Source organism: Saccostrea echinata, unplaced genomic scaffold (genome assembly GCF_033153115.1).
Source record: "Saccostrea echinata isolate AGI-Se365-2 ecotype Australia unplaced genomic scaffold, CSIRO_AGI_Sech_v1 ptg000015l, whole genome shotgun sequence".
Lineage (NCBI taxonomy): Eukaryota > Metazoa > Mollusca > Bivalvia > Ostreida > Ostreidae > Saccostrea > Saccostrea echinata.
The window spans coordinates 803,072-875,160 of record NW_026889764.1 but is presented as its reverse complement, the minus strand read 5'-3'; the positions used below and the strand labels follow the sequence as shown (position 1 = coordinate 875,160).

Here is a 72,089-nt window from a genome sequence, read left to right as displayed (position 1 = left end):
ACACAAGAGTCCTATCACTCCTTGTTTACTCTATTTGCAATTCAACTGAACAGTTTAAATCCTAATCATCGGGCCTTGAAGATCTTAATTTGGAAAAAAAATACTGTAATAATATGTTGATAACAATAAACCTTATCTAAAGTGCCTTATTACCTTATACGCAATCAAAGAAGCGGAATCAGCTGTAAAATTGTAGTCTTTAAATTATGCAGAAAACAATTATGTTCCTTTAATTGTCCGATTGTTGGTTTAGAATTTTAAAGTAATCTACTGTAATCGATAATCTATGATTCATTATCAGACTTGATAAAAAAAAATAAAACCTCCCCAAATAATTTATACTAGGGAGAACTGAGTTCAAGTCCTATGTATTATAAGTAATTTTTGTTCAGATGATAAACTTGTGTGTAATACTATCAATTTCATATTGCCGATGTGGGATCGTATTTTTTATTTTTGCCATTGAACATATATCATCAAGTCAAATAAAGATATCAATATAACGTTTACAAATATAATTTATTGCATCTTTGTAAGGAGTGAAAGAGTTTTTTTTTAATAATTTTGAATTTAACTTTTTATTGAATAATTTTTTCTGTAAGCATTAAACAGTATTTAACATATGATGACACATCTAGGTTACATAAAAAAAGTTTCTCCGAAAATCTTCTGTTTTTAACGTTTACTGATTGACTTTCTTAAAAATAGAAGCATAGACTTTAGACTCTAGTATTGGAGGTACAAATGTTTCCAATTGTTTTTCATGAATCAGATGTTACTTAATTTTACATTATTATTTTCTTGAGAAAACTCCAAACGTTCTAGTTTTGTTCTTTATCTAAAATATCTAAGTTGATATGTGTACGATTGATATAAAGACAGAAAATTAAAAATATTCAAATAATGATAGGATTTATCACACTATTTTATATTTTCATTTTACATATATTTTGTTTCGTAACATGTGTGGAAAGCTTTGGCATATAATACACCTTAACACGGATGGGGGTCAAAAGGTTAACTATGATTTTTATTTTGATGTCACAGACATTGAACGCCGTGAAAGGGCAAAAATCAAAATTCACGCTTTCATTTAAGTATATAGCTATTGGATTTGCTCTTCCATTAAGTGTGACCTACCAAAAGGATAATACAGGGATTTTGAAATATAAATTCACATTTGCAGACAAGGCAGTGAGAAAATAACACAGCTGAAATATTATATACCGCATCCAAATATTAGAGCATTATGATTCCCTTAAAAGGGTATCTAATGTCTGAAACACATGTTATGATAATAAAATCAGGTTCGTGCATTTTTTACCAAAAGCAAAACAGAAAAATAAACTAATTCACATCTTACCACAGGTCTCCACTGGTGTTTTTTTTTAAAATAAAAAGTGGTTGTGATTAAGTAAGTTGGTGGATTATTCCTTGTTAGTGCATTTGACATGAACCATGCAGTAAATTTTAGTGATAGACGCAAGATCCACAGGAAAAGGTAACTCTGTCGTACTTCAGTTTTGGAAAATGGTGTTTGACAAAAACTTAAGGAGGAATAGCGTTTCAAAATTTCAGATTATTTTTTTTTTCATTAACCAAGGCCACAATAATCACCGATATATAGAAATACGTACCTTTGTATATTCTACTTGTGTAAAAATTCTTATTAAAATCAATACTGTAGGGAGAGTGGCCTTTTGAAAAATTGTTCCTACCCAGACAGACGAGCATACCAATGCATAATTTCTTCTGGTCTCTGATCAGTAGGGCTAAAATGGAGGCAAAGTACTAGCATTAATGGATCCAATGCCATCCAATACGTGTGATGCAATATTAGATCATGCATGAGTGGATTTCCTATGACTATAGTGATAAATAAAATAAATTGCACAGAGGTCTAAAGCTAGCTCATTTTTTTTTCTCACGTTTACTTCCTGACATGTATTCAACCTTATATTTATCGCTGACAAAAATCTTAACTAAGGCCTCGATTGAAGTTTTAATGTTATTGAGCTCTGAAGTTTGGTCTTAAGGAATGAAATCCATGTCAAAATTAAAGATGTGGTACATGTATAGAAGTTCACAATTGTGAATAAGTTTGAGTTAAGTTACTAGACTACAGACTTTGTTTCAAAGTATTAAATTGCTACATTTTAAAAGAACTCTTTTTTTTTATTATTGGGCTGTTATATTTCCATTTTTTTTTTAGTTTACTCAACTCATTGTATATATGTATTTTTGACTACTTTCTTTCACAATTTTGTATTAATCATACACGTACGAACTTAATGACCTTGCACTGTGTACTGTACATTTTGACTGCGCCGACCATAGCTTCGTATGTTATAATTTCCTTTTCCAATTACTGTTTTAGAACAGTTTACATTTAAACATCCTGTTATATGACACACCAAAAACACATTACTCAGATTCCTTTTGCAATCAAGGTTACTGCTATGAAAATTCTCATAGAATGAACTTTTCTTTTTGTATCATACATGAAATATGGAGATAACAAACAGTATTAAAGCTCAGAGTCCAATAAAACAATACATATTGGGAGCAGAGCAAACAAAGACCTACAAAAAAATCACAGGTGGGATCAGGTGCCATGGAGGAGTGAACATCCCCTGCCGACCAGTCACACCTGCCGTGTGCTCCTTGTCATGATTGGGAAATAACGGAAAAATCCGTCTACAATTCAGTGTGTAAATAATAGCCCAGCAATTAGTATGAAAAACGTCAGTCAGCATATGACTTAATGATTAGATTGTATTTGCATGCTGACAAGGTCATTGTATCGACCATAGAACTTATGAAATGAGGAATTTAAACGAGACTGCTGATATTCATGTTTCATGGCGCAATTGGTACCCATGGGCCGGAATTCCAACAGATTCTTGAAAGACGTGGTCTCCAAAAACCACATAAATATTGTCTATCAGAAATTCAAGCATCTTTTTAATATCATCTTCAGAGATCTTGTGTGTACAGTCAGAATGTTTTTTAACAAAATAATTTTTGAAATGACTAATGACAAGGTAAGTAAATTTACGTGTTCCATTTGTATTGAAAGCAGCTGTCAATGATGTCAAAAAACCTGGACTTTAATTTATCGTGGCGATTTTTTTTATGCCCTCGGATCGAAAGATCCCGGGGGTATATTGTTTTTGTCCTGTCTGTCTGTTTGTCTGTTTATCTGTTTGTCCGCTTATCTGTTTGTCTGTCTGTCTGCTGTCCACATTAACCTTGCCCATAACTTTTGATTGGTTGGGGCTATGACTTTCATATTTCATATGTGTATTCCTTGTGACAAGACCTTTCTTTCGGTACCATCATATTTGACCTATTTACCTTCACCTTGGAGTTTGACCCACTTTAACAAAATTTTACGAGACTTTAATCTTGGCCATAACTTCTGAACAGTGGGTTTCAAACTTCGCATATGTGTTCTTTGTCGCAAGGCCTTCCTTTGGATACCAGCAACTTTGACCTTTTGAATTTGACCTTGGAGTTTGACCTACTTTTGAAAAACTATAACCTTGGCCATAACTTTTGAACAGCTGGTTTCAAACTTCACATGTGTATTCCTTATGACAGGACCTTCCTCTGGATATCAACCTCTTTGACCCTTTGACCTTGACCTAGGAGTTTGACCTACTTCTGAAAAACTTTAACCTTGGCCATAACTTTTGAACGGTTGGAGCTAGAGCTTTCATACTTCACATATGTAATTCTTGTGACAAGACCTTCCTTTGGATACCAACCATTTTGACCTTTTGACCTTGACCTAGGAGTTTGACCTACTATTGAAAAATTTTAACCTTGGCCATAACTTTTTAATAGTTGATGCTAGGACTTTCGTACTTCACGTATGTAATTCTTGAGACATCACCTTCCTTTGGATACCAACCACTTTGACCCTTTGACCTTGACATTGGAATTTGACCTACTTTTGAAAAACTTTAACCTTGGCCATAACTTTGGAATGTTTGGTGCTAGGGCTTTCATACTTCACATATGTAATCCTTGTGACAAGACCTTCCTTTGGATACCAACAACTTTGACCTTGACCTTGACGTTTTACTTACTTTTAAAAAACTTTAACCTTCGCCATAACTTTTGAACAGTTGCAGCTAGGGCTTTCAAATTACACAGGTATATTCCTCGAGACAAGACCTTTCTTTGGGTACCAAACATTTTTCATCTTTTGGCCTGGATTTTGACTTGTATTTGAGAAATTTTATATATTATAACCTTCGTCATAAGCTGCCATACGGGGGCATCAGTGTTTCACAAACACATTTTTTTTTTTTTTTTTTTTGGATACAGAGTTGAAAAGTAGTAAGTTTTTATGTTATTGAACAAGTAGTTCTTTTTACCGAAAACGTTATATTAAGCATTTAAATTTTTTTTTTGAAAAATCTAATGAGAAATATGTATGATTTCATTCAATATTAATAATTGATACTAGCGCGTCATAAAAAATATATATGTGTCATTAAAATTATATGCTCTTGAAATTTGAAACATATGAATTTAAGAATCTCGCAATATTTTTGTCAGTTTTTACATAAATCTGTTGTATTTGCCATATTTTGTAGTACTCCAAAAAAGTAAGAAAGTAAGAAAATATCGTAAATTTTGACATTTTGAGATGTCCCCTCTGGAATCCAGACGGTAGAAATTTGTGTTTCTTGCATATAATGTACAATGTATTATTTCTCATCAAATATTATACTTTGAGCAAAAAGTCTATTGTAATATCTGTATTATTTGCTTCGAAGTATACAAAATAGCATCTTCCATATAATCCTTGGTAAATGTGCTTGTATTTTGAGATGCATGGTCCCTAAAACTACCCAGACGGTATATTTCCCTAAACTTGACATGTACACTGAAGTCAATGTAAGAGGCATATACACTGTATAATTTAAGTGTATCTCTATTGTAGTTTTCACACAATAAAAACCCCAATAAAAATCCCTTGAACCAATTTTATAATTAGCTTAGTAAAAACAGAAAATGTAAATATATACAGTTATAAATTAATATGATATGAATGTACAAGGTGTTAAATCCCCATATATATTCAAACAAAACCTGAAATCAATGACATCTTTACATTATTTTCACTAACAATTAAAGCATATCGAACAAATTAATTCATTCTCGAGATCTGGTACTCACCATAAAAATGTAGCAATTTTATAGTTTCGATATCACCACTAAAACGCTTCTCTCGCACAAACACTGCGACATTGCAACGAATTACAATCTGATGAGTTTATACATGCAGGATATGACATCGTGAGCGTACATGTTTAATATATAGACTTGGTATACGATATGAGACTCTAACGTAAACTACATTGCAATACAATATGACTTTTCAACTTTAGGGGCTCGGTTTCAGAATGGTGCGTCGTGTGTTTTCTGTCTTTCTGAATAGTCAAACAGTACTTAAGGTTTATATAAGTACAAGTATGCAAATGTATGATACAAGCACACATTATATATTGATTAACATTAACTTCCAGTGCAACAAAGACAACATAGTCACTGTCTCTAGGGTTCATTTTTCAACTGAATTTTAGAGGAACTTGATTTTATTCCACAAGTGGTGATCCGAATTTATACTCATAGTTTTCTATCTAAGTATGACATTCTTCAAAGCCATACATCAGTTTTAAATATATGTAATATTCTTAACAACTAAATTTAATTCGAATTAAACTACTTATACTGGATTTCAAAACTTCATACAAATCCTCACCAACAAAGATGCCTAGCATGTCCTTGTAAATATTCCACGAAGAATGACATTGATGACAAACTAACAGCGAAACTTAATGATAAACGTGTTGACTTAAACTTTTCTATCGTCCACTCACCATATACATGTAGCAATATAACGTGATCACCTACATGTGGGGTTTATGTCTCCCTGTTGATTCGATACACAAGAACGCGTTCTATGTAAGATCAATTTCTAGAACGAGGCAGGTTACTGACAAATAAGAAGATGAAAGATGGATATAAACGATCTCGTTTACAGTCAACATTTGGTGATCGACACAATTACCTCTTTTTGCAGATATAATCTATAATTAGGTCGGATATTGACTGGCGTCTTTCATACAATCTGGCTAAAGCCAGACATCTAGAGGTAACTAAATAGAGGACGGACTTTAGTCAGATTGTCTTTCATTTATATTAATAGGCCCTTAATTTCATACTGAATTATCTGCGGACAAGGAGCACACGACAAATGTGACCGGTCGACAGGAGATGCTCACTCCTTCATGGTACTTAATCCAACCTCGGTTTTCAGAAATTATTTATTAAATATATTTTGCTGCATTGCAATCAAATCCTTAATTTAAATTAAATTAAGTTGTCAAACTTTAAGTTCAAATAGTGTTTTTTGATACATCGAAGCTTATTTTTAAAGGAGGAGAAAATAACCAATGTTTTTGGCATTGCATTTCAAATAGTAGGAAATCTAAAATATTTTTAATGAATAATTGCTAAACCAATTGTCTAAAACTATATACATGTATTCATTATTTTCTGATTTATTTGTCTTCTCAGTGACATAGATTCGCCAGGGCATATCACCACTTTTGACCTTTAAACAAAATATTTTGCATTGCTTCATGGCATCAATTCATTCATGCATATTTTCACTATGACGCTAGAACTATTAGTTACTTTGAAAAAATCAAGATTTGCTTTCATAATTTTGACATCGCATCAAAGAAATTCATATATATACATGTATAAATATAACCTCATATAATACACTCTACACACGCCATTGTCTATCAGTACTTTCAATAATTGCACACAACTAAGTAATTAACACATTATGCGTTTCAGACATTGAATTTAATAAGTTTGCTATTTTGCTTCACAATGTAAAAAAAACCCCAATTACTTACGTTTTAAAAGAAATACAATCATCTAATTTTTAAATGCAAACTATAATTGCAAACTATAATGGAATGTAGTAATCTGTATTAAATAGTTTGGAGAAACATGATTGGTGTATAATACACATTTCTGATTTTCTGTTAAAAAAATTATTTGAGTTGGTTTATATTTTTAATGAATTGAATTAATCATTTGGGGGCGTTTGATGCATTAGAACATTTTATATGCATAAAACAGTGAGACAAATCAAATATCACTCATTTGTATAATATCAATTTTCTGTTTATAAAATAACCGAACTCTAAGTAATTCAGATTTTTATATACATGTACAAACAATATGGAAGATTTCTGAAGAAAACAATTATGTAAAATTAAATGACATCTGATACTTAAAAAACTGATGACATTTATACTTCCAAGACTTCAGTTGTATTTTTAACACGAGAAAATATTTAGAATCCCACATGCTTTTTTTTCAAGAGGGCCCTCTTAAAATGGATTATCATATTTATCAAAATCTTGTCCATAATAGGTCTATAAAACATGTAAAAAATTGAATTCAAATTCAAAATTGATTGAAAAACTCTTTCTTTAATGTATTCCATCTTTATTCACCCTCATCTAGAATATTCTTGAGAAGTACATGTATAGTGGTGATTGTGTAGCTACTTATTCTGAAAAAAAAAATATGAAAAATACAACACCATGCAGTGAAGATTGTTATTTTGTCTCTTTTTGATTGCATTTAGAGATTCTTTATATTTCAAAAGTGTTTAGAAAGGTCTTCGAGATAGATGTAAGATTATGATTAAATAAGTACTTATATGTAAAACTATTTAGATCCTAACTATTTTTGTGACATTAACCTCGCATGTGACTCAGTCCATAACTGAGAGAAGAGTAGCTATTGAAAGAAATTCACGTTTCTTTCTTTACTAACCATTGCAACATCCTTCACTATATACAGAATTAGGTACCTTAGTATACTCTACTTTTGATTTTTTTTTCAGACAGATAAGATAGTAACTGATTGACGACAGACACCTTACTAGTGCTTAAGCTTTTCTGATATCTACTCAGTAGAGCAAAAAATAGTCAAAATTTAATGGATGAAAAGCCATCCACTCTTTCGTATGCAATGGAATATGGAGATAAAGAACAGTAATTAAGCTTAAAAGTCCATTAAAAAAATAAAAATCTGGAGCAGAGCAAACAGGGACCTCTAAAAATATTAGAAGTTTGATTCAGGTGCCATGGAGAGGTAGGCATCCACTGTCGACCGGTCACACTCACCGTGTGCTCAGTTTCAAACGGACAAACGGAAAAATCCGTAGACAATTCAGTGTGTAAATAATGGCCTAACAATTAGTATAAAAAACGTCAGTCAGCATTCGACTTAAAGATAGATTATATTTGCTAACAAGGTCAATGTATCGACCATAGATCTTGCGAAATGATATAAAACGAAACTGTTGATATCCATGTTTAATCAACTTGTCTGTCAATAGCTTTTCTTGTTTCAGGAATTGTTCGTACGTAGAGCATATTTGCGTATCAAATCAACTGGGAGATATAAAACCCATATGCAGGTGATAAAGGTATATTGCTATATAAGTAAGGAAGATGACGATAGAAAAGTTGAAGTATTCACCTTTGTCATAAAGTTTTGTTATAAGGTTATCACTACCGTCTAATTCTAGTAAAATATATAAATATGAAACAGATGTGTCCAACTCTGTTGTATCTTTTTTTCAAGTTAATAGGGGTATATCGAGTCGATATATAAATGGAAGTAACTTTTGTAAATGGTTAATACGTCGTCGATATATCTTAATGTCGAGTAGGAGGCCACAGCAAATGTCTTTATCTTCTCGTGTATAGATTTTTCAAATAAATTTTGCTTCACGTGAAAAAAAAAATTGATCTGCTAATAACTAGGCGCAATTTGTACCCATTGGAATTCCGATAGATTGTTGGAAGGCCTGATCTAAAAAACAAAAACTACATAAATATTTTCAATCAGAAACTCAACCATCTTTTTAATATATACTTCAGAAAACGTGTGTGTACAATCAGAATGTTTTTAACAAATTGATTTTGCAAATGATGAATGACAAGAGAATTTAATATATGACTTCCATTTTTATTGAGAAAAGCAGCTGTTTATGATGTCAAAAAGCCTTGACTTGAATAATATTTCGATGGGAATGATTATATAAAGTGTTGAAAAGTCGTACGTTTTGATGTTATTAATTTTGGTAAAATTTTGTGATTTCAAATTTTCAAAAGGTTCTTTGAAGTTTTTATGTATCCTCATCTGATTTGCACCACTTCTTAAATATACTATTGTACAGTACTCTTAAAGTTTCTCCTTTACTGCTGTAAATATTTTAGTGAGCAGTAAAGAAAGAGGCTTGGTAGAACATTTACTGATATCCGCTATATATCTTTCTTTGTGAGGATTTTATGTAGTTTTGGAATCCAGTATAGGTATGGTAATTCAAATTAATTAGGTTGTTGGTAATGTCAACAAAATAGACAGTCATGATTTGAAGAATTTCCTCTTTAGAAAGGGGGCTATTTATTACCACTTGCAGAATTATATCCACTTTTCTCCAAAATACACTTAAAATAATGAATCTTACAAACAAAAACAATGTTGTTTCCTGTTATTCATTGTTGTTTAAGTGAATTTTGTATAACAAGTGGTAAGTAAAGTGCATTGCAGATCAGTTAGCTCAGTTTTTTTGTTTACTACTCTTTTCGACACCTGACATGTACTCCATCTTGTGATTATTATGATTCCTCGATGGAAGTCAAAATGTTATTGAGATCTGAAGCTTATTATTTAGGAATTGAAATTTATGAGATCTGGAATAGATTTTAACAATTGTGTACGAGGGGTGATCAAAACGTTCGCGAACTATCTTAATATATACAAAACGACAATTAAGACCAGAATGAAACTTGGCACACATATAGTCATACACATGTTCTATAAATAGCAGGTGTTATCTAATGTTTTGCTCCACGTTTGTGACGTCACAATGTGAAAATGACGTCAATATTTAGATGACTTTTGACAAAAAACGGTTTACTCTGTCGTACTCGAGTAGCAAATGGCTGCATAGTTTGAGGTATATCTTGGAAATTCCTTTGTATAGCATATAATAATTTGTACAGAAGTTCAATCATTAATTGGATTGAATGTTTCAATGAAGGAAGGGAGACGGTTAAAAATGATGTTTGTTCTGTTGCCCAGTGAAAGCAAATTTAGGAAGAGATGTGTCCTTGGTTGAGCGATTTGTTCTCAAAGATCGCCAAGTTACATTTCGAAAAATAGTTGAATATCTGAACAATAAAATAATTATTAAATCCCTAAAATATCATTTACTTAAGACTTTAACCATATCAGATATTATAAAAAGAAGTCGTCCATACTTAATCCACATTGGATAAACAACTCTCCTAAGACAGAGTACTCGGGTTGTGATGGTCACCATGCTCATTCTGGGAAAGTATATCCTTATCCACCCATCCCATTGCCGAGATTTGGCCATTTCTGACAAATGGATTGTTCTTGTCATAAAAAATAACATGCATGGTAAGAAAAATGACACAGAAAAATCTTTTAGCTTCTGTGAACAGAACGCTACGGAACATGTCACGTGACCGCCTGGATCACGTGATTCGCGCAGGGGTTAACGGTGGCAGATGTGCATTAAGTATATGTTGGTAAACTTTTCCCGAGCACCATGAGATTTGGTGCCGAGCGAAGACGAGGGAAAAGTTTAACAACATACTTAGTACATGTTTCACACGAGAAATTAAACCCCTTGTGTCTCTATCTATTTCATTACAAATCTTTCTGTGTTTTTAATCAAGATAACGATGATTTGATCCTGACTGTTGACATTTTGTACAGGCCCAGATGTGATAATTATACCCTCAGGGGGTATATCTACCTGTCTGCAACAGGTCAGGTGACGGTCTACAGTGATTAGTTTTCAAACACAATAAGGTTCATTTCTGCAGATTCAAGGTATCTGTATGAAGATATTCATGTCATTTTTAATGGAATCTCGTGCACATTAGAAAAGATTTATTTGTAGAGGTAAAATGGATAGATTGTTCTTAAAAAGCTCAGAAACAGAAAAAGGGGGAAAAATCTGTACATACTGTTGGATTGTCTCGGCTTACAACAATTACAGGGAAGTTTACACACAACTTGAGCAATATGGGACTTCCCTGTGTATTTGAACATTGTAAAAAATCCAATATTGACTTCTTGCTATGTCCCCTTAATATGTTAATTATAATCGAAGACAAGATGGTGAGTAGACATTTTTTGCACTTTTTGATGAGATATAATGCTGGGTATATCCTATATATTCAAACAATTACTAAACCTTTCATAAAATTCTGTTTTAACTTTGATTTTGATTTTTTTTTAAATTTGAATATTTAATGTTTTAATTTTGAATAAAGTTGGTTAATTCAGAAAGACAGACAAGGGAAGAGAAAAGACCTCTTTTACTTTATTAAATCTGTAGGTTTTATTGGCTATTTAGCACCTCAGGTCCAACATCCATTGTTCAGTGATCTTGCCCTGTGTCCATGATTGTAACCTTTCATTGATAATGATAAGTGTATTAATTATGCACACAATGGCATAGTCATCCAACCATGAAGCTTGGCTTGGAGTGTACCAAGTGATTTGGTAGCAGCAAAAACCCTTTGTTCGAGGTGTGAAACATGTATTACTACTTTAAAATATAATAAACACTAAACCTAATTTTATTTTTTTAAAGGAATTAAACTTTTAAATCACCCCTCGTGTTTATATAATTTGATGTCAGTTACTTTAAGTACAGACTTTGTGTGAAAGTATTTAAATCCTTTCTTTGTTGCAATCAAAACTACGTTTTAAAGAATTATTGTTATTCATTTTTAGTTTTGTTCAGTTTTTCCTCTTTTTCTCATTATTTTTGATTTCTGAACTCGTTGCATTTATTTTTCTTTTTTTTTCTTCAAAAACTTGCATTAATCATGCACCATACTTAATGATATCGCATTGTTTACAGTACATTTATCAGTATATTTTGACTGCGCCGACCATAGCTTCCCATGTTATGATTTCCAATTACTGATTTAGAACAGTATACACGAAATGGATGTAAGCAAGCTGAACAAATATGATACACCAAATCACAGAACTCAAATTCCTTTTGCAGTGAAGTAAATGATAAATCTCATAGAATTCACTTTCTTAGACAATTTTTCTTTTTATGCCCCCGAATCGAAGATTCGGGGGTATATAGTTTTTGCCCTGTCCGTCCGTCTGTCTGTGTTTCTCTGTTTGTCTGTTTGTCCGCGAAAATTTTAACCTTGCCCATAACTTTTGATTGATTGAAGCTAAGACTTTCATATTTCACATGTGTATTCCTTGTGACAAAACGTTTCTTTAAGTGCCACCATACTTGACCTATTGACCTTGACCTTGGAGTTTGACTCAGTTTTGCCAAATTTTTCCAAACTTTACCATTGGCCATAACTTATGAACAAATGGTACTAGTGCTTTCATACTGTGTAATCCTTGTGACAAAACCTTCCTTTGGATACCAACAACTTTGACCTTTTGACTTTGACATAGGAGTTTGACTTACTTTTGAAAAATTTCAATCTTGGCCATAACTATTGAACGGTTGGAGCTATGGCCTTGATCTTTCACAAATGTAATCCATGTGACAAGACCTTTCTTTGGATAACAACAACTTTGACCCTTTGACTTTGACCTTGGAGTTTGACCTACTTTGGGAAAACTTTAACTTTGGTCATAACTTTTGAACGATTGGTGCTTCGGCTTTGATATTTCACCTGTGTATTTCTTGGGAGAAGGCGTTTCCTTGGGCACTATTAATTTTGACCATTTGACCTTGACCATGATGCTTGACATACTTTGAAAAAACTTTAGCTATTTCCATATCTTTTCAATAGTTCCTGCTAGAGCTTTCATATTTCACAGGTTTATTCCTCCAGACAAGACCTTACTTTGGGTACCAACATAATTGATTTGCCTTTGAGAAAGTTTAACCTTTCCTATACGTTGCCATACGGGGGCATCAGTGTTTCACAAACACATCTTTTTTATTATAGTTTTTTCCATTTAGGTCATTTTGAGGCATATTAGAAATTTTAGAACTTTTTTAGAGATGTGTTTTTTTTTTCTTATGAAACGTTCTCTTGTTAAGAAATTCAATTGACATTTAGGACACGGCGAGTGTGCCCAGTCGACAGTTGATGCTTACTCCTCCATGGCACTTGATCCTACCTTTGATGATTTTAGAGATCCTTGCTTGCTCTGCTCCAAATTTGTATTGTTTCAATGGACTTTCGATTACTATAGTAAACTATAGTTAACCATATTATTTTTGTAAGGGAATGAAGACATACTCATAGTTCCCTATCTAAGTATAACATTTTTTAAAAACATATGCCAGTTTTAAATATTTTTAGTATTCCCAACAATCAATATGAATTTAAATTACCATACCTATACTGGATTCCTATACTTCATAAACATCCTTACAAACAAAGATACATAGCAGGATTGTGACTGTACATATTGTCTTTCTGTACAGTCATATTCTCGTGGTTCATCGGTACATATTGTCTCTTGTGACAATTTGTGCCGAGACGAGCCTTATTTTTCTCATACATGTACACTCAAGCATCGGCACATATTGTCGTCAATATGCTGTTTTTACGAATATTTACTAGGGTCGTGAAGAGAGAGAGAGAGAGAGAGAGAGAGAGAGAGAGAGAGAGAGAGGAGAGAGATTGACCAACATAAACACAAACATGCACGGAGGAAGACGGACAGACATCATTAATCGCAATACTCTAGGGAGAATTTTTTTTTAAAATCAGAAAATTGTGTCCATGACCGGTGAACACGACTATGATAAACAGAGATACCGGAATATTTTTTATTTAACTTATAAATCGGAATATTGTTTTTTTTTTCCTCATGATTATATATTTTTGAATGTTATTTGGATTTTTCGTCGGCAGTAGTAATAATTATCTAGATAATATACCTTGTGTTTTTCTTATGCATGTACCAATAGAATTGTGGTTGGTGGTCCACATTTTAGCTCACCTAAGCTGAAAGCTCGAGTGACCTTTTCTGATCAACCGTTGTCCGGCGTCCGTATGTTTGTAAATTTTTCACATTTTAACTTCTCAAGAAGCACTGGGCAAATTTTACCCAAAATTGGTATCCCTGGGCAAAGAAGATCCTAAATTATTATTGATGTCAAAATATTTATTTTCCTTTGTCGATTATTCGATTGCATTATTCGAATGATAGTCGAATATTCGGAACATTTTCTGAAAAATAATTTTTTTTTATCACTTAAGTCTTTTTTACAATGTAAATCACATACGGTACCAATTTAATGCACCAGATGCGCACTTCGACAAATTATGTCTCTTTAGTGATGCTCATGCCGAAACTTTGGAAATCCGAAATATTTATATAAAAGAAAAAAAAAACTTTAAAGAACTGAAAAGGGGGGGGGGCAAAGATTGTAGCCAAATACATCGAAGAATCAGAGCTATGCATGAGGGAGATAATCTGTAATTTTGAAATAAACTAATTACAAGTATATAATAAATAATTGTAATTAATACAAGTAACATCAAATGCTCATTACACACAGATGTTCAAATATCGTGCGTATAGCGTGTTGATATAAAAATAAATTTGACCTCTAATTCGATTTCCCCGTCAATAGAATTTAGAAATCGGTCTGTACAGTCAATTTTTATTTTAGTAAGCATTAAAATATTACAAGCACGATATTTTAAAAACCTTATTAAAAATGAAAAGGGGGATAAACTCGCACTATTCAAATGTCAAGTGCCAATGACAATGAAATTTATTATCAACAAATTAACATATGAAAACAGAAAAGAGAAAATGCATATGTACAAGGTGTATAATAAACAAAAAATAGTACATGCCTGAAGAAGGGATAACAGAGAGGAATCAAGCAAAAGAGCCAACTCTCTAAATTGCATAACTAACAATTTATAATGTGATATCAATTTACCTGTGATATTGTATTGTTTATTCAATTATTGATAGACTTGGCTATGAAATGGTTTTAATAATTATCGAGGTGTCAAAAAACATGTCACGGCTTTTGTGTGTTCCCTGCATTTGAACATTCTTAAAATAAAATATAATGGGTAATGGTATGAGATCAAGTCCAATTAATAATTGAACAAACAAAGCCCTATATAGTGATGCATAATTTAATTATACAGAAAGTAATTGACAAATATTTCCTGCGATGGTGGAGCATTTATAATTGCTGTACTTTCTACATTTACATGGAAAGTAAACAAGGAAAACTGTCTTATCGAATGTGTCTTGGGAAAGATTAATTTTGACATTGAGAATTCCATCTCTTAATCTCTCTTTTTATTGCATTAATTTCTTCGCATGTCGTTTCATTATTATTCGACTGATAGTCCAATAGTCGACTAGTCGTTGACATCCCTATAAATTATAGAAATGAATGGACAAGCCCCCTTCCAAGGGGAGAAAATCGACAAATACAAAAATAGGGTAGGTTCATCAAAAATCACCTTCTAAAGAACCACTGGGCCAGAAAAGCTGAAACTTATTTGGAAGCTACCTTAGGTAATGTAGATTTTCAATTGTCCAAATCAAGGTTCCTGGGAAAGGAAGAGACCACATTAGGGAATCAAACATCTTTTAAAAATCTTCTTCTCAAGAACCACTGGACCAGATAAGATAAAATTTGGATGAAAGTTCCTGAAGTAGTGTTGATTCTAATGTTATTCTAAATTGTTCAGATCATGATCCCCGGTGTAGGGTGGGACCATCATATCTATAGGGAAATATAGTTTTATGTTGAAATATACAGGGAAAATTATTTAAAATCTTTTGAAGAAGAACTGCTAGACCAGAAAAAAATAGAATTTAGATGAAGCTTCCGGACATAGTGTAGATTGTAATGTGTTCAGAAAAATGACATCAGGTTTTAGGGTGGGGTCACAATAGAGGATGAAAGTTTAACATTGAAATATATAGAGAAAAAATCTTTTAAAAAATTCTTCTCAAAAACCACTAGGCCAGAAAAGCTGAAACGTATGTGGAAGCTTTCTAAGATAGTGTCAGATCATGGTTCCTGGGGATAGGGTGGGCCACAATTTACTAGGGAATCAAAGTTTAACATTGAAATATATAACGAAATTCTTTTAAAATCTTCATTTCAAGAACCACTGGACGACAAAGGGTGAAAGTTCGAAAGCTTAATGAGGTAGTCTAGGTTGTAAATTGTTCAGATCATGGTCCTCAGGGGAAGGGTGAGGCCACAATAGGAACAGCAAAGTCTTGATGAATCATATTAAAGTGAAAGCATCCTTTGGTAGAGAAGATTCTTTTTTTTTTCATTTTTCAAGTTAAGCCTAATGAAATTTTCTTCTTGCAGTTCGACATGAAGCATTGAACCATGGTCTATTAACTTTCTGATTTTTTTTCAATTTTGGTTTGTGTTTCACATCTAGTGTAATTTCTGCTGTAGATAGAAATAAACTACACAATTTACTAGAAACTTTAAGTCGGAGAGAGCGTCATCAAGAGTGTAAAATCTAGTGTAACTATAAGTTAGGCTTAACTTATTCACAACAAACACAAAACCCCTGAGAACCGTTACAACGCACTTTGAAAAAATTTTTCAAAGTGCGTTAATTTTGGGACCACTTTAACGCACTTTGAAAAGAAATTCTTTTCCAAGCGCGTTAATATCGACCATATTAACGCACTTTGAAAAAAAATGTGCACGGCTTGGTCAATAGTCTTGCTAAATTTAGGTATGATAAATAATTATTTGAACCTGGTTGGATAACTTTTCGTTGATGACGTCAGAATCTGAGATAACGACGTTTTCAAGATTTTAGGAGTTGTTTCCAAAGGTTCTCGTAACTGTTATAAAAGGGAAATGGGTCTTAGAAATAATAAAGGAATGCTTTTTTAATAGCACAGTTTCTTTTCTTTTTTTCTTTCCTTTTTTAAAATTTTATCCAGTCTCTAATAAGTTCGGTAGATGTAGGTGTCGATTAGTGACTTAATGCATCGCATTTTTTTAGGGAAAAGGGAGCATTATGATTTTTCCATACCATGAAAATTCTCTCTCTCTCTCTCATCTATTTTTCTATCATATTCATCTATCTTCTACTGTGAACATATATGAAACAATGGTTGACCCATTTATTTAATAGTAAGAAAATTAACCTTAGCCACATTACTCACTCGACTGAAATTTTTACCTCGTTCACTAACTTTTTCTCCAAAAAATTATGCAGTCAGATTACTCCTAAATCTGTGATTTGATATCATAAAAACGCTAGACATGTCAAATAGCATGTTTTAATTACCATGTAAATGCATTTTTTCTGAGGAATCACTGTGGATACATTTTGAACAAGAGTCCCAAGGGCCTTAACGGTCACCTGAGTATAATACAACAATTTAGAAGTTGTTGTACACTGATAGATGAAGCTTTGTTGCCCTAACGCAAGAGAAGTAGGAAGATCAGGATCAACAAAATAATTAATCTAGTATTCAGTATCAACTCATAAATTAAGTTCTAATCTCCCCCCCCCCCCACTTAACACTATCACTATGAAGACTATTAACAAACTATTAGTGCTTCTGTACTATTTTTAAACCCATATTAAGACCTTTAGCATTGACCTCTCTTATGGTCTTTGAAGAACTTTTAATAAGATAAGTTATTTTTCTCTCATTTTTATTTATCTAATACTTACAGGTCTACCTGATTATTAAAACTAAGAAAATACTTTTTGAATTATATGATAAACATTCTTGCATAATTATCTTATTCTATTAACCTTTCAAATACATTATTTACAGTGATTAATTATCAAAGGTGAATAGAAAAGGGGAATACAAATTAATAGAGACCTGCCCAGGACTAGAATGCTTAGACAAATGGTCCAGATGTTCAAAAATCTGGTAGAAATATGCTTACTTATATCATTTAAACTTTTACTCAGTTTTCTTCCGATATGCCCAGAAGCAGGAAAGAATTTTACAGGTACAATGCATTTTCACTACAGATTCAACAAAGCCTTACCCTAACACCAGAACCCAAGACCAAGGGTCAAGAAATTTACAAATTTGGAAGAGTTACCCTCATCATCATAACTATGGACTTCAAAGAATTAACACTTTTCCACTATATTATCAAAAGCCCCCCCCCCCCCGTTATGCCAGAACCCTTGACCCTAGGACCACAAGATTTAAAAATTCCGTTCGAAGCTCCCATTTTCAAAGAATCAATGCATTTTCACTATATAATCAATAGAGCCCCGCCCTAACACCAGAACCCCTGACCCTGGGGCCATGAAATTCACAATTTTTGAAAAGGCATCCTTATGCATTATAACCATGCACTTAGTTTGTTTAAATAATACCCAGGAGCAGAGAAGAAGATTTTCAAAGAATTAATGCATTTTCACTACATAATCAATAGAGCCCCGCCCTAACATCAGAACCCCTGACCCAGGGGCCATGGCTTTCACAATTCTGGAAGAGGCCCATCTCCTAATCATAGCTATGTACTTAGTTTATCACCTTAATACCCAGGAGCAGAGGAGAAGATTTTCAAAGAATTTATGCTTTTTCACTATATAATCCATAGAGCCCCGCCCGAACACCAGAACCCCTGACCCTGGGGCCATGAAATTCACAATTTTGGAAGAGATACTTTTGCTCATCATAACTATGTACTTGGTTACTTTATTTAATACCCAGGAGCAGAGAAGAAGATTTTCAAAGAATTTATGCATTTTCACTATATAATCTATATAGCCCCTCCCTAACACCAGAACCCCTGATCCTGGGGCCATGAAATTCACAATTTTGGAAAAGGCTCTGTTGCTCATCATAACTATGTACTTAGTTACTTTATTTAATACCCAGGAGCAGAGAAGAAGATTTTCAAAAAAATTAATGCATTTTCACTATATAATCAATAGAGCCCCGCCCTAACACCAGAACCCCTGACCCTGGGGCCATGAAATTCACAATTTTGGTAGAAGCACTCTTGCTCATCATAACTATGTACTTAGTTACTTTATTTAATACCCAGGAGCACAGAAGAAGATTTTCAAAGAATTTATGCATTTTCACTATATAATCTATAGAGCCCCTCCCTAACACCAGAACCCCTGACCCAGGGGCCATGAAATTCACAATTTTGGAAGAGGCTCTGTTGGTCATCATAACTATGTACTTAGTTACTTTATTTAATACCCAGGAGCAGAGAAGAAGATTTTCAAAAAAATTAATGCATTTTCACTATATAATCAATAGAGCCCCGCCCTAACACCAGAACCCCTGACCCAGGGGCCATGAAATTCACAATTTTGGTAGAAGCACTCTTGCTCATCATAACTATGTACTTAGTTACTTTATTTAATACCCAGGAGCAGAAAAGAAGATTTTCAAAGAAATATTGCACTTTCACTATATGATCTATATAGCCCCACCCTGGGGCCAGAACCCCTGACCCTGGGGCCATGAATTTCACAATTTTGGAAGAGGCTCTCTTGCTCATCATAACTATGTACTTAGTTACTTTATTTAATACCCAGGAGCAGAGAAGAAGATTTTCAAAGAATTAATGCATTTTCACTATATAATCAATAGAGCCCCGCCCTAACACCAGAACTCCTGACCCTGGGGACATGAATTTCACAATTTTGGAAGAGGCTCTGTTGCTCTTCATAACTATGTACTTAGTTACTTTATTTAATACCCAGGAGCAGAGAAGAAGATTTTCAAAGAATTAATGCACTTTCACTATATGATCTATATAGCCCCACCCTGGGGCCAGAACCCCTGACCCTGGGGCCATGAATTTCACAATTTTGGAAAAGGCACTCTTGCTCTTCATAACTATGTACTTAGTTACTTTATTTAATACTCAGGAGCAGAGAAGAAGATTTTAAAAGAAATAATGCACTTTCACTATATAATCTATATAGCCCCACCCTGGGGCCAGAACCCCTGACCCTGGGGCCATGAATTTCACAATTTTGGTAGAGGGCTCAATGCTTATTACAATGATGCCAACAGTTTGACTGCTTGATGTCCGGGAGTAAAGAAGAAGATTTTTAAAGATTGCATTATTTTTGGTGGTTTTAGCCCCACCCCTCAGGCCCCAGGGGGCAGGGACCATGAAATTCACAATTTTTGTTCCCCTTCACCCATAGATGCTATATGCCAAATTTGGTTGAAATTGGTTAAGTGGTTTCAGAGAAGAAGCTAAAAATTTTCAAATGTTAACACACGACGCACGACGCACGGCGACGGACGAGAACGGATAGCAATAGGTCACCTGAGTGACTCAGGTGATCTAATAAAGGTTATGCGGCACTTTTCTTTAATAAATTAGGGTGCGTAATTTTTTTTTCCAGGAAAGCTTATCTCAATTTTTTCATCTATTTTATGTTAACTCAAATTTATTGAGAGAAATAATATCAATGTCATATCAGTTATGTAAATAATATATTTGTGTAGGAAAGATAGAGAGTTAGACTGAGGGATTTTCTACCTGTCTTCTCCTAGTTCTCGATGAGAGTAGATCAATTCATCAGTCTTTCGGAAGAAATATAACATTAATGCTGTGTATTATTAAAATCTAGGTCCACAATTCTTGTTTTATACGTATTTTTTCAAAGAGCGTTAAGTGTCTCCATGGTAGAAAATGTTGATGTACACTCTTAACGCACTTTGAAAAAAATTTTCAAAGTGCGTTGATTTTTTCCCAATTTTAACGCACTTTTGAAAAAAATTTTGAAAGTGCGTAATTTTTTCAAACTGCGTTGCCACAACCGTAAAAAAAAAAATAAGACCTCAAGTAAAGAATACAAGAAAACGATGGAAAAATGCATTAAAGAACATTCCCTATCTATAACGTCAAAAATTAGAAAATGTCAAGAAAAGTAATATAAAGGAATATTGGAGAATTTTAAATAGCTCAAAGGCTAAATGTAAAACTAAAGTTGATATTAAATCAATGTCTGATTATTTGAAAAAAGTTAATGAAGCTAAAGATGATGAGAGCTGATTATTATGATCATTGGAAGCTTCAAGTAAATACAGACAAGACTAAAATACTTATTTTTTTCTAGAGGAAGAGCTCTTAAGAAGATATTTTTGTATAAAGAGGCTCCAATTGTAATTGTGAACGAATTTAAATATTTAGGTGTTGTCATGTCTCGTAGTGGACTGTTCCGAAGTGCAAAACCACATAAATTTAACTAAACAAAAGTCAAAAGCCATGTATGGTGTACTTAGAAAAATAAGATATTTTAATTTGCATAAGTTAACATACATAATGTGCTGCTTTCTACATAAATGCTTTTCTGAAGGTTTATTTATGTACCCATGGTTGAAATGTATAAGAGATATTTTGAATTCCTGTGGTCTGTCTTATGTATGGATGAATCAAAATTTCTTAAGTATAACATGGTTAAAGACTGTTGTGAAAGAAACATTGTTAAGTCAATTTACACAAGAATGGTTTATGAGTATAGAAAATTCATCTAAATGTTTAAATAATAGGATTTTTAAGATAAGAAATATTTTTCTAATGTAAATACTTGTAAATTTGAGAACCTTATGTCCACCACAGATGTAGACTCATTGGTAAAGCTGTCTTTGTTTGTTAAATAGATATTGGCATGTTTTCAGTAAAAATCTTCTTATATATATATATATATATATATATATATATATATATATATATATATATATATATATATATATATATATATATATATATATATATATATATATATATATATATATATATATATATAAACATTTTCAACAGTGAAATACTGTGATTTATTTATTGAATAAAATTGATATTCTCTCACAGTGTGAAAGGATACCAAAATGATATTCTCTCACAGTGTGAAAGGATATCAAAGTAAGTAAAAAATCATTTCTGGTCTGTCATAAGATAGAGTTAGTAACTAACCATCTTGATGGAGCTAAAACGGCAAATTTCTTCCCAAATATGTTGCTAAATTCATGCTATGTAATGTTTTCAATCTCACAACTGCAAAGCTATGACGTCTCAACCGCTCGACTATGAGGTCAAGCCTATGACAGTGTGTTAAGAAAAGACAGAGGCAAAGGGAAAATCAAAGAAAATGTAATAAACAGAAAATTCAATGTTTTGTAGATGAATATGGAATTTATTTCACTCGTGAGATAGGACTTTTTTATATATTTTCACTCGTGCTTCGCACTCGTGAAAATATCAAAAAATCCTGTCCCACTCGTGAAATAAATTCCATATTCATCTAAAAAACATTCAATATCCTCTATATATATATATATATATATATATATATATATATATATATATATATATATATATATATATATATATATATATATATATATATATATATATATATATATATATACTACTCCTCCTTACTTGACCTGATATTCTATATATATGTAAATGTGTTTATGTACCTCATGTACCATTGTATGGTTTGAGAGTAATAAACAAATAAACAAAGACTGATACATTTCTGGATTGAAATTTTGATGAAAAAAATATCAATTCTATTTTGCTGTGGTTTAATTTAAGAAGATTATTTTACATCCAGCTATCTTTATCCTGCAAGCAATTTATGAGTCGTTTAAAATATTTGATATTATGCACGAAAATCACTTCTGAACTGAGAACTACCGGTATTATGGGAGCTGCCATTACCGACGCTAACCGTACATGAAACTCAACTTCCATTTTTCTATAGTCAATTTCCCTTACTTTTGTAGCAATATACTCTTATCACCTGTATATGGGGTTTATATCTTTTTCTCCTCACAATAATAAGCAATGTTGACTGGTATCTTTCATACAATCTGACTAAATCCAGACCTCTATTTAAGTAGAGGAAGCTTAATAGATTGATTATTATTTCACGTCCCTTGCCAGAATTTTTCACTCATATGAGACGTCAAAATATACCGGTGAAGGGCTTCAAATTTGGAAATATGCTCGGCACTTACGGACATTGAACAATGAAGGATCTTTATCCTGCCAACGCCTGTCATATCTGAAAGACCCGTGACTCAATATATTACATGTAGCTGCTTTTTCAATAAAAATGGATCTTGTAAATATACTGACCTCGTCATTGGTCATTTGCAAAATTATTTTGTTAAAAAACATTCTAATTGTACACACAATATACTCTGAAGTTTTATTAAAAAGATGGTTGAGTTTCTGATTAACAATATCTATGTAGTTTTTTTGAGATCATGTATTTAACAATCTGTTCGAATTCCCATGGATACCAATTGTAATTATTAGCAGACCTATTCTTATATTCATATGAAGCATAATTTATTCATAAACTTCTACATGAAAAGAAAAACACTTGTGGCTTTCAACTCGACATTTACATGTAGATATATCGATGACACATTATCAATTAAGAATAGTTGCTTCCATTCACATTTCGACTCGATAAATCCCAGTGAGCTTGAAAAAAAGATACCACAGGGTCTGACACATATGTTTTATATTTGGATATTTAACTAGAAAAAGACGTTAATGGTAACCTAACAACAAAGCTTTATGATAAACTTCCCTTACTTTATGTAGTAATTTACCCTTATCACCTGCATATGGGGTTTATGTCTCTCAGTTGATTCGATACGCAATAGCATGCTCTACGTATGAACAATATTCAAAACGAGGCAAGCTATTGACAAACAAGTTGATGAAACAAGGATATCAACAGTCTTGTTTGTCGTCATCATTTCGAAAGTTTTATGGTCAGCTAATACAACCTATCATTAAGTAAAATGCTGACTGACGTTTTTCATACTAATTGTTAGGCCATTATTTACACGCTGAATTGTCGACGGATTTTGCCGTTTTTCCGATCATAACAAGGAGCACACGGCGGGTGTGTCCGGTCGGCATGGGATAATTACTCCTCCGTGGCACCTGATTCCACCTCTGATGTTTTTGGAGGTCCTTGTTTGCTCTGCTCCTGTTTTGTGTTGTCTAAATGGACTTTGAGCTTGAATACTGTTCGATATCTCCATAATTCTCGTTAACACAAGCTAGTTATTTTGTTATTACAAGTTAGATATCTCGTTAAAACGAGTTTGTATCTTTGTGGTTGTTTGCATCTTTCGTACGAGAAACTATGAAAGGAAAATGGCGGAGATTTTTAATCGATTTTGAATTAATAATTATCGGTAGGTTTTAATTATCATGAAGTCTTGAACTATCTTGCTGTCAATAGTCCTATTTTATTAAGTAAAGCAATTCTGTGGAGAACACATTAACGCATTCGTTGCATAATATCATGGTGTTGAAAAGATTTTGTGAACAAGCAGGTATCTGTCTTGGACTTTTAAAAAATATCAAATGTACAAGACAATGACCTAATATGCCTCTTTTCCTTGAGCTCTTTATCATGCACAATACAAACAATTTTAGATGAACTTGTTCAAATAAAGTATTTTTCGTGAATCTCCAAACTTCACTGCCATACAATAAAACTTATTTAACAATTCTGTCACAGATCTGACGAAAAAAGGTTACATGTATGATACTTGCATTTTGAAATCACTCCATACGTAAACATTTATATGTTGTATTTTTTTTGTATATTTTGTTAAAAGATCCTGATTTGGAGAAAAACATTCCAAAATATTTATAGCTATCACCGACATCTAAGTAAAAATCATTAAAAGTAAAATGTAGATTGTTTTCTGCTAAGCGACCACTACCCAAAATACTAATTTTTTCCTTGTCAACATTCACTTTTAACCAACATTTCATACAGTAATTATATGGATTAGGTTAGCACAGACAGACAGACAGACAGAGACATTAATGTTCTATTGATTGTTTTGAGTTTCGAAATTAGACAAGAAATATGCCAATAACACTAGGTGGGAAATTGGCTCTAGGGGAAATCGCAATCTGTAACTGTAAAACAGAGTAGGATTTTCCCCCGTAAAATTGAATCTAATGTGGGATTTCCGTGAGGGAAATCCTATTCTAGATCCATTTTTCCGTGGGGAAAATCCTGTCCTAGTGGGGAAAATCATACTCTGGATTCATTTTTCCGTGGGGGGAAATCCTACTCTAGAGCTAACAAGTACTTTCTGGGGGGGAAATCCCGCTCTAGAGCTAGTTATCTGAGGGGAAAGATTTTAGAGGGGAAATCTTACTCTACAAGACCGGTACTTACACTATATTAACCATTCAATGATTGTTTACACTAATAAGTTGAAGACTTTGAAAGTCACACACTGGTCAAACAAATAAATAAAAATCACTGCAACTCATCAATAACACATTAGTTAAAGTCATTTTTTAATAATCACAGTTATATAAAAAGTTGTAAAGAAATTTATATTCACATGTATGACAGTTGCAAAGTGTACTTTGTTCTATTATATAAACTATTTGCAAAAGATAATGTCAAATCTATGACAATTGCTTGATTAAGCCATATCATCTTACTATAATATGTACACATACAGTAAGATAACAAATTGTCAAATCAATGAAGCATTTGATGTACATTTTTTTTTCTTCTGTTGATATAAATGATTTGGAATAGATATTGAAAACTAAATGAACATAGTCCACAAAAAAGAGAAAGATTTGGTCATACTCTTAATATGACTTGAAAATTCAACATGTATCCCATGCACTGGGGAAATAAAATCACATTTGGTGCAAATACTAACATAAACAGTTAATAATGACTAGCATACAAAGATCACACTTGCTTTGATGAGCTCTCCTCAATAAATGGACGGGACTTTTCAAACATTATATAGTCAAACTTCGTTACCTCAAACTCAATGGAAAAACTGAGAGATATTTAAGGGGGATAAAAAAAAAACAGAGGAAAAGTGGTTAGGACTTGCAAATTACTTTGACTTATGCATATTTTGAGATATCAATGTTTGAGATAGCAAATTTTAACTGTACATATTATAAAAATTAACATTCATTTGATATAATTTATTGTCAAAAAAAAAACTAACTAGTTTATGGAGATCACTATATTTTTAGTCTTTAAATATGAAATATGTTCCAGATCTTGAAAAAAATTTAAAAGGAAAAATAGGAATACAATTTACTCCTGAGCACCTCTGATGCATATTAAATTTATGTTAAAGTCTACAGAATGATGCATGACTTAGATGGCTGGTTCCCTCCTTCACCTGGTGCCCGTGCCTCTCTCTTCTGTAGCTCTGTTTTGGTTTGCTGTAGCTCTTTGTTGAGGGATGTGATCTGTTTATCTTTATCCTCATCCTCTTTTGCCAGGCGGATGAGCTTCTTCTCTAAGTCAGATATCCTCTGAGCCGAGGCTTCCCCTCCTGTTCCATTGGATGCCTGAGCCTTAAGTTTTTCCAAGTCAGCCTCCAGTTTCTTGATCTGGTCTGTTTTTTCCTGGTTTTCTTTCTCCACTTGTGATATTTTGGCTTCTTTATCCTTGATTTTCTCATAATCTTCTTTCATTTTTTCCATGTCTCCCTTTAGTCTAACATTCTCCTCTATCAAGGATTTCATGGTTTCTTTATCTGCATTCTGATTGGCCAGTGTAGACTCTAGCTTCTCCTTTGAAAAAAAAAAAGAACTGTATTTATAAACAATGTGTTGACTCTCATATATAGCTTCTGAGATACTACCAGGCCTAAACTGCAAAATTGAATATTCTCACAGAAGATGAAATTTAATTAGAATTACCTTTACCTGTGCAAAATAAATTTTCACATTTGCACATAAATGTACAGCTACTTTTTTGCATTTCATAATAAACAAGTTTTATCAACATTTATGTGTACTTGAATCAATGCAGCTTAAAAATTGAAAAAAAAAATACATGTAAGCTAATTAATTTTGAATAATTCAAAGTTAAAATAATAGATGGCTCTAGTACATTCTGTCAGTGAGTATCATGATATATCAATAACTCAGTAAAATCAAGGTGTCATTTTTTTCATGTCAAACTGATTTCAGTAATTGTTTTTGTCAAAAACAATCTGTTCTCTTTGAAATTCTTTTCCTTTCATTTAAGATTTTGTTTTCACTAGATGTAATCATTAGGTTAATTTTAATAATTCATCCAACTCTAAGGTTCCTTTTTCTATTATATCTGTTAAATTCTACAATGGGTATTTTTTTTTTTATTCCAATAGTCAAACAGTTCTGCACAGTGCAAATTGCCTTGTTATGGCCCTGCAACCATTTCCCAATTTCCCTCCATTGAGGATCATGGCAATGTCAGGTCTTTATTTGCCTTCAATATGTCAAGCTCATACTCTTTCATTTTTATCATTTACTAATATCATTAATATATGGGTGTACAGTGTGGCTAACCTAGTAAACAAGACTGCCATGAGCTGGTATTAACGGAAATTTAATTACTTGTGCAGAATATTGGCCAGACTCTGAACAATATTACAAATATTCTGAGTATAATATACAAGCTTTACTCTGTAATCCCTGATGAACACCTGTTAATTAAGTCTATTTAATTATCTATAGCCAGGTGATACAGAGGGACAGAAAATGATATTAAATTTCAGACATCATGGAGCACTGTACTTAATATTGAGGGAAAAACCCGCTGCATTGTCAGTTAATTGGAACTGCATCTCAACATACCTGAAAACTCTTTTTTCCCATCTCTGTAGATCACTGATTAGTTCTAGATGACCACAGTACATTTACATATGTTTTGCAAGAGTTTCTGGTATTCAAGATATCACTGTACTAGATAACAAGCTCAACTGTACTTTGTACATGTATACATGTACATATATGTATTGAGTACAAAGGATATGTCTTTGGACTCTATCTTTCCATGAATACAGATTTCAACCTCAATATTCTTAACCCTTGTTTATCTGCACGTTTTCTGAAAGACACACCATATTGCAGATATATCCCAAAAGAAGATTTACATGTAAGGGCCACTTCTTTTTATTAGGTCTCAGTTTTTCAAGACTGACCAACCGACCAAAATTTTCAAGAATTTTAAGAGAAAAACAAAATAAAATGTTTCACTTTGAATCTTTTTTTTTCAACTTCATCCCAAAAAAGATGTTTCGCAATTTCTTAAAAAATTTAAATTTGATAATTTTGGTTCATTAGATATTGATATATCCAATATTTGTTAATGGATGTTCAAGGTGTGGGATTCCCCACTTGGCTACCAAAACATAACTGGTACATGTATGCAAATTTTGAAAATCCAAAAAATTGGATTCTAGGTTTAAATTAGTTTTTAATCATTTTCACTGTTGAAAGAGGGATATATAAATAAAAAAATAATTTTTGGGGTATGGAAGGAAGAGGTTTATCATAAATTCTGACCTAAATATTTGTCTTTAATTTCATTTTATTAACCTACCTACCCACCCATAGACATTTTTTTTCTGATTTGGTTTTCTGTTTAATGTTTTTAACATCCCTGTCTTATTTCTAGAAAGTATCAGACAAAAAAAGTATTTAACTTGCCATGTACTTTCTACCTAGACATGAAGTCCAATGAAATTATAATAAACTTTAACAATGTAGAAAGACAGTGGGGAAGCACTCACATATATGCAAAAAAAAATCGCTAATGCTTTCCATGGTGTGTTTGAATTATATTAAACTGATAAATATCATACAGCCTTAATTTTGATGTAGTTATAGTAAAAGAAAACTAACAAATAACCCTGATTGAAATCAGAGTCACAATGTCCTTGACCTTTCCAGTTCTAAAATTTACCTCTAATTCCTTTTTCTTTCTTTCCTCTTCCTCAGCCTCTCTCTGCCTCCTCTCCTCCTCCTCTTTCTGCTTCCTCTCTTCTTCTTCTTTTAATCTTTGTTCTTCCTCCATTTTCTTCTTCTCTCCTTCCTCTTTCTTTCTTTCTTCTTCTTCCTTTAATTTTTGTTCTTCCTCCAGTTTCTTCCTCTCTTCTTCCTCAGCTTCCTTCTGTTTCCTTTCCTCCTCTTCTTCCTTTCTCTTCTTCTCCTCCTCTTCTTCTGTTTTCTTTCTTTCTTTCTCCTCCTTTTGCTTATTTTCTTCCTCTAGGTTTGTTTCTTCTGATGTTTTTGTCTCCTCCCTTACCTCATCAGTCCCCCCTTTCTCCTCTTTCTTTTCCTCACTTTTCTCCTCCTTTACTTCAGCCACAGCCTGCTCACCTTCTGTGGCAACAGCAACTGCTTCTTTCTCACCTTCCATTCCAGAAGAGTTCAGTTTTTCAGTATTTTCTATATTGCTCTCTGGAGTGTTTTCACTTTCAGTTGGATTTTCGGCCTCTTTTGTTTCAGAGTTTTCTTCAGCACTATTTGAATTGTCTTGGTTTTCAGTTTCAGTCACTCCTTCAGTATCCTTTACATCATCGGTTTCTTCAGATTTAGTTTTATCCTCCTCGGGAGAATCCGGCTGTAATTCCTTATCCTCCTTTGTTGGACTTTTAGGTTCTAATTTTTCCTCTGTAAAGATGAAATTCAATAGGATTAGACTGGTCTATGCAAAGTGTTGCCTACCAGGTAAACAACACACCTTCACTCACAATTGATTTTAATGGCACGTCACTCAAGCCATGTTTAGTAAACACTTAATAATATATAAACCCTTGAGAAATCAGTATATCAGTGATATTGATGACAGAGATGAAGAAGGTACACATGCACCACTTATTTTAAAGTTTACAGACCAATGTCAATGATCCTTGATTGAAGTGTTCCGACAGTAAAGTCAAATGAAGTCATTCTACTACATATGTACAAGACAGCATCATTAAACTCCGCTAATCTCAAAGATAAACAGTTTTTATAAGTATTGAGATCAATTTTTATTAAAAGAGGTCTACCTTAAAGAATATATTAATAAATCATCTTCAGATTCATATTTTTTAATATATGTCAGTATAAAATACTTGTTTGAAATCTTGTCTTACAAGTATATACAGTACACATGCACTTATTTGTCTCATTATAGTCTACAGTGGCAATATTTTGCTTGAATCTTGATAAAAATAAAATCAAACTGTTTTGATGAACAGTTTTTAGTCCAGTAATTTAGTTTTTGAGTAACTAGAAGTATTGTGAGAGACACAGAGAGAATGTTATTTTATTATAAAAGAAGGATCACCCGGAAGTTTTCATTTACTCAAGCCCTAAAATTGTAATCTGACTCAGAGCCAATGCAATGATTTGCAACAATTAATTTTTTCCTGCATAAGATAAATTCCATCTGGTCTCCTGTTAATATCAGAGAACAAACATCCATATTTAGATATCCCCCTCTCTCTCTCTGTGCTCTTACTGTCTCTATTATGGCTACAGAGTTCTGCATAGCAACAATCTGATTCTTCACAAATTCTCCGACTTGTAATCAATTTGTAATGTAACTGACTAAAACATATTGGCTTGTTTAGAAATATTTCAATAAAATGACTTAGGGATGTGTGTAACTTATGATTATTTTTAATATTTAGGATTTTGGCAGTTACTCAATAAAATGACGATCACAAAATACTTGATCTTCTATCCTATTCTAAAATTTTGTAAATAATTAATACCGATCAATATTGAAAATATAAAATTCTACAACCGTAGCTAAATTATGTTTAGAAAGTTTTTTTTTTGGGGGGGGGGGGGGGGAGGGGGGGTGTTCAATGTTTTCTAAAGTGTCAGTTCAGATATTATAATTTATTGTCACTCTGTCTGTGTAAGATTAGCCTGACCTTGTAGATGTGCACTAAGGTTTTGGAATATTCTTAAAGTTGCACAAGAAAACTATACAAGAAACATCTAAATTCAATATTAACCACAAAAAGATTCAGACTGAGCACAAGTCATTTATTTCATGTGTTTTTTTTTTCATGAATGTGTGATGATTTGTTTTAATGCTTTATATTATATTGGAATCTTAAGAGCTGAGTCCTCAATATTGCATTGATAAGAGTTTAACCATTTCTCTCCAGATCTTTATTTTTGTTTAAGGTCAGTAATCTTAAGAAGGGCTTCAAGTTAAAGCTTTATTGAGATTAGTATTTTCATTCATATTGAGATGCCACCACTTGCCGGTGGAGGGCAACAAATTTAGACCTTTTCTTGACACTTAATGTCTTTAAGCAGTGATGGTTTTTTTTTCGTGCCTGAGCACTTACTGTAACTCAGGACCTTGGTTTAACGGTCTCATCTGAAGGACCAGTCTCCAAGTTCCACAGGGGATTCAAACCCAAAACATAAGGTATAAATCCTTACTCCATGACTGTAGAGCAAATGCTCTAACCACTGCAAGCAGCTGGTGACAGATTTAGCCAATAAATTTTATCCCCCAACCTTACCCACCCCGCCTCATGGATTTTATAAATTAAATTGATTACATCTATATTTTAATGTGAAATCATTAGCCTTTATGCTCTCCCCCATCACTGTTACAGGATTAAATTTTTCATGGAACAGTTGCCAACAGTTTCATCTTACAATTGAGAGGATAAAGTATGCAGCATGATCAAGTATGAGTTAGGGATTATGTCCAAATACCTCTGTATATTCCTTAGTGATGGTCAGCGAAGACCAAATAGGGAGCAAGCATTGCTTTTTAGGAATAAAGAGATTATCCTGTTCCATTCCTAATACACAAATGTGTTGCCAATTTTGTTTCCTCATTCAACAAATGATAGCAAAATAACTATCAAGTGTAGAGATATTGTAGGTTAGAGACACATTACTGACTAGGAATGGGGATTATAAAGTTTAACAGACACAGCAAGAATGATATAAAAAAATGTTCAAATTAATTGATTAATTTTCTCCTTTTTTTGCACTAAATATTCAATGAAAAAATTGTGATAAGCTAATTTTAAATCTGATGTTCATAGAAGTACATGTATATTTTATACATGCATATACAGGTCCTAAAAATTATTTCAAAAATTTAACTTCATATTTTTTATAAGCTAATAAATCCCAAAGATGGTATGAAATAAAAGGGATTGTTTATTAAGATTATTTACTATAATGGCAATTTTCTTTTTATCTACCGAACCTAAACATTTCAGTGAACCTATGATTTTCAGATATGCAACTAATTAAGGTATTCATCATCTTAAAAAATTTACTTTTCGTTCAAATTAGTGTACAAATAAAATAGAATATGGATAAACAAATATTGTTTACACAGACAATTTGTGAAAATACAAGATTGTTGAATTAGGAGTTGTTCCCCTTTAACACACTCTTTACTTGAAAGATTTGACAAATTTCAGGTGTTTAAATATTTGGCAATTCTTTACAAGCATGAGGTTGCATTATAATATTTATCTTAATTTTCTTTATTAGTAGTAAAAAAAAAAAAGAATTACACATGTAAGCATTAGGTGTAAATATTAAATAGTCATTTGGGTTTACAATGCATCTATACCACTGTATACATTGAACCAAACTTCTAAGTGTTCACCTAACATTTTTTAATTTTTAAAAAACAAATGCATACAATAAATAATTTCTTTAATTCATGGTTAATGATGAATATTTCAGTTCGATGTTGCGTAAATTTCATGTAAGTATCTCGTCAGAATTTTAAGCAAAGTGTCAAGGACATGATGTACCCTCAAAATGAAAATTCACATAAAATAATCTCTAAGGAATAAGACCACCACTCGCTTAAATTACTGCAAAGCATATTCTTTTCTCATGGATACCATGTACCCCTGAATAGGATATTGACCCATCTGCTGCCACACCTACTGCATGGATCTTTCTAAACCGTTGAAATTGTGTGGAGGGGGGGGGGTGCTTTGACATTCCTTACAAAAATCCCAAATGTATTCAATAGGATTCAGATCCGGGAATTTGACAGTGCATCATCACAGATACCTTTTGGTCAATATTCTTGGGCGTTTCGCATGTAAGTGTACCTCTTTAAGGATGATTCAGACTGTTCGAGATGATATTAGACTGCCACCAGCACCAATTTCTTATCATTTTCTTACCATTTAAGTTGTTTGTTTTAATGTTTCTAAAATTGTTTCAGGACAACGTAACAAACTTTTAACCTAGTTGTGATGCGAAATGTTGGCCTCAGATGAAGATCCAGATCACTTCCGGTTTGATGAAATTTTGTCCAAAACTTTCAAATTGTGACAAGTTGGCGATGAAAATGACGCAGAACCTATAGAAAAATGTGTTTAAATGGGTTTTTATACTTGTTGTTAATTTTTAAAAGTAAAATCAAGGACAAATAAACACTAAAATCAAAGTGAGTAAAACATGGTGCAAGGATGATCCTGGATAACAACATTCCAATGGCTCTCCCTCATTTCTCAATGGTTATTTTGCCAATGTTTTTTGTTTTTTAGTTAAACCAATTTTCAAAAATTGAAAATGGTCACAAAAAGATGCTGATCACACAAAATACTTGCCGTAAAGTACAGATTTATTGTTTTTACGCTTCGTCACGGTACATTGGTTTTCATCGGTGATAATTGATTTTCTTTCAACAATTGTTGAGAAGACTCGTTGGTTATAATAATTTGAAAATATCATACCATTCTATCTTGTAGTTTTTAAATAAATACTTTTATTAGAGTGAACACTTAGAAGTTTTGTTAAGTGTACATAGAGTGGCTTAATGCCAACTTATTAACAAAATAAAGATTTACATATGTACTATAAAAACACCTACCTTGATATTTCTAGACTCAATTGAACTAAAGAAACCCAGCTTTACTATGTATTCCTGTCATTTAAAAGGACTTTACATTGCTTTATAAAATCCCTCATCTCATTAGTAACATAAATCATTTCCTCTTTGTCCAACAAACTCGTTGGTAATGAAACACCTTTCTATATAAGGTCACAGTGGAGTATTCACTACCCCCTATCTTGTGAATACCAGAGAAATCTGTGTAGGTTGAAAAGTTATCACAAATTAGAGGGAAAAAATTCTCTGGATCAATATTGTAACAGTGTCGATCACAGACTGAAAATAGTTAAATATGAAGCAGTCGAGAGTCCAATTTAAGATGTGGGTAACTGTATCAGTTATAGAGATGAAAGGCTTTCACGTCACTGCTGTAATACCTAAGTCTCATCAATATACACTCATAATCCAAATTTTAAGATACCCATGTATATACCGGTATAAATAAGTCAGTCCATTTAATATCCTAGCTGTTAAACCCAGCATGTATTGGTTCTACTTTTTTGTATCTATATATAAGACAAGAAATTGGTTTTCTAAAGAAATTGTAACTGCATGATTTCAAAATTCCAAATCTATCTTTTAAGATGTTAATTCAAAAGACAAAGATTAAAAGTATTGAACTTTAAACATGTTCTGATTATACCAGCCCTTAGACTGTTGACAAAGAATTAAAAGACTGCAGGTAATTTTATAGGATTTAAATTAAACCTTAACTGTATAAACAGCAATCACCGTGGTATATACCTGGTCACTGAAGAGAATAGGGTGTTGTAAAAATTCCATTGACAAGTCCTGTCAAATCTACAAATTATCTCCCTTCGACACAGTGCATCAGACTATTAAATGTGACTGGAGGATTTTATATATGTGTGTTTTGATGATTACCAGTAATGTCTATGTAGTAGAACTGGGAAAGAATGCAGCAAGGGTTTTTTTTTTTTTTTTTTTTTTTGTAGTCTTGCAGACAGAGTTCTGTGGTATTTTAGTACAGTCCATATTGATTTTTTCCAGTAACACAGTATTTAATATTTTACCTGCAAACCAGATTTATTATGACCTTGTTTGTGATGCCAGTCTTATATTACATGAATGTGTGTATATAGTGGATAATCCTCTTTGTTATGTCAGATTTAAAAGTATACACATAAAATATTCATGTAAGCACATTGTTCACGATAATCATAAAAATGGAATTCATTAGCCACCCAGAGTCTCCTTTTGTAATGATTAAAATCTAGTCTTTTTACAGAAATGATTTGGAACTGAAGGACCTGGGGTGAGAACAGGAAATATACCACAGTCCAGAAAGAAAGGAAGTTAAAGGATAACAGTACAAACAGTACAGTAAAACTCAGCTATAGAGAAGTTCTGGGGACCTGTGAATGTACTTTGCTATATCTGTAATTCATTATATCCATATAATGAATTTGTTAAATTATACATAATGAATTTATGATCAAGATTTTTTCCTTCAAGTATGCATGACTACCAAATGTATTTAGGGAAGTATAAAATACAAAATTTACCTTGGAGTTCAAAAGTTTTTGTACAAATTGAGTTTCAAATAAAAACACTTACAAAATGTATGCCAATTCAATATTTTAAAATTGAAATCTTTGAATATTGTCATAAAAGATGTAAATTAAGTTATTTTTAATGTCTAGGGAACACAAAATTAGTTGGCTGTAACCGTAAATTTGCTAATTCAAATTTTTTTGATCTGTAAAATTTTACTAGGAATTGTTAGGAATTTTGCCAAGTATTTCAAAAAATTTTGCTATATCTGTAAATTTTCTATATCTTTGTTCGTGCTAAATGAGTGTCCCCTAGACAGTAATGTGTACAAATGTCTACCTGTCTGAGTACATTACACTTATATGTATTGTACAAATGCCTACCTGTCTGTTTACATGTACATTAATGTGTCATAAAGTCTTTTTGTCTGTGTACATGTAGATGTACAGTAATGTATAGAAATGTTTACCCGTCTCTATAAATGTAAAGTAATTTGTACAATTGTCTACCTGTTTGTGTACATTACCTCTCAATGTGATAATTGTCACATGTTCAGTAATGTGCACACACATTAATGTTCATTAATGTGTGCACACATTACAGTACATTACATGTACAGTAATTTGTAGAAATGTCTACCTATCTGTGTACATATAAAGTAGTGCATAATAATGTCTACCTTCTGTGTACATGTACAGTAATGTGTAATAAATGTCTACTGTTTTGTACATGTACAGTAATGTGTACAATTGTCTACCTGTCTGTGTACATGTACAGTAATTTGTACAATTTTTTGTCTACCTGTCTGTTTATATGTTCAGTAATTTTTACAATTCTCTACCTGTCATGTACAGTAATGTATTATAATGTCTCTGTCTGTCTAGCTGTACGAGGGGTGATCAAAAAATTCGCGAACTAACTGAATTACTTCCTTAAAAGAAATAAAATGCAGTTTCAGTGTTTATTATTTTTTAAAGTAGTCCTCTCCGATTTTAATGCACATCTGCCATTGTTCTGCCCATGCGCGAATCACATGATCCAGGCACTCATGTGACATGCTCCGAAGCAGTCTGTTCAGAGAAGCTAAAAGATTTTTCCGAGTCTTATATTTCTTACCATGGAAGTTATTTTTTATAACAAAAACAGTCCATCTGTCAGAAATGGCCAAATCTCGGCAATAGGATGGGTGGATAAGGATATCCCTTCCCACAATTAGTATGGTGACCCATCAAAACCCGAGTCCTCTGTCTCGGGAGAGTCGTAGACCCAATGTGGATAAAGTATGGGCGCCTTCTTTTTATCATATCTCATATGTTTAAAGTCTAAAGTAAACAATATTTTAGAGATTTAATAATTATATTATTGTTAAGATATACAACCATTTTTCTAATTGTTACTTGACGATGTTTCATAACAAATTGCTCAACTAAGGACACATCTCTTCCCCGGCTTGCTTTCGATGGGCAACAGAACAAACATCATTTTTAACCGTCTCCCTGTCTTTACTTAAACAATCAATCCATTTAATGATTGAACTTCTGGTAAGTCTTTTGTCTTCATAAACCTTATACAAATTATCATATTCTACTGCAAAGGAATTTCCAAGATATACGTTAAACTTTACAGCCGTTCGTTGCTTGAGTACGACTGAGTCAACCATTTTTTGTCACAAGTGACCTACATATTGACGTCATTTTCACATTGTGACGTCAAAAACAAGGAGCAAAACATTATTTAACATATGTTATTTATAGAAAATGTGTATGACTACATGTGTGCCAAATTTCATTCTGATCTGAATTGTGGTTTTGTAAATATAGAGATAGTTCGCGAACTTTTTGATCACCCCTCGTACAATAATGAAGTCTACCTTTCTGTTTACATTTACAGTAATGTGTACACTCATCTACCTGTCTGAACATGAACAGTAATGTGTACAATTGTCTACCTGTCTGTTTACATGTACAGTAGTTTGTACAATTGTCTACCTCTTTGTGTACATTTAAAGTAATTTGTACAATTGTCTACCTTTTTTGTACATGTACAGTAATTTGTACAATTGTCTACCTCTTTATGTACATGTACAGTAATTTGTACAATTGTCTACCTCTATGTGTACATGTACAGTAATTTGAACAATTGTCTACCTGTCTGTGTACATGTACAGTAATTTGTACAATTGACTATCTGTTTGTTTACATGTACAGTAATCTATAATAATGTCTACCTGTCAGTGTACATGTACAGTAGTGTGTACAATTGTCTACTTGTCTGTGGTCATGTACAGAAGTATGTATGATTGTCTTCCTGTCTGTGTACATGTATATGTACAGTAATGTGTAATAATGTTTGCCTGTCTGTGTACATGTATAGTAGTGTGTACAACTTTCTACCTGTCTGTGTACATGTACAGTAATCTGTACAATTGACTATCTGTTTGTTTACATGTACAGTTATATATAATAATACCTACCTGTCTGTTTACATGTACAGTAGTAGGTACGATTGTCTACCTGTCTGTGTTCATGTACAGTAGTATGTATGATTGTCTACCTGTCTGTGTACATGTACACTAATTTGTACAATTGTTTACCTGTCTGTGTACATAACCCTAATTTGTACAATTGTCTAACTGTATGTGAATATGTACAGTAATTTGTACAATTGTCTACCTGTCTGTGTACATGTACAGTAATTTGTACAATTGTCTACCTGTTTGTGTGTCTTCAGTGGCCTCTAGGATGTCCTTAATCTGGTCCTCCAGTGACTCCTCATTAACCTGGTTCTCTATTGGCTCCTCCACAACATCTTGGGAAGAGAAAATGAGGCAAATCTGATGGAACAGTAACTAGTGACAAAATCAATGTACAGAAAATATGGCTATTATTGGTGTCCTTTTAAATTCATATATATATATATATATATATATATATATATATATATATATATATATATATATATATATATATATATATATATATATATATATATATATATCAAACTACATTAATATGTTACATTTATGAATATGTGTTTTTTTTTTTATTTCACCTTTGGTTGTTTCTGTTGGTTGTTCATCTTTTTCACCATCTAAAGAATAAAGAAATGAAATAATAGATTATTAGTGTCTTAAATGCATGCCCCCCCTCTCTCTCTCTCAAAGCATTGGTATCTCGAAAAGACAAAACATTATATTTGTTTTAATTTTTTTTCATTCCAAGAAATATATTGGCAACTGTTAGATATTAATACATGTAACTGCAGGAGTATATATACATGTAATACCCTTAAGATCACCCCAGTCCTACTGATGTACAGATAGGTGAAGTCTTTTGTTTTTGTAGATGCATCTGTGGGTAATGCATACTGGGGGGGGGGGGGGTAGTGTACAAAGCTTTGTTACACTTTTTAATTTTTTTTTTTTGTATTTTAAAACTCTGTACCACTTTGATTATTCAGAATCCATAATTAATAGGCCTAAATTTGAGGGGGGGGGGGGGGGGCTGGGAATGTATAGCTGAAAATCAGGAACAAAATGTCAATACAAGGAAAAGTTTTAAAAGGGGGATGTTTCATCTTTTAGATTGTTTTTGTGATGCATATAAAGAACAATATAATTATATCAATCTAAGACTACACATTAGAAGGAGCAGATCCCCTTCCTTCAAATATTAGGGTAAATAATCTCCGAGTTATACTTACCATTTATTATATCTATATCAAAAATCTCATATCCCTCTAGAACTTTGAATATTATCTTGTTATTCACTTCCAACATGGCATACTCATAAAGATGGGTGTACCTACCAGAGTATTACGATCCCCCAAAAAGATAACCCGTGTTTGTCAGTAAAACTGATAGAGGGACATAAAGGTCTAGCCCATAGCAAAATTTGAAAAAAGTGGGTACTTCCTGGGGGGGGGGGGTGTCTTTGGTCAAAAGTATGGCAGGTTTTTTTTTTTTTCATGTGAATTAGTTTAAAAAATTTAAAAAGTTTGAGACACCCCATCCTTTATTAAATTATTGCTTTGAATGTTTGCGATCAATGTCTGTGTTACTTCATTATAATTTTCCTCATTAAAATTTTGTAAACCTGATCGTTTTTGAAAATGCAATTAACACCCTCTCCCCCATTTACTAAAAAGAAAACCATCGCCCCATATAAAGCATATTATAATTTTCATCCTTTATATAAAGATTTATCAATGAACTTTCCCTTTTATGACCTCTGAAATTTTCATTGTGCCACTGAAGTGGACACACAGAGTTAAATTTTATGTGTGACGATCTACATTCCTGTGATTTGAGTTATTTATTATGGATCAATAAAGAAATATACAGGATATATACATGTAAATAAGGCTTTAATGGAGAGTAGATAAAGACGGGAGAGACTAAGTATATCCTAAATTCCGTACATTTTGCCCAAAAAATTAAAAAATATTGACGAAAACAGTTTTTAAATTGATTTATAAATATCTATTAAAATGAGTATGAAGGAGTGTGCAACCGATAGGCCGATCCATTATCCTTTTTACATATGTAGTTATAATTGTATACCTGTTCATGTATTTATATATATATATATATATATATATATATATATATATATATATATATATATATATATATATATATATGTGTGTGTGTGTGTGTGTGTGTATTACCCCGGTATATTGACAATATAATGAAGTCGTATACCTGTTCAATATTGGTCAGAATATTTTACATATTATAGTACTCTAAGAAGATTGGTTTTATTAATATTTTCTTTAGTCACAAATTCATACATCTCTTGAAACTATATAGTACTTCGGCGCTTTACTTGATTAATACCTCGATTTTGACCACACCAAATCCAAATGAAGCTTCCATGCTTAATAGCACTAAAGTCAATGCGTTTATTATTTAAGATTGTGAATGACAATGAAAGGAAAAAAAATCAATGATGGCTGCACTTCTGCATCTAACTGGAGAATAAAACAATGATAAGGCAAACCCAGCACTAGCTGTAATCCTGGAGGAGAATTGGGATTTAAAGTTGCACAAATATTTCCATAATCTTAGCTAAGTTATATAATTCTGTGTAATTGTGTCAGAAATATATTCTTTAACATCGCTACCATGTCTGAGGAAACAAGTCAGAGAGAGTCATGAAAATCGTCAAGCCCTTCCTCTCATTCACATAAACATTTACTAAGTGTGCAAACAACTGACTTCTATTTATTGTCATCTGACTGGCAGATCAGAAGATTTAGTCTACAACTTGTGGAGGGTATTTGGAAAAAAGTCTTTGTAAAAGAAAAAAGAAAAAATTCTGCCTGTCTAACTTTTTCTCTTTTTTTCTTAGAATTTCTTAGAATTTTCCTCTTGTTTATTTTTAAATTTTTAAAGATTTTTCTGCCTGTCTAATTTTTTTTTATGTTAAAGAATTTTCTGCCTTACTCTTTAAAAAAATACTCTATCCATATTGAAAGAAGAAATCAAATTTATGCAATGAAATATCTGCCAAAATTCATTGTTTACGGAAGCGTAAAAAATGACCCCCCCCCCTTCTGGAAACTGGAAATTGTACCTTTCAATAAGATTTGAATTAACTATTTTTATCAACTAAGTAGATGTTAAAATTTAGTTAAAACATATTATGGAACCAGGAAGGATTTGATATCTGTTTTAAACCATTAATTATGACTATCTCGGAAACGAAAAAGAATTTTTGATTAGTTGTTGAACAAAAATTGTTCAAAATCATGACAGCTTTAAAATGGTGTTAACCTTTTACTCGCTCCGGTCGTTACTAAATCTTATTGAGACTTTAGGAGGTTTACAACGTACATGTAGCAATTACTACATGTAACTGCCAAAACATAACCGTATTATTAAGAAAATACATTTCCAAGAGGGTGAGGTACATTTTCTAGAAGACCTTTCACCTTACAATATTAGCAACATTCATTCTCTATTGATTTTCAGTCTCAAATGCCAACCCAGGACAGGCGGAGCCAGCACCCCCGTCCGGAACCCTCTTAGGATTATAGAATTATCAAATCTATACTGTAAAGTAAACAAAAAGGACTTTGGACCGCAGCCCCCGGAAAACACAGACCTCTCACAACCTAGTAGGAAGTCTTGAGCATAGGAAAACGACTTGTCAATCCCTCCCAACCTCTGAACTAGGTTTAAGCTTCCATGTTTGGGCATTTGGGGTTTTGTCTTTTTGTCTTTTTTGTCTTTTTTTGTCTTGTGAGAAATTGTGAGTCAGAGATATTTTTGTTTTTGTATGTCTGGGGGGATTAGGGGTTTAGGGTTTGGGGTCTGGAACCCCCCTTTCCAGGAAAAATTCCTGCTTCGCCCTTCGTCCTGTATTTACCTTCGATGTGTAATGTATAGAATGAATGAAGTGATACAAGGAGAGGTTTGATGAATGATAACATATACACGAAGTAAGATAGATACTGACTACATACAAGGTAGCGGTTCTATTTGCAACAGCCTATTTAAGGTTTGATTTGACATAATGCCAACATCGATGATTCTGTTCTTGTTCTTTGACAGGTTTCTTGTTTAATTGATTAAAATGTGGAGAGCTTAACAAAGTTTGACCTTTTAATCCTTTAAGAAAATTCTTAAAATTTCATTTCGACATTCAACAGGATTGTCACCTAACATGACTAGCATCGAACCTTAAAAAATCGTAAAAATGTTACCCTCTGTTAATGGCTCTGGTTCCGTTTTGGTGGGGACGGCTGATTGGTCAGGTGAAGTACTCTTCTTGTCCGTCTCGTCACTTCCTTCCTGGTTCTCTTTAGGGGATTTCTCCTCCTCCTTCTCCGATTTTTCTTTTTCTTCTTCATCTTTCTTCACTTCCTCCTCAGTATTTTCATTTTCTTTCTCTTCACCCTGATTTTCTTTGCTTGCCTCGTCTGTTTTTTCCTCTACTCCTTCTTTGCTGTTTACTTGGCTTTCGTCCTTTGAATCTTCTTGCTTTACTTCCTTGACATCACCAGCTTCCGTTTTTGCGTCAATTCCTGTTTCTTCTTTTTCTGTCAGTGTCTTATCATCTGATTTGTCAGTACCCGTGGCTTCCTTGGATACTTCATCTTTTACTTTCTCGTCTTTACATTCCTCGTCCTGCTTTCCAGCAGAGGAGTTATTTGTTTCAGCTTCAGATGACATACTCGCTCCTAAAATCGAATATAGAACATTTCTCTTCTAAAAAATAATGTTTATAGGAATATACCGAAAAAGGTGACTTTTAATCCGATTCAGCACAGAAAAGATATTTGGGACCGAGTTACCTGTATTTTGGAGTATCTGAGGTCAGTTAACGGAAGTGTTAACGTGCACAGCAAAGACACCTCATTGCACAAAAACAGCAAACAATCAAGCTTAATGTAATACTATGTTATAAGTTACAAAAATGAAATCATACAAAAATAACCCTGAAATAAGTGGAAAATCAACAGCAAAATGCAGTTGTACATTATATATCGTATAATACTTATGCATCTATGTCTTAAAAAAAGTATTCTTGAAAATTGTTGGAAGGACAAAGGAATCCACTAGCTATTATAGGTCAGTCATTGTAAAAAGAGTGGGAGACGGGTTCAAGGCTGCCTCTAGAACCGGGTACTCTACCCTTTCAAGCCTACCCCTATCCCCCACCCACCCACCAAACACTGAATCCTCTCAGGGTTAAGTAAACAGCTCTTCGCCAAAAATATTTTCACTACTGAATAAAATTCTCGAACGGAGGTGCATTTTTCATTTTATAATACAGGGATATTGAAGCACATTACATTTTATCCGGGTTGCATAATACTTACTCTTTTGTAGTATTAGAAACTCCCTTAAGGATTGACCACCATATACATATTCCTATCAAATAAACTCTATAAAGTATTGAATTTGTTGGTCAGCACTTCCTGTTTATAAAATTAGATGTTTTTGTAGAAATGACTCCTGGTACAGCAGACTGTTTTGTGATTTCTCCCCCCTCATTATTCACCTGTCTGTCGCTAATCAGTGCTTATGTGAAATTGATTAAGTATTGTAAGAGCCGAGTAATGACCCAGTCTATTTTATCACATCATGATTATAGGGCGCTCGGAACCCACCTGAGAGTATTAGAAGAGATTAAAATTAGTAAGACCTGTAATATAAGATTTAATTAAGAGTATATTTCATGTGTAAATTCCATGTGTGATATGTAAACTTTTTCAACTTCGACTTGCCCTAAGAGTAAGGCTTTACTACGCTACACAACTCCATTGAGAATTATTCTATATTAAATTTCATGTTTTGCAAAAGATATAGATTTTTCTTCATCTGTTTCGATTTTTATACACTTTTTAAAAAGCTTTTGTTTGTTTCCTTTTTGCTAGCTGTTTTAATTATTATTTTTTATTTTTTAAAATGATTTGTATTTGATTTTAGTGATCATATTTTAGAGTCTCAGAAAAGACGAATAGAATAAATTTATACATTGCATATGAAATGATTTTGGAGTTCAATTTCCCTTTTTCAGACTATGGTAACCCCCCCCCCCCTCTCCCAAGGGGTAGATGAACATACATTAGTGGCAAATAATGAAGTTCAGACAATTTCATTCTCCTGTCCACACCATAAGGAGTACAACAACTAGACTTTAATCAATGTATGTCAGATGAATTAACATATACTAAACTAGAAATTTTGCTTTCTTTTGACAATATTTTTTTTGATCAAAAGTGATACACCTACTAAGCATATGACAAAAGATGACAATTTTTTCCTTGCAAATCCCATATACTTGAGCCCATCCTGATGAATGAGATTAGGAAGATTTGCTACATTTATTATGTATAACCGCTCGGCTAAAATTATTAATTCTTACAACAATGACCGGAATTCTTAATCTCCTTTATATATGCAGTATTCTTTTTTTTAATAGCACATAAGAATTCTCTGTTGCTATAAAACTTCAAATCATATGCATTAATGCGCAGTCTCTCGCATGATTTGGTTAAATACCGCTATCAATGAAATGAACATAATACTAGTATTTTTGAGAGAGAGAGAGAGAGAGAGAGAGAGAGAGAGAGAGAGAAGTTTTCGTGAAAACTGTGAAAATAATACAAAACTTGATATTTTAAGAAATCGACTACTGTACTCTTCAGGACCATCAGTTTTGCTAGTGAACCGATCGATTCCCAAACTTCATGAGTATAACTGAGACTTAATCATCTTATCAACTTCAACATTTGTTAAAATACTGACAGATATAATAGCTAAATAAGGTACAAAGATGTGGCAAGCTTAACCTCTTTGTTTCTTATTCTTCCTACTGGATAACTGATAGTGGAGTTCTGAAACAGTAGAAATATTACCGATACTCACCTGTAACATATTAGACTAAACTTCATGTTCATCAAATTGTTTTTGCTTAATTGTAACCAACGTAAAACGTACATTTACAACTGAAACTCATTATTTCAACAATTATAGTTTAATCACTGTTCGTTATCTTCATATTTTACATGTTAAACAATCCGCCCTTGTCTTAGTTTGCGGACAAATATTTATCCCTGCCTTCAGAAATGTGTTCACCCTCTAACAAACGACAATTTTTTTTAATAAGTTAAGATGGATTCTTATAAAATAAAGAAAAAAATTAATTTGATATGAGGTAGTAAAATACCAGTCCATTCATATTATATTTCAGTAATAAAGAATGTCCATTGAGAAACTATAGATGAATTTACCGTAGGATTAAAGGAAAGAGTTATCATTTTTATAGTTTTATTTTATTTCCCCGTTTTAAAAATATAGCACCATAAAAAAGTGATTTAGTACAATTAATCTTAAAAAAAAAAGATTTTTTTAGTCGAATATAGCAGATAATCACAAAAATAGTTTACCCTTTGCTTGTGTCCTGCTGAAGTATTGAGTCAACTGTCCCCTGTCGTTGAGGTTTCATGTATTGACATTGTACCCACATGTTTACTTATTCATCAAGGCCAAAAAATTTCCAAATTTTTTGTATTGTGAAATTGAGTAGAAAACATTTTTATTATTTTTTTTAATCATGTGTTATGGATACCTGAAGTATAGTTTGAATATATATATATTCTCGAGCGATTTTTTTCCTTCCACACAAATCTTATTTATCCAGAAAAAGTTTTAAGCATAAAGATCCTATATACAAATACGACCATTTTATTGCATACATAACCCTGTAAACGAACTATGTGTTGGTGTAGCCCCATGGAAAACTAGTTCCGTTGTATCAATATGTTATAATTACCCGATAAAATCACTGCGACCCCCGTCAACACCCCAATAATTAGATATATCAGAGAAAATCACCGACAAACCAGGGGTCAAGTATAGGTACATGCGCTTTATTGCTGGAATTCAAGGCAAACAAATGTTGTTTAAAAACAAACATTTTTATTGAAGTTTTTTTTTTTTTTTTTTTTTTTTTTTTTTTGCAACAAAATCGCAAGTATGATATGTATGATCTATTTTAAAAATTCAATTCTTATTTATATGACGCACCTCTAGGCAGAACTATTCATACAGTTCAAACTTTCTCTTTGTTTTGCAAGATTCAAGATTTGACCTTCAAATCGTTTACTTTGACGTAATTATCACAATGAAATCAAAGGCTCACTATGTACTTTTATGCATAGCTTAGGGGATATTCCAATCCAACTGTATCGATCGGTCCAAAGACTTGATTCTTCAAATCTGTAATACAAATGGAACTCAGAATTTTTCATACCTTGTGATTGGTTATCCATATAATTACTTTGTCAAAAAAGTGTCTGATTCTGCGCACTAAAATACTCAATTCAATTTCAATTCAAGGACCAGGTCTTCCATTAATCTGTTGGAATTTCGATGGGCACTAATTGTACTCCTTTATTAGCAGATCTGTTTTTATATTCTTTTGAAGGAGAATTCATTCCTGCTTGAGAAGAAGGAAAACTTATAGAGACACAGTTTTACCAATAAACGGTAGTTGTTTTCATTTAATTATCAATTTGTTAACCCGATATATCCCACTTAAAAAATTTGAAATCACAATATTTACGAAAATCTATACTTTTCAAAACTTCATTCAACAATTCTCCACGATAAAGTAAAGACCAGTCTTTTTTACATCATCGACAACTGCTTCTTCAATAGAAATGGAACTTCTAAATTTACTTACCTTGTCATTGGTCATCTGCAAAATTATTTTGTTAAAAATAATTCTGAAACTAGACACAAGTACTCCGAGGTTGATATTAAAAAGATGCTTGAATTGACAAGATCCCTGAAGTCTTTGGAGACTAGATCTTCAAATAATCTGTTGCATTTCCCATGAATACTAAATTACTAATTATGCCCTGTTATTAGCAGATCTTTTTTGTATTCATATGTAGAATTTATTTATAATATTCTAGAGGAAAAGAAGAAGTCTTTTGCTGTACAACCATCAATTCGACATTTAGATACATTTAAAATAAAAGACACCACAAAGTCTGATTTATTTGTTTCATATTTGGATATTTTACTATAGAGAGCAATTGATGACACGCTATCAAATCTAAATTTTATGATAAACGTGATGACTTCAACTTTTCTATCCTCAACTTCCCATATTTATGCAGCATTATATCATTATCACCTGCATATGGAATTTATATTCCCCAGTTGATTCAATACATAAGAGCGTGTTTTACAAACGAACAATTTCTAAAGCGAGTCAGCCTACTGTCAAATAAATTGATGATACAAGGATGTCAACAATCACGTTTAAAATCAGCATTTTGCAAATTCACACTGAATTGTCTACGGATTTTACCGTATACCCGACAAGGAGCACGCGGCAGGTGTGACCGGTCGACAAATTATTAACTAATAACTACACTGTATGACAAACGGAATGACTTCCGCTTTTCCATCGTCAATTTCCCTTATTTAATAAGTAATATTCCAACATCACCTGTATATGATGTTTATGTCTCCGAACTGATTCGATATGCTCTGAATACGATCAAATTTTAAACCAATGCAAGCTACTGAAAAATAAGTTGATGTTACAAAGAATTCAACAATCCTGTTTAAAGTCAGCCTTTCGCAAATTCTACGGTCGTACGTTATAATGACTTTGTTCGTAAATCAACCTACCGTTGGGTCGTATTTTGGCTGACAAGTTTCACATAATTTTAGGTCATTGTTTTTATACTAATTTTGTCGACGGAGTATTCTGTCTACCTGATTAATACATAGGGCTGTGTGGCCCGCTGATGAGGGATGCTTACTTCTCCTAGGCATCTGATCCCATCTCTGGTGTTTCTAGAGGTCTGTGCCTTGACCTGTTCAAGATTTGTATTGTTTACAGGATTTGTGAGGTTGTTCACTTTTCGTTATCCTCGCTTTTTTGTATTAAATAAAATTATCATTTTAGGTCATGCGATGATTCCACAGTTAGTGTGATAAAAATTGTAGGGTGTTGTGCTCTGCAATAATCATGATAATGTTTTTTTTCTTAACTATAAACGAGTTCTAGGTATTTTATTAGTAATCGTCTATAAAAAAAATTGCACTAAACATCAAGTAAAGTACACTAATCTCAGAAACAATCATCATTTGGAATTTTAAAATCACTAGCATCATTATGTATCGACATGCAAAACAATCCTTATTTAAAATCACTCATCACCATGCAGAACCCTGTTCAGATCAGCATATCTATGATGCTAGAAAGGGCTATAGCTTTATCGAATTAGTCTAAAAGTAGAAAACTTAAAACTTTCGCTGAAGAATCAGTAACCTGAAGATTAATAGAGTTATAATTATTACAGAAGCATTATGCAAATAAATATACCAATACTTTCGAGGGCAGAATAAAGCAATAAAAATTTCCGGAGGGTTGTGTTTAATTATGCCCTGTTCACAGATTTGTATTAATTGTTTTTAGATGTTTTTGAGATCGATCACTGTTCACTTATCATTACCTCTTTTCATCTGTATTTACTATTAAAAAAATACATTTTCTACATTCCTTCGAAATTATTAAATCAACTTAAGAACTTAAATTGATTTATGCAAGCATTCTCCAAGTATATTGTGGATTACTATTTGTCTGAAATATGTTTATAGTGACATGAAGCAACGTAGTTATCAGAACACAAATAAGGTTTTTATTCAGACAACCGGTATTAGGAAATTTGTAAATAAGACAATTTCCTTTTCATTCAAATATCTAATTTTAATTTTTCTCATTCTTTCGAAACTTCATTATTCATCAAAACAGTCGTAAGTCATTCAGATAAGATTAAAAAAAGTCATGGGGCATTCAGAAAAGATTATAAAAGTAAGTCATGGGTCATTCAGAAAAGATTATAAAAGTCGTAGGTCATTCAGAAAAGACAATAAAAATCGTGTGTCATTCAGAGAAGTTCATAAAAGTCATGGGTCAGTCAGATAAGATTATAAAAGTCGTGGTCTTTCAGAAAAGATTATAAAAGTCGTAGGTCATTCAGTGATGATATTAAACGTCGTAGGTCATTAAGATGTGATCATGAAAGTCGCAGGTAATTTATGAGATTATAAAATCATCAAAAGTCTTACCTGCTTTGGTGCAATTTGTATATATATAGGTTCAAATTTTGTATTCACCATTAGCTTCATTGCATAAATGAACAATTCTCCTTGTGACGTAATAATACAATCAATACAAAGTTTAAATGAGCCTTCCTGTGTGGCACAATAGTTACATGGATTAATCATTACAATTTTTGAAAAGGTTTCCTACTGTAGAAAAAAAAACGTCTTTGTCAGACAGTATTCCCCTAAGTTTGTAAAGAATAAATTGTGCCAATAAGTGACATCTTCCTCAAAAATGTAAATTAATTATGCCGATATTCAAGGTTATTCCAACTGCAACTTAATTATGTGTGTTGAACTGTAAAATTACAACTAAAAAAAATTATTTGGATTAGACACAAGTAAGTAAAAGTACATGTCTAGTAAATGAAAGGTGCATACAGATTTCTCAAATTTGAAAAAATGAATCCTTTGATGATGCTTTATAACTATAAATTGATAAATTAAGGTGTATCAGGACAATAATTTAGAAAAACACAATTAACCAAAAAAATTCCCACACATTTCAAATTCCACTGTGGCCCTTTTCACAAAACATCTTACGACTAAGATAAAAATTTGACAATTTTTTTTTGCTTAATAAATATATTGGGTTTTTTTTCTTAAATATTTTTACAATGTAATCTAATGTAATAAAGATATAAGACTTTTTTATGTCCTACTACATCTTAGATACTTTCTGCAGAAGGGGAAAATTTTCGTCTTAGGCGTAAGATTTTTTGTGAAAAGGGTCACAGTCATATATATGGGAGGTTTTTTTTTCTATATCCGACAACGTACATGTATCCAGATTGCTTATAGCAAACAGTAATTCTATGTTCTTGATTGATTGATTGATTGATTGAATGTTGTTAAAATACGTCCCGTTCGAGAAATTTTCACTCATATAGAGACATCACTATATACCGGTGAAGGGCTTCAAATTTAGACCTTTACTCGGCACTCAGGGCCATTGAGCAGTGAGGGTTCTTTATCGTGCTAACGCCTACCGTGACACGGGGCCTCGGTTTGTAAGATCTCACCCGAAGGACCCAAAAGTTTCAATTCAAAGTGCCAAGCACTGGGCGAAGGAACCGTTGCTACCTATTTTTTTTTTTATCGACTTAGGTCAGTCGCGGCCGTGATTCGAACACTCGACCTTCCGATCACGGAGCGACCGCTATATGTTCTTTACCTTTTTTTTCATAATAATAGTAAATTGAATATAGGTATCGAAATTACTTTTGACATGATTTCAATTTGAATTCCATGAAAATGCTTTATTTTCTACATAATTCATTGATATAGAGTCATAATGGATCTAGCGCCAAAATGACTGGTACATGTATAAATGCATTTTAATTACTAAATCTCGACTTTCCTTACGTAGTCCTCTCACCATTTGAAGATCTTTCAGATATATCGAAACTCCTCAACCGTTTTACTCTTATACATGTATATTATGACTAGTTCATTGAATTCATGTATAATGAAATTAAGACTTTTCACGATATTAGTTAAATTAATTCTATATTTATAATCTTTATCATTGTAAGAAAAATGCAATGTAATCAAGCTCAAAATCCAATAAAAATTTACAAATGAGAGCAGAACAAACTAAAACCCCCTGGAAACTTCAAAGGTGGGATCAGGTGCCATATAGGAGAAAGCATCCCCTGTTGACCGGTCACATAAGCCGTGAGCCCTTTGTCTTGATCTGGTAATCGGAATAATCTGACAAATCAATATAAAAATTAAGATCTAACAAATTGTATTAAAAACATAATTAAGTGAATATTCTACCTAATATCAAAACAGGGAAAGTACAATATGAGCGATTACCTCGATTATTTTACTAATTTATTTTTTAATTTGATTTTTGAAATATATATGGAAAACATTTAATTCCAAGTTTTCTCACTTAAATGCATCTAATAAGAAGTTAAGTCAACAATGAAAAGAACTTTACAACCGAAGCCTGAAAACACCTCCAATAAGTATCAATCAGATGTTAGCTTTTGTCCCTTCTTTCAATTGATGAAGTAGTCACCCGCGTGGCGCTGTGGTAGAGCGCCTGCTCTATAGTCGCGGAGTAAGGTGTTGATCCCTACGTCACTGTTTCAAATCCCACTGTGGGAAGTGGAGACCGGTCCTTCTGATGAGACTGTATAAATGTATAAACCGATGTCTCGTGTCGCAGTAGATGCTGGCACGAAAAGGATCCCTCACTGCTCAATGGCCTTGAGTGCCAAGTATAGGTCAAAATTTGCAGCTCTCCACCGGCAAGTCTTGGCGTCTCCATATGAGAGAAAAATCCTCGAGGGAGACGTTGAATAAAAAACAAACAAATAAGCAATTGGGACAATTAATTAGCTCTGTGACACAGAAACACCGCCAGAAAACTCGCCCCAATCGGAGCTTCTCGGTACCAAGTCAACCTGCGCGAAAAGCTTCCAAAAATACACAACAAAAGATTACCATTTTTGTCAGTCAGCTGAAAGATGGGCCTACAAAACGCTCACGAGACAGCTTATGTGCGGATGATGACAGCCAGCATCCTGACAGTGAGTAAGGTATCTCTTTGTACACTGTAACAAAAAAACTGATAAATGAGCTCTGACTTACTGAGAGTATTTTCCCTTATATTGTAAGGGGTTTAAATGACTACTATAAACGTACAATTTTATATGATTGGCTCCAAGATGTTGATATTGATATTGTTAAAAATCTACTTCAAGAAACTCATTTTGTTGAATCAAAAGAATATGTTTATATTGCTAGAAGGCGTGGGCATAGTTTTCATTGTTTTTTAAATTCTTCTTCTAGTCGAGGAGTTTCTATATATTCTCATTAGAAATAGTTTTCCATTTGAATTTATTAATTGTCATAAATCAGCTGATGGTCGCAAGATTACACTTAATATTAGAATTAATGACGAATTATATTGTTTTGTGAATCTTTATGCCCAAAATAGAGTGCTAGATAGAAAGAGATTCTATATAACAAAAAAATCGTGGGTAAGGAAATTTGCTCTCAATACGGATAATTTATTTATTGGCGGAGATTTCAATTGTAAACTAGATGGAAAAAAGCAATGTTTTGACACGAGTATAAATAAACTTTCCTCTTTAATTAAACAATTACACTTGATTGACACATGGAGAAATCTAAATGAAAATAAACCAGGATCCATATGGTGCAATGCACAAAATGTGCCTACATGTAGAAGTCGAATAGATTATATTTTAATTTCAGATAACTTTCTTCTCTCAATTGATTCAATGACTCTCACAAATTGTCCACAAGTATAACAAAATAGAATGAATGATCATCTTGGACTAACATTAGATTTCATTTTAAATATAGATAAAAGGAGGTCAGGATATTGGAAAATGAACAAAAGAATTCTCAATAGATTTTTCTAAACAAAAAAAGCAGCTGCCTGAAATGCAAAGTTAAAACTTTAGAAAAAAAAAAAGACATTGAAAATAGACCTTCTCATGAAATAAATAACAAAGAAAAACAGAAGCTTGAAATGGAATTAAACGAAATTTATGAGAAAAAATCAAAAGGTGCATATATCAGATCGAAAGCGAACTGGATAAATATGGAGAAAAAAGCACATCGTACTTCTTGAATTTAGAACGAAAACGCCAGCAAAATAATATTATAGAAAAAATAACTGAAAGTGAAAATTCTGTGTATAATAGTAATTACTATTTTAAAAGCTATATTTCCGAAACTGAAGTTTCCTCAAAATTAAAAGATTATGAAAAAAATTATTGTGATAATATACACACAATGAAGGAATGTGAAGAAGCTATCAAAAATATGAAAAATAATAAATCCCTGGGGTTAGACGGGATACCTGTGGAGTTTTATAAACTCTTCTGGAACGACATAAAAACGTACTTCTATGATGCATTACTAAAGTCATTTGAAGCTGAAGAGCTAACAGCGACACAAAAGTTGTCAATAATTAGTCTTATACACAAATAAATAAATACAAATATTTTATTGGCACAAACACAATTACAGTAATTGGTAAAGGCCCATACAGAACACATTAATAAGTATAATAATACAGTAGAACACAACTAGAATACAAACAATTGGTGTAGCAAATAATGTAGTGTACTCATCAGATACTAGGTGATTCATAACAATGTAGTTACTCATTTATAGCTAGAACATTTTTTCTAATATCGGATATTTGACTTATGTGCACTTAACCTAATTTTTGCTAAAAATGATCTATCATGCAGTGACTCTAGTTTATCAACATAATGTGCACGTTTATTATTAAAACAGAAGTTTCGATAGAATGATAGTTTTGAGGAGTTCATAATACTTGCATTTTGTTCTTGTAATATTTGATCATGAATACGTTGCTTAACAATGCTAAGCACTGGTTTCAATGACATATTAAAATTTGTTAAATAAGAAAACCCTAAGTTATTAAGACAAGTCCTTAAACACATAGACCATGTGTTATTTTCTTTAGTTTTGAAAAAAAATATCATGTGCCAATGTATGTTCAAATGAAATAAAATGATCAAGGTATTTGATAGCAAACATAATAATTTTTGATCTGACTGGGAGTCTTCCGAGTTCAGAATAGCAAACATTATTTGAAGTTTTGCAATGAACTCCTAAAATTTCTTTCAAAAATTTAATATGAAACTTTTCATAAGATGCCGAGCCTGAATTTTTTATGACCGACTCAATACCCCAAACTTCGCTTCCGTATAGCAAAATGGGAATTACCATGGTATCAAACAATTTTTCAAGTAATCGACAGGAATTATGTATTCCAAGGGTTTTCTTTATCTTGAATAATGCTTTTCTGGCTTTATCTACCAACTGAGCTGCAGCAAGGTTAAATTTGCCATTACATTTAAGATTTATACCAAGATAGCAATATTTGTCAACAGTTTCAATACAGATACCATTTATAGTAAAATGGTTTTAAAAAGTTTTACCATTAGAATTAAATACTATAATTTTTGATTTGGACGTGTTAATCTGTAGCTTCCAATTAACACAATAAACGCGATAAATCTAATGTTAAAAACTACAGACCTATTAGTCTCACTAATTGCGACTACAAAATTTTAGCATTTGTTTTAGCCAAACGACCACAAAAAATTATTTCAAAAGTTATTAACAACGACAAATCCGCATATATAAAAGGTAGATATATTGGATGTAATGCCAGATTGATTCAGGATATTTTTGATTATTGTGAAGACCAAAACGAAAATGGAATTCTTCTATTTCTGGACTTTTAAAAGGCGTTTGATACTGTAGAATGGTCCTTTATGTTTGAGACATTGAAAGCTCTAAATTTTGGACCAAATTTTATCAAATGGATTAAAACACTGTATAACAATCCAAAATTCAGAGTTAAAAATAACGGTTTTATATCCAGAACATGTAACATGACTAGAGGTATACGACAAGGCTGTCCAATATCCGCTTTATTACATGTATTTATAATAACAGTTGAAATACTAGCTATACGTATTTAGTCCTCGGAAGATATACACGCCTGACGGTTTCAAAATTAGCAATAACAATGAGATCAAAATGTTACAACATGCAGACGATTCAACGAATCCACTTCAAGACATGGAATCTGTAAAACATGTTGTTCAAGTAATAAATAAATTTTCAAAAGTAGCTGGGCCAAATCTGAACATAGATTAATCGGAATGTATGTTACTAGGGCCCTTAAAAAAATCATATAACGATTAGAGAATATAAAGGTAACCGGTGAACCAGTAAAAACTTTAGGTATATACATAGGACACAACAAAGAAATATGTTTAGAAAAAAATTGGCAAGATAAAATTGATAAAATTTCTAAAACATTAGATTCATGGGAAAAGAGAAAGTTGACAATTTTTGGGAAAAAAGAAATAGTTAGCACATTATGTATTTAAAAACTACAATATAATGCAACTATTCTGCCTAATCCACCTGAAAAAAAAAATTAAACAAATAAGTAGATTAATTTTTAACTTTGTTTGGAAGTAAAGACCGTATAAAAAGAAACATACTTATAGGAAAGGAAAAAAAGGCGGAATTGACATTATTTATGTTGAATCTAAATTTCAGGCATCCAAAGCATCTTGGATTTCAAAATTACTAAATACAAAATCTAGTCTTGCATCTTTTTTAAATCATATATTTTATAATGAGGCATTATCACTAGAATACATTTTAAAAACTAATCTAACACATGTAGATGACTATAAAGAACTAAAATATCTCCCTTAATTCTACAAAGAATCAATTTGTGCATTCAATGCATGTAAAATTACAAAAGATTTACCAAATATATCCTCTGACGAGTTTTTATCTTTGCCAGCATGAAAAAATAAACTCTTCACGTATAAAAATAAACCTATTTATTTTGAAAATTGGATTAAAGCGGGAATTCTGTACACAAAAGACTTGTATGATGTAAATGGCTCATTCTATGATATAAGACACTTCTGTGATAAGGTTTTATACAAAAACAAAATCTTATGTGAATACTTTATCCTGAAGACAATATTTAACAAACTTTCAAATATACATGTATATATGTGAAAAGCGCCATATATCAATATAAGAAATAACATGTATATACTCTTAAAAGGAAATAGATATGTTCTTGTAAGTAATGTAAAATCATCTGTCTTCTATAACATATTCATTGAGAAAAAATTCTTACGACCATTAACAGAAAATTATTGGAGTGAATTGTTTAGTATTCCCAAATATTTATGGGCTTCTATCTACTGTATGAAAATTTCAAGAATGTCTGATAAACACATAGCAGAATTCAACTTTAAGTTATTGCATAATTTATTAAACAATAATTTGAGTGTGAGCAAATGGAATCCTAATGTACAAAAATTTTGTGATAATTGTGGAGAAATAAAAAAAATTATGCATCTTTTATATAACTGTAACGACTCAAATTGTATATGGATTAAGTTAAGTTTAATTGTCGGGTTTAAGATTAGTTGGAAACATGTTGTAATACTAGGCTTTTATGAAAACTCAGATTTGTTATGGGCATGAAAATATTACTTTCTTTCTTTGCACTGAAAATTTTCAAATACAAGATGAAGTGTAGACTTACGAATTCACACTGTACCAGAGATTCTTTGTATAATTTTGTTAAATCTGCATTAAATACATATCAATATATTTCAGAATTTTCTTATGATAAAGTACAAATTCAAAAAGTGTTTAAAAAAGTTTGTAGAAGTTATTGATATTTTCTTATTGTTTAAATCATTAAAATACATGTTTTTTTTTTCTTCAACTGTAATCTTTAGTCAAAATTGTCATATTATATACTGTTTACATGTTATGTATATTATTGTTTGTTTGCAATTAATAAAGAAAAAAAAACAAGTAATCGATGAAGGTAAACAAAAATATTTGTATCTTATATTTGACAAAATCTAAAGGGCATCTTGGCGTCAATTAGATGAAAATACTAGATTTGCCCGACATCTTACTTCTGAGAATCATATTAATTAGTTGTTCTTACAAGTACCTACGCAAGAGTGTGTTTATAAGTGCCTCTTTTAAAGAGAAAGCCCTTCTTGTACGCTTTAAAGCCGTGCATTACAAATCAAAAACAACATGGGCTGTTTTGAGGACCTAAGGAGAAGGAAACCCTGTCAATTGAATACCAAACACTGGGTTTTTATTTCAATAACTGGATTTCTTGTAGTTTTGGGACTAGGAATTCTTATATCATCTGTTTCTTATCTTCACAAATATGACAAAGACTGTGATAATTCGTCTCCGGAAATACCGAAGGAGTCCGTTCCAGAAGCCCTAACATCGCAGGTCATGGTGACTGAGAGAATGAGTATGTTCTTCACACATGAGGTTTTTAAATAATTTTTGCTGGTCTCATACTTATTTACTTACAAATAACACCATTTCATTTTATTCATTAGCTGTATGAGAAATATAATTTAACTATTATAAATGGTTTCACATGTACAAATGATGAATTATTTTCATAAATGCTATTATATAGACACTCCTGCTTCCTGAGATATCCCCACTCCAACCTTTCTACATTATTTTGTAGTTTATACTATCTGTACTAGTAAGTATTATATTTAGTTACTGTTTTAGAGTAAGTACTATATGTAGTTACTGTTTTAGAGTCTATACTATTTGTACCAGTAAGTACTATATGTAGTAACTGATTTAGAGTCTACACTATCTGTACTAGTAAGTACTATATTGAGTTACTGTTTTAGATTCTACACTATCTGTACCAGTAAGTACTATATGTAGTTACTGATTTAGAGTCTACACTATCTGTACCAGTAAGTACTATATGTAGTAACTGATTTAGAGTCTACACTATCTGTACCAGTAAGTACTATATATAGTAACTGATTTAGAGTCTACACTATCTGTACTAGTAAGTACTATATGTAGTTACTGTTTTAGAGTCTATACTATCTGTATTAGTAAGTACTATATTGAGTTACTGATTTAGAGTCTATACTATCTGTACTAGTAAGTACTATATTTAGTTACTGTTTTAGAGTCTATACTATCTGTACCAGTAAGTACTATATGTAGTTACTGTTTTAGAGTCTACACTATCTGTACTAGTAAGTACTACATTGAGTTACTGTTTTAGAGTCTACACTATCTGTACTAGTAAGTACTATATTTAGTTACTGTTTTAGAGTCTACACTATCTGTACTAGTAAGTACTACATTGAGTTACTGTTTTAGAGTCTACACTATCTGTACTACTAAGTTCTATATGTAGTTACTGTTTTAGAGTCTACACTATCTGTACTAGTAAGTTCTATATGTAGTTACTGTTTTAGAGTCTACACTATCTGTATTAGTAAGTACTACATTGAGTTACTGTTTTAGGGTCTATACTATCTGTACTAGTAAGTACTACATTGAGTTACTGTTTTAGAGTCTACACTATCTGTATTAGTAAGTACTATATTTAGTTACTGTTTTAGAGTCTACACTATCTGTACCAGTAAGTACTACATTGAGTTACTGTTTTAGAGTCTACACTATCTGTACTAGTAAGTACTACATTGAGTTACTGTTTTAGGGTCTATACTATCTGTACTAGTAAGTTCTATATGTAGTTACTGTTTTAGAGTCTACACTATCTGTATTAGTAAGTACTATATTTAGTTACTGTTTTAGAGTCTGCACTATCTGTACTAGTAAGTACAATATTTAGTTACTGTTTTAGAGTCTACACTATCTGTATTAGTAAGTACTACATTGAGTTACTGTTTTAGGGTCTACACTATCTGTACTAGTAAGTACTACATTGAGTTACTGTTTTAGAGTCTACACTATCTGTATTAGTAAGTACTACATTGAGTTACTGTTTTAGAGTCTACACTATCTGTATTAGTAAGTACTACATTGAGTTACTGTTTTAGAGTCTACACTATCTGTACTACTAAGTTCTATATGTAGTTACTGTTTTAGGGTCTATACTATCTGTACTAGTAAGTACTATATGTATTTACTGTTTTAGAGTCTACACTATCTGTACAAGTAAGTTCTACATTGAGTTACTGTTTTAGAGTCTACACTATCTGTACTAGTAAGTACTACATTGAGTTACTGTTTTAGAGTCTACACTATCTGTACCAGTAAGTACTATATGTATATACTGTTTTAGAGTCTACACTATCTGTACTAGTAAGTACTATATGTAGTTACTGTTTTAGAGTCTACACTATCTGTACTAGTAAGTACTATATGTAGTTACTGTTTTAGAGTCTACACTATCTGTACTAGTAAGTACTACATTGAGTTACTGTTTTAGAGTCTACACTATCTGTACTAGTAAGTACTATATGTAGTTACTGTTTTAGAGTCTACACTATCTGTACTAGTAAGTACTAGAGTCTACACTATCTGTATTAGTAAGTACTACATTGAGTTACTGTTTTAGAGTCTACACTATCTGTATTAGTAAGTACTACATTGAGTTACTGTTTTAGAGTCTACACTATCTGTACTAGTAAGTACTAGAGTCTACACTATCTGTATTAATAAGTACTACATTGAGTTACTGTTTTAGAGTCTACACTATCTGTACTACTAAGTTCTATATTGAGTTACTGTTTTAGGGTCTATACTATCTGTACTAGTAAGTACTATATGTAGTTACTGTTTTAGAGTCTACACTATCTGTATTAGTAAGTACTACATTGAGTTACTGTTTTAGAGTCTACACTATCTGTACTAGTAAGTACTACATTGAGTTACTGTTTTAGAGTCTACACTATCTGTATTAGTAAGTACTACATTGAGTTACTGTTTTAGAGTCTACACTATCTGTACTAGTAAGTTCTATATGTAGTTACTGTTTTAGAGTCTACACTATCTGTATTAGTAAGTACTACATTGAGTTACTGTTTTAGGGTCTATACTATCTGTACTAGTAAGTACTACATTGAGTTACTGTTTTAGAGTCTACACTATCTGTATTAGTAAGTACTACATTGAGTTACTGTTTTAGAGTCTACACTATCTGTATTAGTAAGTACTACATTGAGTTACTGTTTTAGAGTCTACACTATCTGTATTAGTAAGTACTACATTGAGTTACTGTTTTAGAGTCTACACTATCTGTACTACTAAGTTCTATATGTAGTTACTGTTTTAGGGTCTATACTATCTGTACTAATAAGTACTATATGTATTTACTGTTTTAGAGTCTACACTATCTGTACAAGTAAGTTCTACATTGAGTTACTGCTTTAGAGTCTATACTATCTGTACTAGTAAGTACTACATTGAGTTACTGTTTTAGAGTCTACACTATCTGTATTAGTAAGTACTATATTGAGTTACTGTTTTAGAGTCTACACTATCTGTACTAGTAAGTACTAGAGTCTACACTATCTGTATTAGTAAGTACTACATTGAGTTACTGTTTTAGAGTCTACACTATCTGTATTAGTAAGTACTATATGTAGTTACTGTTTTAGAGTCTACACTATCTGTACTAGTAAGTACTAGAGTCTACACTATCTGTATTAGTAAGTACTACATTGAGTTACTGTTTTAGAGTCTACACTATCTGTATTAGTAAGTACTACATTGAGTTACTGTTTTAGAGTCTACACTATCTGTACTACTAAGTTCTATATTGAGTTACTGTTTTAGGGTCTATACTATCTGTACTAGTAAGTACTATATGTAGTTACTGTTTTAGAGTCTATACTATCTGTATTAGTAAGTACTACATTGAGTTACTGTTTTAGAGTCTACACTATCTGTACTACTAAGTTCTATATTGAGTTACTGTTTTAGAGTCTACACTATCTGTACTAGTAAGTACTATATGTAGTTACTGTTTTAGAGTCTATACTATCTGTATTAGTAAGTACTACATTGAGTTACTGTTTTAGAGTCTACACTATCTGTATTAGTAAGTACTACATTGAGTTACTGTTTTAGAGTCTACACTATCTGTATTAGTAAGTACTACATTGAGTTACTGTTTTAGAGTCTACACTATCTGTATTAGTAAGTACTACATTGAGTTACTGTTTTAGAGTCTACACTATCTGTATTAGTAAGTACTACATTGAGTTACTGTTTTAGAGTCTACACTATCTGTACAAGTAAGTTCTATATTGAGTTACTGTTTTAGGGTCTATACTATCTGTACTAATAAGTACTATATGTATTTACTGTTTTAGAGTCTACACTATCTGTACAAGTAAGTTCTACATTGAGTTACTGCTTTAGAGTCTATACTATCTGTACTAGTAAGTACTACATTGAGTTACTGTTTTAGAGTCTACACTATCTGTATTAGTAAGTACTATATTGAGTTACTGTTTTAGAGTCTACACTATCTGTACTAGTAAGTACTAGAGTCTACACTATCTGTATTAGTAAGTACTACATTGAGTTACTGTTTTAGAGTCTACACTATCTGTATTAGTAAGTACTATATGTAGTTACTGTTTTAGAGTCTACACTATCTGTACTAGTAAGTACTAGAGTCTACACTATCTGTATTAGTAAGTACTACATTGAGTTACTGTTTTAGAGTCTACACTATCTGTATTAGTAAGTACTACATTGAGTTACTGTTTTAGAGTCTACACTATCTGTATTAGTAAGTACTACATTGAGTTACTGTTTTAGGGTCTACACTATCTGTACTAGTAAGTACTATATTGAGTTACTGTTTTAGAGTCTACACTATCTGTACTAGTAAGTACTACATTGAGTTACTGTTTTAGAGTCTACACTATCTGTATTAGTAAGTACTACATTGAGTTACTGTTTTAGAGTCTACACTATCTGTATTAGTAAGTACTACATTGAGTTACTGTTTTAGAGTCTACACTATCTGTACTACTAAGTTCTATATGTAGTTACTGTTTTAGGGTCTATACTATCTGTACTAGTAAGTACTATATGTATTTACTGTTTTAGAGTCTACACTATCTGTACAAGTAAGTTCTACATTGAGTTACTGCTTTAGAGTCTATACTATCTGTACTAGTAAGTACTACATTGAGTTACTGTTTTAGAGTCTACACTATCTGTATTAGTAAGTACTATATTGAGTTACTGTTTTAGAGTCTACACTATCTGTACTAGTAAGTACTAGAGTCTACACTATCTGTATTAGTAAGTACTACATTGAGTTACTGTTTTAGAGTCTACACTATCTGTATTAGTAAGTACTATATGTAGTTACTGTTTTAGAGTCTACACTATCTGTACTAGTAAGTACTAGAGTCTACACTATCTGTATTAGTAAGTACTACATTGAGTTACTGTTTTTGAGTCTACACTATCTGTATTAGTAAGTACTACATTGAGTTACTGTTTTAGAGTCTACACTATCTGTACTACTAAGTTCTATATTGAGTTACTGTTTTAGGGTCTATACTATCTGTACTAGTAAGTACTATATTGAGTTACTGTTTTAGAGTCTATACAATTTGTACTAGTAAGTACTATATTGAGTTACTGTTTTAGAGTCTACACTATCTGTACTACTAAGTTCTATATGTAGTTACTGTTTTAGAGTCTACACTATCTGTACTAGTAAGTTCTATATGTAGTTACTGTTTTAGAGTCTACACTATCTGTATTAGTAAGTACTACATTGAGTTACTGTTTTAGGGTCTACACTATCTGTACTACTAAGTTCTATATGTAGTTACTGTTTTAGGGTCTATACTATCTGTATTAGTAAGTACTACATTGAGTTACTGTTTTAGAGTCTACACTATCTGTACTAGTAAGTACTACATTGAGTTACTGTTTTAGAGTCTACACTATCTGTACTAGTAAGTACTACATTGAGTTACTGTTTTAGAGTCTACACTATCTGTACTACTAAGTTCTATATGTAGTTACTGTTTTAGAGTCTACACTATCTGTACTAGTAAGTTCTATATGTAGTTACTGTTTTAGAGTCTACACTATCTGTATTAGTAAGTACTACATTGAGTTACTGTTTTAGGGTCTATACTATCTGTACTAGTAAGTACTACATTGAGTTACTGTTTTAGAGTCTACACTATCTGTATTAGTAAGTACTACATTGAGTTACTGTTTTAGAGTCTACACTATCTGTACTAGTAAGTACTACATTGAGTTACTGTTTTAGGGTCTATACTATCTGTACTAGTAAGTTCTATATGTAGTTACTGTTTTAGAGTCTACACTATCTGTATTAGTAAGTACTACATTGAGTTACTGTTTTAGAGTCTACACTATCTGTACTAGTAAGTACTACATTGAGTTACTGTTTTAGAGTCTACACTATCTGTACTACTAAGTTCTATATGTAGTTACTGTTTTAGGGTCTATACTATCTGTATTAGTAAGTACTATATGTATTTACTGTTTTAGAGTCTACACTATCTGTACAAGTAAGTTCTACATTGAGTTACTGTTTTAGAGTCTACACTATCTGTACTAGTAAGTACTACATTGAGTTACTGTTTTAGAGTCTACACTATCTGTACCAGTAAGTACTATATGTATTTACTGTTTTAGAGTCTACACTATCTGTACTAGTAAGTACTATATGTAGTTACTGTTTTAGAGTCTACACTATCTGTACTAGTAAGTACTATATGTAGTTACTGTTTTAGAGTCTACACTATCTGTACTAGTAAGTACTACATTGAGTTACTGTTTTAGAGTCTACACTATCTGTACTAGCAAGTACTATATGTAGTTACTGTTTTAGAGTCTACACTATCTGTACTAGTAAGTACTAGAGTCTACACTATCTGTATTAGTAAGTACTACATTGAGTTACTGTTTTAGAGTCTACACTATCTGTATTAGTAAGTACTACATTGAGTTACTGTTTTAGAGTCTACACTATCTGTATTAGTAAGTACTACATTGAGTTACTGTTTTAGAGTCTACACTATCTGTACTACTAAGTTCTATATGTATTTACTGTTTTAGAGTCTACACTATCTGTACAAGTAAGTTCTACATTGAGTTACTGCTTTAGAGTCTATACTATCTGTACTAGTAAGTACTACATTGAGTTACTGTTTTAGAGTCTACACTATCTGTATTAGTAAGTACTATATTGAGTTACTGTTTTAGAGTCTACACTATCTGTACTAGTAAGTACTAGAGTCTACACTATCTGTATTAGTAAGTACTACATTGAGTTACTGTTTTAGAGTCTACACTATCTGTATTAGTAAGTACTATATGTAGTTACTGTTTTAGAGTCTACACTATCTGTACTAGTAAGTACTAGAGTCTACACTATCTGTATTAATAAGTACTACATTGAGTTACTGTTTTAGAGTCTACACTATCTGTACTACTAAGTTCTATATTGAGTTACTGTTTTAGGGTCTATACTATCTGTACTAGTAAGTACTATATGTAGTTACTGTTTTAGAGTCTATACTATCTGTATTAGTAAGTACTACATTGAGTTACTGTTTTAGAGTCTATACTATTTGTACTAGTAAGTACTATATTGAGTTACTGTTTTAGAGTCTACACTATCTGTACAAGTAAGTTCTACATTGAGTTACTGTTTTAGAGTCTACACTATCTGTATTAGTAAGTACTACATTGAGTTACTGTTTTAGAGTCTACACTATCTGTACTAGTAAGTTCTATATTGAGTTACTGTTTTAGAGTCTACACTATCTGTACTAGTAAGTACTATATTGAGTTACTGTTTTAGAGTCTATACTATCTGTATTAGTAAGTACTACATTGAGTTACTGTTTTAGAGTCTACACTATCTGTACTAGTAAGTTCTATATTGAGTTACTGTTTTAGAGTCTACACTATCTGTACTAGTAAGTACTATATTGAGTTACTGTTTTAGAGTCTACACTATCTGTACTAGTAAGTACTATATTGAGTTACTGTTTTAGAGTCTACACTATCTGTACTAGTAAGTACTACATTGAATTACTGTTTTAGAGTCTACACTATCTGTACTAGTAAGTTCTATATTGAGTTACTGTTTTAGAGTCTACACTATCTGTACTAGTAAGTACTATATTGAGTTACTGTTTTAGAGTCTACACTATCTGTACTAGTAAGTACTATATTGAGTTACTGTTTTAGAGTCTACACTATCTGTACTAGTAAGTACTACATTGAGTTACTGTTTTAGAGTCTATACTATTTGTATAAGTAAGTACTATATTGAGTTACTGTTTTAGAGTCTACACTATCTGTACTAGTAAGTACTATATGTAGTTACTGTTTTAGAGTCTACACTATCTGTACTAGTAAGTACTACATTGAGTTACTGTTTTAGAGTCTACACTATCTGTATTAGTAAGTACTACATTGAGTTACTGTTTTAGAGTCTACACTATCTGTACTAGTAAGTACTATATTGAGTTACTGTTTTAGAGTCTACACTATCTGTACTAGTAAGTACTACATTGAGTTACTGTTTTAGAGTCTACACTATCTGTACTAGTAAGTACTATATTTAGTTACTGTTTTAGAGTCTTAGTAAGTACTATATGTAGTTACTGTTTTAGAGTCTACACTATCTGTACTAGTAAGTACTACATTGAGTTACTGTTTTAGAGTCTACACTATCTGTACTAGCAAGTACTATATGTAGTTACTGTTTTAGAGTCTACACTATCTGTACTAGTAAGTACTAGAGTCTACACTATCTGTATTAGTAAGTACTACATTGAGTTACTGTTTTAGAGTCTACACTATCTGTATTAGTAAGTACTACATTGAGTTACTGTTTTAGAGTCTACACTATCTGTACTAGTAAGTACTACATTGAGTTACTGTTTTAGAGTCTACACTATCTGTATTAGTAAGTACTACATTGAGTTACTGTTTTAGAGTCTACACTATCTGTACTAGTAAGTTCTATATGTAGTTACTGTTTTAGAGTCTACACTATCTGTATTAGTAAGTACTACATTGAGTTACTGTTTTAGGGTCTATACTATCTGTACTAGTAAGTACTACATTGAGTTACTGTTTTAGAGTCTACACTATCTGTATTAGTAAGTACTACATTGAGTTACTGTTTTAGAGTCTACACTATCTGTATTAGTAAGTACTACATTGAGTTACTGTTTTAGAGTCTACACTATCTGTATTAGTAAGTACTACATTGAGTTACTGTTTTAGAGTCTACACTATCTGTACTACTAAGTTCTATATGTAGTTACTGTTTTAGGGTCTATACTATCTGTACTAATAAGTACTATATGTATTTACTGTTTTAGAGTCTACACTATCTGTACAAGTAAGTTCTACATTGAGTTACTGCTTTAGAGTCTATACTATCTGTACTAGTAAGTACTACATTGAGTTACTGTTTTAGAGTCTACACTATCTGTATTAGTAAGTACTATATTGAGTTACTGTTTTAGAGTCTACACTATCTGTACTAGTAAGTACTAGAGTCTACACTATCTGTATTAGTAAGTACTACATTGAGTTACTGTTTTAGAGTCTACACTATCTGTATTAGTAAGTACTATATGTAGTTACTGTTTTAGAGTCTACACTATCTGTACTAGTAAGTACTAGAGTCTACACTATCTGTATTAGTAAGTACTACATTGAGTTACTGTTTTAGAGTCTACACTATCTGTATTAGTAAGTACTACATTGAGTTACTGTTTTAGAGTCTACACTATCTGTACTACTAAGTTCTATATTGAGTTACTGTTTTAGGGTCTATACTATCTGTACTAGTAAGTACTATATGTAGTTACTGTTTTAGAGTCTATACTATCTGTATTAGTAAGTACTACATTGAGTTACTGTTTTAGAGTCTACACTATCTGTACTACTAAGTTCTATATTGAGTTACTGTTTTAGAGTCTACACTATCTGTACTAGTAAGTACTATATGTAGTTACTGTTTTAGAGTCTATACTATCTGTATTAGTAAGTACTACATTGAGTTACTGTTTTAGAGTCTACACTATCTGTATTAGTAAGTACTACATTGAGTTACTGTTTTAGAGTCTACACTATCTGTATTAGTAAGTACTACATTGAGTTACTGTTTTAGAGTCTACACTATCTGTATTAGTAAGTACTACATTGAGTTACTGTTTTAGAGTCTACACTATCTGTATTAGTAAGTACTACATTGAGTTACTGTTTTAGAGTCTACACTATCTGTACAAGTAAGTTCTATATTGAGTTACTGTTTTAGGGTCTATACTATCTGTACTAATAAGTACTATATGTATTTACTGTTTTAGAGTCTACACTATCTGTACAAGTAAGTTCTACATTGAGTTACTGCTTTAGAGTCTATACTATCTGTACTAGTAAGTACTACATTGAGTTACTGTTTTAGAGTCTACACTATCTGTATTAGTAAGTACTATATTGAGTTACTGTTTTAGAGTCTACACTATCTGTACTAGTAAGTACTAGAGTCTACACTATCTGTATTAGTAAGTACTACATTGAGTTACTGTTTTAGAGTCTACACTATCTGTATTAGTAAGTACTATATGTAGTTACTGTTTTAGAGTCTACACTATCTGTACTAGTAAGTACTAGAGTCTACACTATCTGTATTAGTAAGTACTACATTGAGTTACTGTTTTAGAGTCTACACTATCTGTATTAGTAAGTACTACATTGAGTTACTGTTTTAGAGTCTACACTATCTGTATTAGTAAGTACTACATTGAGTTACTGTTTTAGGGTCTACACTATCTGTACTAGTAAGTACTATATTGAGTTACTGTTTTAGAGTCTACACTATCTGTACTAGTAAGTACTACATTGAGTTACTGTTTTAGAGTCTACACTATCTGTATTAGTAAGTACTACATTGAGTTACTGTTTTAGAGTCTACACTATCTGTATTAGTAAGTACTACATTGAGTTACTGTTTTAGAGTCTACACTATCTGTACTACTAAGTTCTATATGTAGTTACTGTTTTAGGGTCTATACTATCTGTACTAGTAAGTACTATATGTATTTACTGTTTTAGAGTCTACACTATCTGTACAAGTAAGTTCTACATTGAGTTACTGCTTTAGAGTCTATACTATCTGTACTAGTAAGTACTACATTGAGTTACTGTTTTAGAGTCTACACTATCTGTATTAGTAAGTACTATATTGAGTTACTGTTTTAGAGTCTACACTATCTGTACTAGTAAGTACTAGAGTCTACACTATCTGTATTAGTAAGTACTACATTGAGTTACTGTTTTAGAGTCTACACTATCTGTATTAGTAAGTACTATATGTAGTTACTGTTTTAGAGTCTACACTATCTGTACTAGTAAGTACTAGAGTCTACACTATCTGTATTAGTAAGTACTACATTGAGTTACTGTTTTAGAGTCTACACTATCTGTATTAGTAAGTACTACATTGAGTTACTGTTTTAGAGTCTACACTATCTGTACTACTAAGTTCTATATTGAGTTACTGTTTTAGGGTCTATACTATCTGTACTAGTAAGTACTATATTGAGTTACTGTTTTAGAGTCTATACAATTTGTACTAGTAAGTACTATATTGAGTTACTGTTTTAGAGTCTACACTATCTGTACTACTAAGTTCTATATGTAGTTACTGTTTTAGAGTCTACACTATCTGTACTAGTAAGTTCTATATGTAGTTACTGTTTTAGAGTCTACACTATCTGTATTAGTAAGTACTACATTGAGTTACTGTTTTAGGGTCTACACTATCTGTACTACTAAGTTCTATATGTAGTTACTGTTTTAGGGTCTATACTATCTGTATTAGTAAGTACTACATTGAGTTACTGTTTTAGAGTCTACACTATCTGTACTAGTAAGTACTACATTGAGTTACTGTTTTAGAGTCTACACTATCTGTACTAGTAAGTACTACATTGAGTTACTGTTTTAGAGTCTACACTATCTGTACTACTAAGTTCTATATGTAGTTACTGTTTTAGAGTCTACACTATCTGTACTAGTAAGTTCTATATGTAGTTACTGTTTTAGAGTCTACACTATCTGTATTAGTAAGTACTACATTGAGTTACTGTTTTAGGGTCTATACTATCTGTACTAGTAAGTACTACATTGAGTTACTGTTTTAGAGTCTACACTATCTGTATTAGTAAGTACTACATTGAGTTACTGTTTTAGAGTCTACACTATCTGTACTAGTAAGTACTACATTGAGTTACTGTTTTAGGGTCTATACTATCTGTACTAGTAAGTTCTATATGTAGTTACTGTTTTAGAGTCTACACTATCTGTATTAGTAAGTACTACATTGAGTTACTGTTTTAGAGTCTACACTATCTGTACTAGTAAGTACTACATTGAGTTACTGTTTTAGAGTCTACACTATCTGTACTACTAAGTTCTATATGTAGTTACTGTTTTAGGGTCTATACTATCTGTATTAGTAAGTACTATATGTATTTACTGTTTTAGAGTCTACACTATCTGTACAAGTAAGTTCTACATTGAGTTACTGTTTTAGAGTCTACACTATCTGTACTAGTAAGTACTACATTGAGTTACTGTTTTAGAGTCTACACTATCTGTACCAGTAAGTACTATATGTATTTACTGTTTTAGAGTCTACACTATCTGTACTAGTAAGTACTATATGTAGTTACTGTTTTAGAGTCTACACTATCTGTACTAGTAAGTACTATATGTAGTTACTGTTTTAGAGTCTACACTATCTGTACTAGTAAGTACTACATTGAGTTACTGTTTTAGAGTCTACACTATCTGTACTAGCAAGTACTATATGTAGTTACTGTTTTAGAGTCTACACTATCTGTACTAGTAAGTACTAGAGTCTACACTATCTGTATTAGTAAGTACTACATTGAGTTACTGTTTTAGAGTCTACACTATCTGTATTAGTAAGTACTACATTGAGTTACTGTTTTAGAGTCTACACTATCTGTATTAGTAAGTACTACATTGAGTTACTGTTTTAGAGTCTACACTATCTGTACTACTAAGTTCTATATGTATTTACTGTTTTAGAGTCTACACTATCTGTACAAGTAAGTTCTACATTGAGTTACTGCTTTAGAGTCTATACTATCTGTACTAGTAAGTACTACATTGAGTTACTGTTTTAGAGTCTACACTATCTGTATTAGTAAGTACTATATTGAGTTACTGTTTTAGAGTCTACACTATCTGTACTAGTAAGTACTAGAGTCTACACTATCTGTATTAGTAAGTACTACATTGAGTTACTGTTTTAGAGTCTACACTATCTGTATTAGTAAGTACTATATGTAGTTACTGTTTTAGAGTCTACACTATCTGTACTAGTAAGTACTAGAGTCTACACTATCTGTATTAATAAGTACTACATTGAGTTACTGTTTTAGAGTCTACACTATCTGTACTACTAAGTTCTATATTGAGTTACTGTTTTAGGGTCTATACTATCTGTACTAGTAAGTACTATATGTAGTTACTGTTTTAGAGTCTATACTATCTGTATTAGTAAGTACTACATTGAGTTACTGTTTTAGAGTCTATACTATTTGTACTAGTAAGTACTATATTGAGTTACTGTTTTAGAGTCTACACTATCTGTACAAGTAAGTTCTACATTGAGTTACTGTTTTAGAGTCTACACTATCTGTATTAGTAAGTACTACATTGAGTTACTGTTTTAGAGTCTACACTATCTGTACTAGTAAGTTCTATATTGAGTTACTGTTTTAGAGTCTACACTATCTGTACTAGTAAGTACTATATTGAGTTACTGTTTTAGAGTCTATACTATCTGTATTAGTAAGTACTACATTGAGTTACTGTTTTAGAGTCTACACTATCTGTACTAGTAAGTTCTATATTGAGTTACTGTTTTAGAGTCTACACTATCTGTACTAGTAAGTACTATATTGAGTTACTGTTTTAGAGTCTACACTATCTGTACTAGTAAGTACTATATTGAGTTACTGTTTTAGAGTCTACACTATCTGTACTAGTAAGTACTACATTGAATTACTGTTTTAGAGTCTACACTATCTGTACTAGTAAGTTCTATATTGAGTTACTGTTTTAGAGTCTACACTATCTGTACTAGTAAGTACTATATTGAGTTACTGTTTTAGAGTCTACACTATCTGTACTAGTAAGTACTATATTGAGTTACTGTTTTAGAGTCTACACTATCTGTACTAGTAAGTACTACATTGAGTTACTGTTTTAGAGTCTATACTATTTGTATAAGTAAGTACTATATTGAGTTACTGTTTTAGAGTCTACACTATCTGTACTAGTAAGTACTATATGTAGTTACTGTTTTAGAGTCTACACTATCTGTACTAGTAAGTACTACATTGAGTTACTGTTTTAGAGTCTACACTATCTGTATTAGTAAGTACTACATTGAGTTACTGTTTTAGAGTCTACACTATCTGTACTAGTAAGTACTATATTGAGTTACTGTTTTAGAGTCTACACTATCTGTACTAGTAAGTACTACATTGAGTTACTGTTTTAGAGTCTACACTATCTGTACTAGTAAGTACTATATTTAGTTACTGTTTTAGAGTCTTAGTAAGTACTATATGTAGTTACTGTTTTAGAGTCTACACTATCTGTACTAGTAAGTACTACATTGAGTTACTGTTTTAGAGTCTACACTATCTGTACTAGCAAGTACTATATGTAGTTACTGTTTTAGAGTCTACACTATCTGTACTAGTAAGTACTAGAGTCTACACTATCTGTATTAGTAAGTACTACATTGAGTTACTGTTTTAGAGTCTACACTATCTGTATTAGTAAGTACTACATTGAGTTACTGTTTTAGAGTCTACACTATCTGTATTAGTAAGTACTACATTGAGTTACTGTTTTAGAGTCTACACTATCTGTACTACTAAGTTCTATATGTAGTTACTGTTTTAGGGTCTATACTATCTGTACTAATAAGTACTATATGTATTTACTGTTTTAGAGTCTACACTATCTGTACAAGTAAGTTCTACATTGAGTTACTGCTTTAGAGTCTATACTATCTGTACTAGTAAGTACTACATTGAGTTACTGTTTTAGAGTCTACACTATCTGTATTAGTAAGTACTATATTGAGTTACTGTTTTAGAGTCTACACTATCTGTACTAGTAAGTACTAGAGTCTACACTATCTGTATTAGTAAGTACTACATTGAGTTACTGTTTTAGAGTCTACACTATCTGTATTAGTAAGTACTATATGTAGTTACTGTTTTAGAGTCTACACTATCTGTACTAGTAAGTACTAGAGTCTACACTATCTGTATTAATAAGTACTACATTGAGTTACTGTTTTAGAGTCTACACTATCTGTATTAGTAAGTACTACATTGAGTTACTGTTTTAGAGTCTACACTATCTGTACTACTAAGTTCTATATTGAGTTACTGTTTTAGGGTCTATACTATCTGTACTAGTAAGTACTATATGTAGTTACTGTTTTAGAGTCTATACTATCTGTATTAGTAAGTACTACATTGAGTTACTGTTTTAGAGTCTATACTATTTGTACTAGTAAGTACTATATTGAGTTACTGTTTTAGAGTCTACACTATCTGTACAAGTAAGTTCTACATTGAGTTACTGTTTTAGAGTCTACACTATCTGTATTAGTAAGTACTACATTGAGTTACTGTTTT

General features: G+C 32.0%; 2 protein-coding genes across 2 annotated transcripts in view; one reads left to right on the top strand and one right to left on the bottom strand.

Annotated features, from left to right (window-relative positions):
- Positions 1-26,200: 26,200 nt before the first annotated feature.
- On the bottom strand, positions 26,201-42,486 carry LOC133187970 (golgin subfamily A member 6-like protein 22). The gene is made up of 5 exons (XM_061323363.1): positions 42,018-42,486; positions 38,361-38,399; positions 38,022-38,117; positions 28,860-29,569; positions 26,201-26,698 (listed from the first exon to the last, which is right to left on the bottom strand). The coding sequence occupies exons 1-5, from the start codon at positions 42,484-42,486 to the stop codon at positions 26,258-26,260; spliced, it is 1,755 nt and encodes a 584-aa protein (XP_061179347.1). The 3' UTR covers positions 26,201-26,257.
- Positions 42,487-56,577: 14,091 nt separating this feature from the next.
- Positions 56,578-72,089, top strand: part of LOC133187969 (uncharacterized) — an 18,708-nt gene continuing 3,196 nt past the window's right edge. Inside the window, exon 1 of the mRNA XM_061323362.1 lies at positions 56,578-56,809. Within this exon, the coding sequence (XP_061179346.1) occupies positions 56,578-56,809 (232 nt within the window). The remainder of the gene's footprint in view (positions 56,810-72,089) is intronic.

Excerpts from the sequence above, each read along its gene's own strand:
- LOC133187970 (XM_061323363.1), bottom strand. The coding sequence starts at position 42,486 with ATGTCATCTGAAGCTGAAACAAATAACTCCTCTGCTGGAAAGCAGGAC. Across the intron at positions 38,400-42,017 it reads ACCAGAGCCATTAACAGAGG|ATGGTGAAAAAGATGAACAA; the intron begins GTAACATTTTTA and ends TTTATTCTTTAG. Across the intron at positions 26,699-28,859 it reads GAAAGAAAAAGGAATTAGAG|GAGAAGCTAGAGTCTACACT; the intron begins GTAAATTTTAGA and ends TTTTTTTCAAAG.